The 72,089-nt window shown below is 42.8% G+C and overlaps 4 protein-coding genes and 1 non-coding gene across 10 annotated transcripts in view; 2 read left to right on the forward strand and 3 right to left on the reverse strand.

Moving 5' to 3' along the window:
* Window positions 1-10,615: 10,615 nt before the first annotated feature.
* Window positions 10,616-14,547, reverse strand: LOC110492348 (vesicular inhibitory amino acid transporter). Its single transcript, XM_021566585.2, has 2 exons — window positions 13,636-14,547; window positions 10,616-12,701 (listed from the first exon to the last, which is right to left on the reverse strand). The coding sequence occupies exons 1-2, from the start codon at window positions 14,032-14,034 to the stop codon at window positions 11,514-11,516; spliced, it is 1,587 nt and encodes a 528-aa protein (XP_021422260.1). The 5' UTR covers window positions 14,035-14,547; the 3' UTR covers window positions 10,616-11,513.
* Window positions 14,548-19,822: 5,275 nt separating this feature from the next.
* LOC110492349 lies at window positions 19,823-21,555 on the forward strand. Of its 2 annotated transcripts, none has more exons than XR_002468990.2 (3): window positions 19,823-20,183; window positions 21,079-21,235; window positions 21,338-21,555. It is a non-coding gene; the product is annotated as an uncharacterized LOC110492349 (transcript). The 2 variants fall into 2 exon arrangements; XR_005036555.1 differs by having other exon boundaries at window positions 19,823-20,178.
* A 16,484-nt stretch (window positions 21,556-38,039) lies between these two features.
* LOC110492351 (serine hydroxymethyltransferase, mitochondrial-like) lies at window positions 38,040-50,439 on the forward strand. Of its 5 annotated transcripts, XR_005036554.1 has the most exons (5): window positions 38,040-39,202; window positions 39,643-39,781; window positions 48,143-48,292; window positions 48,689-48,795; window positions 49,075-50,439. XR_005036554.1 is itself a non-coding variant. In XM_021566591.2 (2 exons), exons 1-2 carry the CDS (start codon window positions 48,184-48,186, stop codon window positions 49,233-49,235), a joined length of 270 nt encoding a protein of 89 aa, XP_021422266.1. In that variant the 5' UTR covers window positions 47,881-48,183; the 3' UTR covers window positions 49,236-50,439. The 5 variants fall into 5 exon arrangements, 1 of the variants encoding a protein (XP_021422266.1); XR_005036553.1 differs by having other exon boundaries at window positions 48,689-50,439; XR_005036551.1 differs by lacking the exon at window positions 48,689-48,795.
* Window positions 50,440-50,962: 523 nt separating this feature from the next.
* Window positions 50,963-53,454, reverse strand: LOC110492352 (NADH dehydrogenase [ubiquinone] 1 alpha subcomplex subunit 4-like 2). The gene is made up of 4 exons (XM_021566592.2): window positions 53,158-53,454; window positions 51,909-51,994; window positions 51,532-51,592; window positions 50,963-51,341 (listed from the first exon to the last, which is right to left on the reverse strand). The coding sequence occupies exons 1-4, from the start codon at window positions 53,197-53,199 to the stop codon at window positions 51,285-51,287; spliced, it is 246 nt and encodes an 81-aa protein (XP_021422267.1). The 5' UTR covers window positions 53,200-53,454; the 3' UTR covers window positions 50,963-51,284.
* Window positions 53,455-71,492: 18,038 nt separating this feature from the next.
* The window catches only part of LOC110492353 (NADH dehydrogenase [ubiquinone] 1 alpha subcomplex subunit 4-like 2), a 2,812-nt gene continuing 2,215 nt past the window's right edge, over window positions 71,493-72,089 (reverse strand). Inside the window, exon 4 of the mRNA XM_021566593.2 lies at window positions 71,493-72,089. This exon is cut by the window's right edge and continues 441 nt beyond it. The gene's annotated coding sequence lies outside the window, so the exon portion shown is untranslated.

Raw genomic sequence — 72,089 nt, forward strand, 5'->3', positions numbered from 1 at the left:
CTAGCCTGTTCAACCTCTCTTTTGTGTCTTCTGAGATTCCCAAAGATTGGAAAGCAGCTGCGGTCATCCCCCTCTTCAAAGGGGGGAACACTCTTGACCCAAACTGCTACAGACCTATATCTATCCTACCCTGCCTTTCTAACGTCTTTGAAAGCCAAGTCAACAAACAGATTACCGACCATTTCGAATCCCACCATACCTTCTCCGCTATGCAATCTGGTTTCAGAGCTGAAACCATACTGTGCAGCCGTATTCATTGACCTGGCCAAGGCTTTCGACTGTCAATCACCACATCCTCATCGGCAGACTCGATAGCCTTGGATTCTCAAATGATTGCGTCGCCTGGTTCACCAACTCTTTCCCTGATAGAGTTCAGTGTGTCAAATCGGAGGGCCTGTTGTCCGGGCCTCTGGCAGTCTCTATGGGGGTGCCACAGGGTTCAATTCTTGGACCGACTCTCTTCTCTGTATACATCAATGATGTCTCTCTTGCTGCTGGTGAGTCTCTGATCCACCTCTACGCAGACAACACCATTCTGTATACTTCTGGCCCTTCTTTGGACTCTGTGTTAACAACCCTCCAGACGAGCTCCAATGCCATACAACTCTCCTTACGTGGCCTCCAGTTGCTCTTAAATACAAGTAAAACTAAATGCATGTCCTTCAACTGATCGTTGCCTGCACCTGCCTGCCCGTCCAACATCACTATTCTGGACGGTTCTGTCTTAGAATATGTGGACAACTACAAATACCTAGGTGTCTGGTTAGACTGTAACCTCTCCTTCAAGACTCACATCAAACATCTCCAATCCAAAGTTAAATCTAGAATTGGCTTCCTATTTCGCAACAAAGCCTTCTTCACTCATGCTGCCAAACATACCCTTTTAAAACTGACCATCCTACCGATCCTCGACTTCGGCGATGTCATTTACAAAATAGCCTCCAATACCCTACTCAATAAATTGGATGCAGTCTATCACAGTGCCATCCGTTTTGTCACCAAAGCCCCATATACTACCCACCACTGCGACCTGTACGCTCTCGTTGGCTGGCCCTCGCTTCATACTCGTCGCCGAACCCACTGGCTCCAGGTCATCTACAAGACCCTGCTAGGTAAAGTCCCCCCTTATCTCATATCGCTGGTCACCATAGCAGCACCCACCTGTAGCACGCGCTCCAGCAGGTATATCTCTCTGGTCGCCCCCAAAACCAATTCTTACTTTGGCCGCCTCGCCTTCCAGTTCTCTGCTGCCAATGACTGGAACAAACTGCAGAAATCTCTGAAACTGGAAACACTTATTCCCCTCACTAGCTTTAAGCACCAGCTGTCAGAGCAGCTCACAGATTACTGCACCTGTACATAGCCCATCTATAATTTAGCCCAAACAACTACCTCTCCCCCTACTGTATTTATTTATTTTGCTACTTTGCCCCCCATTATTTCTATCTCTACTTTGCACATTCTTCCACTGCAAATCTACCATTCCAGTGTTTATTTGTTATTTTATTTTTTACTTGCTTACTTCGCCACCTTACTTCGCCACCTTACTTCGCCACCATGGCCTTTTTTGCCTTTACCTCCCTTATCTCACCTCATTTGCTCACATTGTATATAGACTCATTTTTCTACTGTATTATTGACTGTATGTTTGTTTTACACCATGTGTGACTCTGTGTTGTTGTACGTGTCGAACTGCTTTGCTTTATCTTGGCCAGGTCGCAATTGTAAATGAGAACTTGTTCTCAACTTGCCTACCTGGTTAAATAAAGGTGAAATAAAAAACTCCTCGGGATGACTCCTTGGGATGACTCCTTGGGATGACTCCTTGGGATGACTTCTTGGGATGACTCCTTGGGATGACTCCTTGGGATGACTCCTTGGGTATCCACTGCTGGCCCCTTATGAGACCGTCAGAAGTCCACTTTAACAAGCAACATGTGGGATCCATATCAAAACATCGACATTCTGAGAAGAATTGTTATTTACTAGAACTTGAAAATCAGGAACTGAAAGAGGTGGGGCAGAATAATGCTATGGTATATTTCAAAGAATATGAATTATGTTTGTGTTGTGATATTACGTTTGTATTGTTATATACACTGAGTGTACAAAACATTAAGAACACCTGCTCTTTCCATGACATAGACTGACTAGGTGAATCCAGGTGAAAGATATGATCCCTTATTGATGTCACCTGCTAAATCCACTTCAATCAGTGTAGGTGAAGGGGAGGATTAAGCCTTGAGACAATTGAGACATGGATTGTGTATGTGTGAAATGCAGAGGGTGAATGGGCAAGACAAAATATTTAAGTGCGTTTGAACGGGATATGGTAGTAGGTGCGCCAGTTGTGAGTGTGTCAAAAACTGCAATTCTGCTTTTTTTCATGCTCAACAGTTTCCGTGTGTATCAAGAATGGTCCACCACCCAAAGGATATCCAGCCAACTTTTCACAACTGTGGGAAGCATTGGAGTCAACATGGGATAGCATCCCTGTGGAAAGATTTCCACGCCTTGTAGAGTCCATTCCCAACGAATTGAGGCTGTTCTGAGGGCAAAAGGGGGTGTAGGAAGGTGTTCCTAATGTTTTGTACACTCAGCGTGTGTTTTATATACACACACACACACACACACACACACACACACACACATATATATATATATATATATATATATATATATATACTGTATATATATATATGTGTGTATATACACATATATATATACACATATATATGTATATATATATACGTATATATATATATATATATATATATATATATATATATATATATACATGAATGCATATACATACATATACATATATATATATATATACACATACATATACATACATACATACATCTTACATATATATATATACATATATATTTTTTTTTATTTATTTATTTATTTTTTATTTTTTATTTTACCCCTTTTTCGTAGTATCCAATTGTTGTAGTAGCTACTATCTTGTCTCATCGCTACAACTCCCGTACGGGCTCGGGAGAGACGAAGGTTGAAAGTCATGCGTCCTACGATACACAACCAACCAAGCCGCTGCTTCTTTAACACAGCGCACATCCAACCCGGAAGCCAGCCGCACCAATGCGCCGGAGGAAACACTGTGCACCTGGCCACCTTGGCTAGCGTACACTGCGCCCAGCCCGCCACAGGAGTCGCTGGTGCGCGATGAGACAAGGACACCCCTACCGACCAAGCCCTCCCTAACCCGGGTGACGCTAGGCCAATTGTGCGTCGCCCCACGGACCTCCCGGTCGCGGCCGGTTACGACAGAGCCTGGGCGCGAACCCAGGACTCTGATGGCACAGCTGGCGCTGCAGTACAGCGCCCTTAACCACTGCGCCACATATACAAATACATATACAGTGGGGCAAAAAAGTATTTAGTCAGCCACCAATTGTGCAAGTTCTCCCACTTAAAAAGATGAGAGAGGCCTGTCATTTTCATCATAGGTACACTTCAACTATGACAGACAAAATGAGAAAAAAAATCCAGAAAATCACATTGTAGGATTTGTAATGAATTTATTTGCAAATTATGGTGGAAAATACGTATTTGGTCACCTACAAACAAGCAATATTTCTGGCTCTCACAGACCTGTAACTTCTTTAAGAGGCTCCTCTGTCCTCCACTCGTTACCTGTATTAATGGCACCTGTTTGAACTTGTTATCAGTATAAAAGACACATGTCCACAACCTCAAACAGTCACACTCCAAACTCCACTATGGCCAAGACCAAAGAGCTGTCAAAGGACACCAGAAACAAAATTGTAGACCTGCACCAGGCTGGGAAGACTGAATCTGCAATAGGTAAGCAGCTTGGTTTGAATACATCAACTGTGGGAGCAATTATTAGGAAAGGGAAGACATACAAGACCACTGATAATCTCCCTCGATCTGGGGCTCCACGCAAGATCTCACCCCGTGGGGTCAAAATGATCACAAGAACGGTGAGCAAAAATCCCAGAACCACACGGGGGGACCTAGTGAATGACCTGCAGAGAGCTGGGACCAAAGTAACAAAGCCTACCACCAGTAACACACTACGCCGCCAGGGACTCAAATCCTGCAGTGCCAGACGTGTCCCCCTGCTTAAGCCAGTACATGTCCAGGCCCGTCTGAAGTTTGCTAGAGAGCATTTGGATGATCCAGAAGAAGATTGGGAGAATGTCATATGGTCAGATGAAACCAAAATATAACTTTTTGGTAAAAACTCAACTCGTCGTGTTTGGAGGACAAAGAATGCTGAGTTGCATCCAAAGAACACCATACCTACTGTAAAGCATGGGGGTGGAAACATCATGCTTTGGGGCTGTTTTTCTGCAAAGGGACCAGGACGAATGATCCATGTAAAGGAAAGAATGAATGGGGCCATGTATCGTGAGATTTTGAGTGAAAACCTCCTTCCATCAGCAAGGGCATTGAAGATGAAACGTGGCTGGGTCTTTCAGCATGACAATGGTCCCAAACACACTGCCCGGGCAACAAAGGAGTGGCTTCGTAAGAAGCATTTCAAGGTCCTGGAGTGGCCTAGCCAGTCTCCAGATCTCAACCCCATAGAAAATCTTTGGAGGGAGGTGAAAGTCTGTATTGCCCATCAACAGCCCCAAAACATCACTGCTCTAGAGGAGATCTGCATGGAGGAATGGGCCAAAATACCAGCAACAATGTGTGAAAACCTTGTGAAGACTTACAGAAAACGTTTGACCTCTGTCATTGCCAACAAAGGGTATATAACAAAGTATTGAGATAAACTTTTGTTATTGGCCAAATACTTATTTTCCACCATAATTTGCAAATAAATTCATTACAAATCCTACAATGTGATTTTCTGGATTTTTTTTCTCATTTTGTCTGTCATAGTTGAAGTGGACCTATGATGAAAATTACAGGCCTCTCTCATCTTTTTAAGTGGGAGAATTTGCACAATTGGTGGCTGACTAAATACTTTTTTGCCCTACTGTATATACACATACATATATATATACATATATATATATATATATATATATATATATATATATATATATATATATATATATATATATATATATATACTGCTCAAAAAATAAAGGGAACACTAAGATAACACATCCTAGATCTGAATGAATGAAATATTCTTATTAAATACTTTTTTCTTTACATAGTTGAATGTGCTGACAACAAAATCACACAAAAATGATCAATGGAAATCAAATTTATCAACCCATGGAGGTCTGGATTTGGAGTCACACTCAAAATTAAAGTGAAAAACCACACTACAGGCTGATCCAACTTTGATGTAATGTCCTTAAAACAAGTCAAAATGAGGCTCAGTAGTGTGTGTGGCCTCCACGTGCCTGTATGACCTCCCTACAACGCCTGGGCATGCTCATGATGAGGTGGTGGATGGTCTCCTGAGGGATCTCCTCCCAGACCTGGACTAAAGCATCAGCCAACTCCTGGACAGTCTGTGGTGCAACGTGGCGTTGGTGGATGGAGCGAGACATGATGTCCCAGATGTGCTCAATTGGATTCAGGTCTGGGGAACGGGCGGGCCAGTCCATAGCATCAATGCCTTCCTCTTGCAGGAACTGCTGACGCACTCCAGCCACATGAGGTCTAGCATTGTCTTGCATTAGGAGGAACCCAGGGCCAACCGCACCAGCATATGGTCTCACAAGGGGTCTGAGGATCTCATCTCGGTACCTAATGGCAGTCAGGCTACCTCTGGCGAGCACATGGAGGGCTATGCAGCCCCCCAAAGAAATGCCACCCCACACCATGACTGACCCACCACCAAACCTGTCATGCTGGAGGATGTTGCAGGCAGCAGAACGTTCTCCACGGCGTCTCCAGACTGTCACGTCTGTCACATGTGCTCAGTGTGAACCTGCTTTCAACTGTGAAGAGCACAGGGCGCCAGTGGCGAATTTGCCAATCTTGGTGTTCTCTGGCAAATGAAAAACGTCCTGCACGGTGTTGGGCTGTAAGCACAACCCCCACCTGTGGACGTCGGGCCCTCATACCACCCTCATGGAATCTGTTTGACGGTTTGAGCAGACACATGCACATTTGTGGCCTGCTGGAGGTCATTTTGCAGGGCTCTGGCAGTGCTCCTCCTGCTCCTCCTTGCACAAAGGCAGAAGTAGCGGTCCTGCTGCTGGGTTGTTGCCCTCCTACGGCCTCCTCCACGTCTCCTGATGTACTGGTCTGTCTCCTGGTAGCGCCTCCATGCTCTGGACACTACGCTGACAGACACAGCAAACCTTCTTGCCACAACTTGCATTGATGTTCCATCCTGGATGAGCTGCACTACCTGAGCCACTTGTGTGGGTTGTAGACTCTGTCTCATGCTACCACTAGAGTGAAAGCACCGCCAGCATTCAAAAGTGACCAAAACATCAGCCAGGAAGCATAGGAACTGAGAAGTGGTCTGTGGTCACCACCTGCAGAACCACTCCTTTATTGGGGGTGTCTTGCTAATTGCCTATAATTTCCACCTATTGTCTATTCCATTTGCACAACAGCATGTGAAATGTATTGTCAATCAGTGTTGCTTCCTAAGTGGACAGTTTGATTTCACAGAAGTGTGATTGACTTGGAGTTACATTGTGTTGTTTAAGTGTTCCCTTTATTTTTTTGAGCAGTGATATATATATATATATATATATATATATATATATTTTTTTTTTAATATATATATATACACACATACATACATACACATATACACATACATACACACACACAGTACCAGTCAAAAGTTTGGACACACCTACTCATTCCAGGATTTTTCTCAATTTTTACTATTTTCTACATTGTAGAATAATAGTGAAGACATCAAACTATGAAATAACACATATGGAATTATGTAGTAACCAAAATAGTGTTAAACAAATAAAAATCCTTTGCCTTGATGACAGCTTTGCACACTCTTGGCATTCTCTCAACCAGCTTCATGAAGAATGCTTTTCCAACAGACTTGCAGAAGTTCCCACATATACTGAGCACTTGTTGTCTGTTTTTCCTTCACTCTGCAGTCCAACTCATCCCAAACCATCTCATTTGGTTTGAGGACAGGTGATGGTGGAGGTCAGGTCATCTGATGCAGTACTCCGTCCCTCTCCTTGGTCAAATAGCCCTTAGAAATCAAATCAAAATGTTATTTGTAACATGCGCCGAATACAACAGGTGTAGGTTGACCTTACATTGAAATGCTTACTTACAAGCCCTTAACCAACAATGCAGTTTTAAGAAAAATACCCCAAAAATATAAGAACAAAAGCAACAAATAATTAAAGAGCAGCAGTAAAATACCAATAGAGGCTATATACAGGGCAATGCAAATAGTCTGGGTAGCCACTTGATTAGACATTCAGGAGTCTTATGGCTTTGGGGTATGACCTGTTAAGAAGCCTCTTGAACCTAGCCTTGGCGCTCTGGTACCACTTGCCATGCGGTAGCAGAGAGAACAGTCTATTACTAGGGTTGGAGTCTTTGACAATTTTTAGGGCCGTCCTCTGACACCGCCTGGTATAGAGGTCCTGGATGGCAGGAAGCTTGGCCCAGTGATGTACTGGGCAGTACGCACTACCCTCTGGAGTGCCTTGCGGTCGGAGGCCGAGCAGTTGCCATACCAGGCAGTGATGCAACCCGTCAGGATGCTTTCGAGGGTGCAGCTGTAGAACCTTTTGGGGATCTGAGGACCCATGCCAAATCTTTTCAGTCTCCTGAGGGTGAATAGGTTTTGTTGTGCCCTCTTCACGACTGTCTTGGTGTGCTTGGACCATGTTCATTTGTTGGTGATGTGGAAGGCAAGGAACTTGAAGCTCTCATCCTGCTCCACTACAGCCCAATTGAATGGGGGCGTGCTCGGTCCTCCTTTTCCTGTAGTCCACAATCATCTCCTTTGTCTTGATCACATTGAGGGAGAGGTTGCTGTCCTTGCACAACACGGTCAGGTGTCTGACCTCCTCCCTATAGGCTGTCTCAGCGTTGTCAATGATCAGGCCTACCACTGTTGTGTCATCGGCAAACTTAATGATGGTGTTGGATTCGTGCCTGGCCGTGCAGTCAGGAGTGAACAGGGAGTACAAGAGGGGACTGAGTACGCACCCCTGAGGGGCCCCCGTGATGAGGATCAGCGTGGCGGTTGTGTTGTTACCTACCCTTACCACCTGGGGGAGGCCCGTCAGGAAGTCCAGGATCCAGTTGCAGAGGGAGGAGTTTAGTCCCAGGGTTCTTAGCTTAGTGATGAGCTTTATGGCACTATGGTGTTGAATGCTGAGCTGTAGTCAATGAATAGCATTCTCAAATAGGTGTTTATTTTGTCCAGGTGTGAAAGGGCAGTGTGGCGTGCAATAGAGATTGCATCATCTGTGGATCTGTTGGGGCGATATGCAAATGGGATTGGGTCTAGGGTTTCTGGGATAATGGTGTTGATGTGAGCCAAGACCAGCCTTTTCAAAGCACTTCATGGCTACATACGTGAGTGCTACAGTAGTCGGTAGTCAGTTAGGCAGGTTACCTTAGGGTTCTTGGGCACAGGGACTATGGTGGTCTGCTTGAAACATGTTGGTATTACAGACTCAGACAGGGAGAGGTAGAAAATGTCAGTGAAGACACTTGCCATTTGGTCAGCGCATGTTCGGACTACACGTCCTGGTAATTTGTCTGGTCCTGCGGCCTTGTGAATGTTGACCTGTTTAAAAGGTCTTACTCATATCGGCTGCGAAAAGTGTGACCACACATTCGTCCGGAACAGCTGATGCTCTCATGCATGTTTCAGTGTTACTTGCCTCGAAGCAAACATAGAAGTAATTTAGCTCATCTGGTAGGCTTGTGTCACTGGGCAGCTCTCGGCGGTGTTTCCCTTTGTAGTCTGTAATAGTTTGCAAGCCCTGCCACATCCGACGAGCGTTGGAGCCGGTGTAGTACGATTTGATTTTAGTCCTGTATTGACGCTTTGCCTGTTTGAATGATCATTGGAGGGCATAGCGGGATTTCTTATAAACTTCCGGGTTAGAGTCCCATTCCTTGAAAGCGGCAGCTCTACCCTTTAGCTCAGTGCGGATGTTGCTGCCTGGAAGTGTGTTTTAGGTCCTTGTCCTGTTGAAAAACAAATTATACTCCCACTAAGCGCAAACCAGATGGGATGGTGTATCGCTACAGATTGTTGTGTTAGCCATGTTGGTTAAGTGTGCTTTGAATTCTAAATAAATCACAGACAGTGTCACCAGCAAAGCACCCCCACACCATCACACCTCCTACTCCATGTTTCACGTTGGGAACCAAACATGCAGAGATCATCCGTTCATCTACTCTGCATCTCACAAAGACACGGCAGTTGGAACCAAAAATCTCAAATTTGGACTCATCAGACCAATGGACAGATTTCCACCAGTCTAATGTCCATTGCTCTTGTTTCTTGACCCAAACAAGTCTCTTCTTTTAATTGGTGTCCTTTAGTAGTGGTTTCTTTGCAGCAATTTGACCATGAAGGCCTGATTCACGCATTCTCCTCTTAACAGTTGATGTTGAGATGTGTCTGTTACTTGAACTCTGTGAAGCATTTATTTGGGCTGCAATCTGAGGTGCAGTTAACTCTAATGTACTTATCCTCTGCAGCAGAGGTAACTCTGGGTCTTCCTTTCCTGTGGCAGTTCTCATGAGAGACAGTTTTTTCGACTGCACTTTTATATATATTTTTTCATTTAACTAGGCAAGTCAGTTAAGAACAAATTCTTATTTATAATAACAGCCTACCCCGGCCAATCCCTAACCCGGACGACATTGGACCAATTGTGCACCGCCCTAAGCTGGACGACGCTGGGCCAATTGTGCGCCGCCCCACTTTAAGAAACTTTCAAAGGTCTTGAAATGTTTTGGATAGACTGACCTTCATGTCTTAAAGTGATGATGGACTGTCATTTCTATTTGCTTATTCGAGCTGTTCTTGACATAATATGGACTTAGCCCTATTTGTAAAAGACTATCTTGTCACAATACAACTGATTGGCTCAAACACATTAAGAAGGAAAGAAATTCCACAAATGAACTTTTAACAAGGCATACCTGTTAATTGAAATGCATTCCAGGTGACTACCTCATGACGCTGGTTGAGAGAATGCCAAGAGTGTGCAAAGCTGTCATCAAGGCAAAGGGTGGCTACTTTCAGGAATCTCAAATATATAAAAAATATATTTTATTTAACACATTTTTGGTTACTACATGATTCCATATGTTTAATTTCATAGTTAAGATATATTCTATTCTACAACGTAGAAAATAGTATAATAAAGAAAAACCCTGGAATGAGTAGGTGTGTCCAAACTTTTGACTGGTACTGTATCTCACTGGTACTGTATATATTATTTGTACCTTTATTTTGACAGTGCTCATATGTCTCTTGGGCTGGCTATATAATTATTAAGTTAATTGGGAATTAGAATGTATGTGGAGTCTAAATTTATAGGCAGATAATTCGGATATGCAGGTGAGGTGAGTAAATCTATGATAATTTGCATAATACTTGCACACCACATCCGCATTCCTCATCCAGATTTCTGCTTCCATTTTTCCTGAAAGACCCCCAAACAACCACTGACTATATATTCATCCATAAAAACCTACATTTTATTCACCCATAGATTATTTTTTTCGCACATACATGAGCGTTCACAAATTCCAGATAGACATTTATTCCTTGGACAATGATAATGCATAAAATATTCGATTTTTTAAATCTATTAATTCAACACATACTCGTTTATTACACGTCATGATTAATTCCATAAAAGCACAATTAATACGTTCAACAGGTAGGGAGACTATACAGAAGACAGATGGTTTCATATAAACACATAGGAGCCACTTGCTTGCACGGCAATAATTCACATCATCCATAATGACACTTGAAACACCAAAAACCAAATGTGTCGACAAGGAGTACGGTTGAAAACGGATCGAAATGTTCTGATTAATCCACTAAATATGAGTTCCTTGAATGTTTACCCTATAGCACCAACCAACGTGGTTGCCCGAAGCGTGATTTCTCTGGTATGACGACAGAACCTGCGTGAGATTATCTAATTCTATAGCAGCTCGATAATAAAACACTCACTTACGTATTTAAAAAAAAAAATCTTCATAAGGAAGCCAATTATCATTGCAGATATCAAGACATCCACACACTAAATTAGGCCTTATACACAGCTCATTTTCACATGCCTGACTTTGCCTGATCAGACCATGCATCATATTCAACGCTTCAGAAATGATCCTTTTTCAAAGGACACTGCATTGCCCACTTCCTAATTAACATAACATTTCATTACTAAATACTGTACACTATGATTGTAAAGTCTATTATTGCACATTATCACGAAGGCAAAAAACAAAGTACAGTTACACAGTCTCCCTTTTGCTCTGTCAATCAGTCTGTCATTCAGCGCCAATGATTGATGAGATGATGACCTATGGGCTACAGAGGTAGAATGTATACATTCTTATTCCTCGACTCCATATTTGAATGCCTCAATGAGCCCCTCTACTGAGTGAATAAACCCAGAAATGCTGCATATGCCTCCTATAACGAATATGGCGACGTCGAAGAACACGTGGTGCCATAAGAGTTTCCTCCACATCAGTTTTAGATGAAAGAGAGCCGGGAGAAGGAAGCACAACCCGGCGCCGGTAAGACTCCCGGTTAGGCCCATGAGGAGTGCGAAGTGCGGGACAAAGATGGCCATGATCAACGTGAACACCACCAGGAGGCACCGGAGGCCCAGTCCCCAGGACTTAATCCGTCCTCCCGGCCCGTAACAGTCAGGGAAAATAGCGCGCCCTCCATCCTGGAAAAAAGACTTCTCCAGGACCTCTACAGCAGCGAAGAACGGCAACGGATACGAAAGCAAGGCCTTGGCCACCAGGAACAGGTTGACCACCGCTCTGATGGTGGACGGCAGGTTGTCCGTGATAACCTCTTTGGTGGCATCTGCCCAAGTCAAGTAGGCCACCAGAGCGAACAGGCCCTTCAGAACGCAGGCTCCGATGTGAGTCCAGTCCATCATGCAGTGGAACTCCTTTGGCCTCTGCATGTTCCCCTCTAGCGAGGGCAGGAAGATCTGGGAAGTGTAGCTGAAGACGATGATGCCGATGGAGATGGGAAACTTCTTGACATCGATATAGAACTTGACTTTGTCCCAGGCCCAGTCGCGGGCTCTGGAGAGGCAGTAGGCTATCACCAGGATGTTGATGACAAAGTGCGCGATGGTGCAGAGCAAGCTGAACTTGGACACCGCCTTGAGGCTCTTGAGGAACGCGCAAGGCAGGAGGGCAGCCGTGGCGACTACAGACCAGGCCTTCTGCGAGACCGGAAGATTGGGGAAGCTGTTGACCATCAGGTTGCCGCTGACCACCACGTACAGGATACAGGTCATGACCAACTCAATGATCTGAGCAACGTTAACTATATGTCCGCCCAGAGACGGGAACCGTGGCTGGCAGCACGCGTTGGCGATGTCCACGTAGGAGTCCCTCACGCGCACCAGAATTCCATCCTCATTCTCTTCATACAGACACGCAATAAGAATCTTTCCGGTGTAACAACATACAACGGCGGCAAATATGATAAGAAAGAGTCCGAGGTATCCTCCGTGAAGAATGGCGTATGGTAACCCAAGGACGAACATCCCCTGTGGATACACAAGCACAGTTGAGTCGTAATGGAAATGGTCTTATCGAAGTGGCATGCCTCCCCACACCACACATGCAATAAATGTATCATATTTAAAGTTGTATAATAATAGCAAACGACATTCACATTTTCATAATCATACATGTGTGAAACCCCACATTTAACGACTGGAGTTGAGAGAAAAAAAGGCATAGGCAGTTCTCTGTTCATCTGTCAGGTGACTAGCGTCCAGGCACAGAATCTAATATTTCTAAGATATTTCCTCATCAATACTGGATTTATTTTGTACAATCCACTGTAATAATACATATACCATTTAGAAGATGCTGATATCCAAATCGATTTACAGACATTCATGCATACATTTTAAGTATGGGTGGTCCCGGGAATCGAACATACTACCCTGGGTTACAAGCTCCATGCTCTACCAACTACAAAGGACCACTGAAATGTTATCAAGAATAAAGATGTAGGCCTAATGGTGCCTGAGGCTAATCCAAACCATTTTAGCCGTGATTCATTCCAGACGGAGAGGCAACCGGGGGTCTGTTTTTTGCTGATAAGAAATAGGCTATCTTGCATAAACCCCCATTTTTCTCTAAAATCTCAAATTATTATTATACACATGCTTAAAATTAAATTGACATTATCTTCTGATTAAATGAAGGCACATATATGCAGTTGTTTTTAAATAAAATATTTAGGTCACACTTGTTCTAAATTAAGGATTGTGAAATATGAAACCATACAATGCCTATTCAAAGTCTATTTTTACACGTCAATTAAAACATTTCTAAAGTAATTTTAAGGTCTGTTTCATTATTTTTGTAGGATGCAAATCAGTGTCCCTGAATGGGCGTATATTGCAAGCCTATCTTAGGCTTACATTGACATAGTGCCAATATGTTTGTGTTTCTTTAAATTATTTCTACCTGAATGGCATTGGTGACGTTCCACCCCGCATCCCAAGTGGTAATTTTGGGTTTGTCCTCTAATGCCAACTCGTTACACGCCCCAGTGTTCTTGAGGGAGGAAGAGGATGGTGGACCGGTTCCGTCTCTCTGGTAGTGGCTGTCCCCCACCATCAACTCGTCTCCTCCGTCCATATCTCCCCCTTCTTCGTCACCCTGCATGATGTCCATCTGCATCCCCTGTCTATAGTCAAAATCCAAGTCATCGCAGTCCACGAACCCCAGACCCTCTTCATCCGTAGCGGCCTGGAAGCCAAGCCTGGCAAACACTCCGCTTACCTTGGCCTGAGACTTATTGGACACTGTGTTGGCCGCATTGGTCAGCTTGTTGCCGATCTTGTGTCGAATTAAGTGAGCCATTGTTGTGAAATAAATGTGGATCTTAAGATATCAATTGGATCAAATATGGTTATTAGTTATTTTGGCTGTTGCTGCTGCTGTGAGAGAAAGATAACCATGCCTGTTGCCAATACGTTTTGACGTTTCTCTTAACGGCTGTCCAACCGTTACATCCACATAGGCTCTCCTTAAAATCCCGTCTGTTGGTCTTGATTATCCATGTCACTCTCAAACCCCTCCTGACACTTTCTTGGCTTCAGAAGAAATTATGCAAAACAATTGCTCCTCAAGTTGGTTCTTCTAAACTGCTGAATGTGATCGAATGTCCCTGTTTGTGACCTTTCCATTAAGTTGTCCGTTTTGGTTCGGATGTTGCAGTCAACTGTGGCGCAGCTGTGACAAGTGCAAACCACGAGCGATGGAATCTGTGTGTCACAGTCGGACTAGGCACGTGTCCTCGTATACTGCCAATGCAATGACTTGCTCAGCAGGCAAAAACCTCTCATGGTTCTGAAGCGGGCGTGTGTGCGTGTGTGAGAGCGAGAGAGACGCAGCCTACGACATAAGTATGACCCCCTCACTGGCGCAAATTCTCTGCAGTAGCCTAAGACCAAGGACAAAATTGTCAATTTATTACGTTTAGCAAATTGCTTTGAGATTTTAGAGGGAGAAAGGGGTGTAGTAGTTTGTTACCAGAGGCATGGATGCTAGCTCTTACGCTTTATTTATACAAAAATATTTATGCTTTATTCGATTAAGATCATTTTGCATATTGAATTAGACCTAATTCTATTTTTATTTTTGATCGATAATTTGTTCCAATATTTTTCGTTATGATATGATGACACTAAACATATTCAGATCGTGTTGATCTTGCAGATGTATGATCAGTTTCATGAAGGTGTAGTTTATAATTGCAGACGCACATGTTCGTTGAAAAATGTGATTTAGACTGCCTACCATTCATAGGCCTATACCAATGTTTTGTGTTTGTCTTTTTATTCCTAATGCAAAAATACATAGAGGTGTAAAATTGATAAATAAGTACGACATATTTGAAGATCAAAATCGAACCTAGCTGTGACATCAATAGCATATTATTTAGATTATTTCCGTTTGTTTTTTTAGTTTATTCGCTATAAGAATTAGGAGACAATGTTTTGTTTTATGGCCCTTTGAGTATAGCCAGCACTTACACGTTTTTTAATTTGGTATAATATATATCAAAACAATCTTATTTTTTTTGTATTCTTGTCTAATTTGTTTTCCGATTATTTTAATTGATTTGCGGATCTCTGTAGCCTAAGTCATTTTTGTTCTGCTCATGGGAGCAGATACTTTAAATTTAGCTGATAAATTAGAGAGACCACGAGCCGCATTCATCTTCATGAGAAAATTCTACTAATTTCAGCATTGCAGAACCTGGGACAGCGACTTGAATTTGCGCATGTTGGCTATAACCTTCAGTAACTGCCAAGTCATTTTTTAAATGTCCCCTGTTGTTTGACAAGCTATTTCCAATGTAGATCTTCACAGCATTAGAAAATTCATCATGATTAGATCAACTATACATCTGGCATGGAAACCAAATGTAGGCCTAAATAGTATCATATCTTATGTTGGTTGTCCTTGAAAAGGCATGGCATTCTCGTCCTCATTAAACACATGCCCGTGTCATGTGCGTCTGCTTTAGAACTCCCAAATTACGATATGACATTAAAGAGCAGGAATGTGTTCGAAAATGCAGAAGAAAAAAATCACGGTAACATTTGATGCCTCCAACTGTAATCCCTCAGATGATAAGAGGCACCTTATCCTTTCTCTTCTAATCGGTTCCGACATGTCACGACGCATTACAGTATTACTGTCATCAGGTTTTGGTGCCTGCGTATGCAAGGCATTTCTAACATTTCCATCTGTCGGAATACATTATTAACATTAAAGGAAAGGCAGAAATACAGTTTACTCTTTCACAGAGTGAGAATAGCACATGGACAGACTGATGATACATTAATTACAGAATAATGTATGTTGAATTGTGCATTGGTCGAAGACTAAATGAGACAAAAACGTGAAAGACGACGAGAACTCAACATTTTGCATCAACCCAGAGAGAAAGTTCCTATATTTTCATGCTGGGCTTAGGTTGCTTTGCCAGCTGCCATTTGTGTTGAGGCATGCACAGTGTGCGTGTATGTGTATGCATGTGTGCTGGCATGAGTGTGTGCGTGTGTGTGAGGACAGTGAGGAAAGAATGTTCCCGGGAGAGTCCTTGGGGCATCTCAGTGACTAAACCTCCCTCCCCCATCGTGTGCAAAACCCTGGTCTTGGACAGAGGATAGGCTGAAAATGTTACACAAACACGAATTCCAGTGAAATGTACTTACTAATCTTCTGGACACAAAAATATGTTGTTCTCTATCTGTATTTGCACATTTGGAGCTTCATAAGAAATTTATTTTCAGACATATTATTATTGAGATGGCATCAAATTGCTTGCTGTGGTGACCAATTTAGCTTTGGGTTACAGAGGCAAATATTTATTCAGCAAAGATGAAAGAGGGATGTCTGAAGGGGGAGAGATACTGAAGGCCTATAACCTGCTAACATGCACCAACTGGGGGCAATAGACTCAGATAGTTGCCATGGCCACAATAATTGGTTGGCAAGACTCAAAGGAACACAGGTTGTCTGTCTGAAAGCCTCACTAGATGAAAAGGGAAGCCACTCAAGCCAATCTAGAGCCCTAACAATGGGAAGGGATCTAAGAAAATATAGCATCCTGGATTGAGAAAAAACAAGCATTTTGGTTTAGAATAGAGAAATGTAATCTGCTGCTTATACTAAATGGTCCACAAGGACATGCAATTTACATAGGAATGGATAAATAAACACACACACAATTTTGAAATCTTTCCTTGGATCCCCTATGAAACACAAACACAACTTACACATACACACAGACACTACACACCCAGGGATTCATGCAAAGTGACAGGTGCACAAACACATTAATAACTCTATGGCCCAAAAATATCGTTATGCTTACAGGGCTTAAGACTGAAGAGAGTGGTAGTGACAGTCTCTGTGTGTGAGGGGGCGGGGTAGTGTTTAGGGGTTGCAGGGCGTTTGGTTTGCTGCTGTGGCTCTGGTATTAGGCAGTCTAGCGGTTAAGAGCCTTGGGCCAGTAACTAAAAGGTCGCTGGTTTGAATCCCGAGCCAGCTAGGTGAAAAATCTGTCGATATGCCCTTGAGCAAGGCACTTAACCCTAGTTGCTCTGGTAAGAGCATCTGCTAAATTACTCAAATGTAAATATCAAAGGTAGCAGTAGGAATCTCAATGCATACCTCAGCCTATTATGTAAACGGTGTTCCCTTCCCCTCATTCATTTATGTCACAGATAGTTGGAGGTTGTCTTTTTATTTCACCAGTCCTGCATGCAAAGATTCAAACGGACATTTCACCATTTAATCTCATGATCAGCACAGAAAGAGCTGCAGCAGGAAAGATCAGTCTTTTAGGTACTGACAATCATAACATTGCTATTCTACTACCTCAACTAAATTATAAGAATGATAATATTAACAGAGTAGTAACATGACAATAACCCAATAAATGTCTTAAGAGTCTTGCAGGAACACTTGAATATGACAGCTGATGACAAGCTAATTAGGATCTCTCTACCCTGCTTCTACAAAATGGAGGAGCTACATGAAGGCAGTCCCAAAGCGCTTGTAGCCTAATTGTTCCTCTGTGGCTCATCACGGTATGACATGCACAACAAGCAAAGGTTCCCAGTGTTAGGGACAGAGGTACAATGTCACGTCTTGCCTTCTGGGAGCCTATGTGGGAGATGACCTAGATCTGCTTATTAACATTAGAGGAGGTCCCCTGACTAGAGCTTTGTGCCTGAGCATTGAACTGTGCCTCTGATTCAATGACACAGCATCAAGCTACAACATTCCCTGCTCCCAAATCTGTGCCAACCCGCCAATCAAGTCCCTGGACTGAAATAAATATGGAATGTATCCACCATTTGTTTGATTACACAGGGCATATGCCTGTTGTCTCTAAATTAAAGTTTTTTATGATGCATGAATGATCTGATATGTAAGACCCTTGAGCTTAATTCTGTGGTTTTGTAACAATGGTGGCACAGAAAATGCATAGGTGAATGCCAAGTACTCCTCTTATTGACTAGCTCATGATACACTATTGATGAAAGGATGCAGCATGGAGGGCCCTGTTTTTTGGACAATCATGTCACATGACCTGGATTTGAACCTTTATTTAAACCTTTCCATCAAACTGTCATTATTTATTTTTTATGTCAGATGGTCCAGCACCATCCTCAGATAATTATTGCTTTAATTTTTGGTGTAATTGTAATTTCTGGAAAGGCTTAAAATAAAAAGGTTAAAGGTGAAATATGCAGAAATTGCTCTGCAATTTCCTGGTTACTAACTTTCTAATAGTTCACCTAATTTCAGTTTATGTGACAAAAAAAAAACAATACATTGTGTAGAGAATTATTGTACCATCTAAACCACTGTGAAGTATATTTTCAGTAACCAAAAATATTGTATTTTCAGCTGTTTGAAGTTGGTGTACAAAACCGAAAGTAAAAGACAAAAAAAAAAACAGAACAGGAAGCATAGATATAGTGCATGTCAGAGGAGGCTGGTGGGATGAGCTATAGGAAGATGGGCTCATTGTAATAGCTGGAATGGAATAAATTGAATGGTATCAAACACATCAAACATATGGAAACCACGTTTGGCTCCGTTCCATTTATTCCACTCCAGCCATTACAATGAGCCCAACCTCCTATAGATCCTCCCACCAGCCTCCATTGCCACACATAGAACAGATATACCGCTTCTTAGATTTACTTTCAATGAGAATGACAGATCTATAACTCACATTTCTATGTGAATTTGGTTGTGGCACCCAGACAGTTTAAAAATCTAGGTCATGTGACATGGTAGCCCAAAACACAGGATCCTAAATGGGGTTTCTGGTTATGGGCTGATACTCATATCAGAGGCGAAGAATAATAGATCATCTTCATTTGACCCCTTACCGACAGAGTGATAGGGGACAGACCGTTTGGTGGTGGAGTGTCTATTGTCAGTGCCAAAGGCACCCTATATATCACCAGCTGAGGCTCCACTTTGCCTAGTCAATTGACAGTAATACTGTAAGTGCCAGACTAGAATAAATCGAGACCTTTTCAGATATAGGGGTTGATAGGGATAGGATATCATATAACCATAAGAATAGATTGATAGGAGTAGCTCATCATTTCTTCCAGGACTTAATTCAGAATGCCCAAAAGATGAATTCATGCTTTGTTTGATGCATATTCATCTCAAATGCATGAGACCAGCTTTCATTGCCCCCTCTGTTGGCAAACACTCATTCATGGATGTGGTCTTTAATGCATTAGTCCTACTTTAAAAGGGTTCTGGGTCATACAGTAGGTTATCACACCCAGTCTGTACTCACATTAACATGTTCATTGAGGAAACAAAAAATATTGTAGATAAAGCCATGCATCGGTATAAAAACAATAATGGTAGTAAATGACACTGACAGATGCCAGTAAATAGACTACATAATGTATAAATACATAGTCATAAAACAATAGTTGTTAGGGGATCTACTATAATAGAGGATGTAATATATACATATTTTAACATTGAACTACCTTCACCTTAATAAAATGATTGTTACCTTGTAAAAATGTTCTGAGCATCCCGGAACTTTTGGATGCTCACACAAGCCTTCGAGTCGCCCGTATTTTGTAGTAACACCCTTTCAAAATGACTTCCAAAACAGACACAACTTGCAAAATATTTTAATTTCAAGACTACAAATGGTAATAGATGGTACGATGGTAATAGATAACGGCTATTTTCAAAGGAGGGCCAGTTGAGCATGCAAAGGGGACTAACTACAGTAGGCGCTCCGCGGCTTCTGTTCAAATCCTTGGCGGCGAGGAACAGAGGGACAGCGCGCAGTGAATCCCAAATCCGTAATGACTTCTCCAACCTCGAGCCCTTGCGATGGCTCATAAAAAGCTGGTTCGACCGAAATGTGGTTGTAAACTTCGAGATACAGGAGCTGATGTTTCATTCAGCCACCTCGGAGATGGCGCTGATGTGAGGTGTTTAAGTTGTGTTCCACATTTACTTTGTTGCTTGTCCTGTTGACTGTTGTACCTTCTCACTCTTGAATACAATTTAGCTAACTAGATAGCTGCTCGTTCAGGCACATCTGATGTGGTTTCCCTGTTTTAGGGCAGTGAAGAACATCCGATAGTTCTCACAGAGGCGCCCTGCAACCCGCTGCACAGTCGCCAGATGATGTCAGTGCTGCTCTTTGAGTGCTACAGAGTCCCAAATGCAGTGGTGGGGGACTCAAGTAAAAGTGAAAGTCACCCAGTAAAATACTACTTCAAGAAAAGTATTTGGCTTTAAATATACTTAAGTATCAAAAGTAAATATAATTGCTAAAATATACTTAAGTATTACAAGTAAAAGTATAAATAATTTCAAATGCATTATAAAGCAAACCAGACGGCATAATGATTTTTAAATTTTTTATTTACAGATAGCCAGGGGCATGCTCTAACTCTCAGACATAATTTACAAACAAAGCATGTGTTGAGTGAGTCCACCAGATCAGAGGCAGTAGGGATGACCAGGGATGAGCACCACTGCCCTCATGTATCCTATGGGGGGGATTGCCTGCACAACTTATATTATAACACCGCCCTCTGCCCCCCCCCCCCCCCCCCCACACACACACACACACACGGGCATTGTCCTGTCCTCCAGCTACCACTGCGCTCACATACTACCTGTTATCAATGGAAGGTAGACACAGTAACATGAGGTTTTAGGTGACTCCACTCATACTCAACCAGGTAGCCAGATCTGTCTTTTCTTTTGCCAAATCCTCTATTGTTTGTTTTCATGCTAGAGGAGTTGGGAAAAGAACCAACAGATGTCGCTGCCATCTCACCAGATGTAACATGCTGTCCTCTGGTGTTTCCCCAGGCTGGATGCATGTGAACGTGTGGGCAGGAGCCAGGCGGTGTCCTACCTCCAGCGTCTGCTCCAGCTGAAGTACACTGGTCACCTGGCGGCCGTCACCCTCTGCCTCATAGAGAGCTGCTCCACAAACACAGCTACACAGCCAATGACTACCACCAAGGTCTGTCTGCCATGGGGCCAGAGAGGTCTATTGAGATTGTATGAAACAGTATGTGGTGCTTTGCTTTATATGTGATTCATTGCCTGACTCTCTCTCCTTCAGAGCTGGAGAAGTGGCGCAGTGCAGAGTTCTATGAGCAGAAGGTGCACCGCATGTAGCTGCCCTTCTCTGCCAAGGTTCTGGGCGGCGTGGTGATTGTGGAGGAGATGCAGGAGAGACGCGCCCAGCAGCTGCGCAGGCTACAGGAGATAAACGCCTGGCGCAGGGAGGAGATGCTGCAGCAGGACCAAGAGCTTCTGGATAAACTATTGGCCCTGCAGGCAAGAACCATTATCTTTTAACCACTTCGTCAACCATGACCCTTAACTGCTGTGCAATTCCACGGTCTTGGAATTACGCAGAGAGTCCAATTTCTCACTTAAAATGTACTCCAAACAAAAAACATTGAATCCAAAGTTTACTAAACCGTACAACCCTATGCACAAGGACTATGTTTAACAATTTACACTGAACATTTTACAAAAACACATTTACTGGATGAACTATGCAGATGCAAAGTTTGGTAACAGAATTTCGTTAAAATAGCCCTCAGTTTTTTTTATGTGTCCGCGTTTTCCAAAAGCTCTTACATATCCGCTCCAAATTAGGATTCAATAATTCCTGAGGAAAGAATGGGGTGTCAGCTATGGCATGACACAATGACTTTGAAAAAATATCTGTTGGTAAGTGAGGTGGACTTACACCTGGTAATGGAATTCTAGTATCACGGGTCCCTGATCTGTACTCCATAGAAATGGATATGAATGTCATTCTCTTCATAGTGATGCATCCTGAATAGGTACACAAAAGGTATAAATATGCAATATCCTATTTTGCATATTTGGGTATTATTGTACACAATGACTATTTTAATGAGCTTTGTCCCCAAACAAAACCAAATTTGGTTGGTCAGGACCAGACAAAATCTGTACTAATAGAAGTCTGTTTCACAATTTTGAACATTAAAGTACAGCACAATAGAGCTCAGTAGAGTAGAGTTCAGAACATTATACAACGGGTGGGTCTAATCCTGAATGCTGATTAGTTAAAAGCGCATTTCAGCCGGTGTCTATTCCATAAATTACTACCGGCTAAATCTATGACGTCAAAATGCCTATTCATTCTGTTCCATCTGACTGCGCAATCCACTGTCTCGGTAACCCAGACAGGGAAGTTATAAACTTGATCTCCACTATAAAAATAATCGAGACATTATCTCATATTTTTGTATAAGATTTGTATAAACCAGTCTGTCTCTCCGACATTTGTAACATTGTTTCAATTTTCAAATTCGATTTCCAACTGTCCCATAGTAATGAACGTGTAATGGTCGAGAATCAGGACGAGAGAGAGAGAGGCAGGCAGCGTTACTCAGCCATTAGAAATCATGAATCAGCTGGATATATACAAAGAAATCTCAATTGGAAAAAGGTGAAACGAAGTGCAGCTAGTTTGCAGTCTTTCCAGCTTCAGTTTGAAGTTAATGTTAACTGTGTTTGTTGGCTAGCTCCTCTGAACAAGTGTCCTAACGAGAGAGCACATTTTCTATGCCAAGCGAAATCGTGCCTCATTAGCTCATTGTTATGGATGTATCCAAATAAATGTCACTAGAAAACAGCTTAAACAAATGCATCTCCTGTTGTTGTTTGGCGTGACTGTAAATTAACAGTAGTTGGCTAGCAAGCAAGGGATCAGAACGTTGCCAGTATGGCAATGGAACATTTAGAATAAATGACTGGGTCCATAGATACAGAACAAAAAGACTGAACATACTATTTCATCCTTCCACAATATATAGTCACGAAAAATATCTAGGGTTACTATCCAAGCCGGCTGGTCTTTCGTTCTATTGGTGCAGTTTCCAGAGACTCGACCCAGTTGTTCAATAAGAACAAATTCTTATTTTCAATAACGGCCTAGCAACAGTGGGTTAACTGCCTTGTTCAGAGGCAGAACGACAGATTTTTACCTTGTCAGCTCGGAGATTCGATCTTGCAACCTTTCAGTTACTAGTCCAACACTAGGCTACCCTGCAGCCCCAATATACCACGGCTGTCAGCCAAACAGCATTCAGGCCTCGAACCATCCAGTTTATACTAGACCGTATGACAAAACATTTATTTATACTGCTCTAATTATGTTGGTAACCAGTTTATAATAGCAATAAGGCACCTCTGGGGTTTGTGGTATATGGCCAATATGCCATGGCTAAGGGCTGTGTCCCCTTAGCCGTGGTATATTGGCCATACACCATACCCCCTTGTGCCTTATTGCTATGATATACTTATAATTCTATCCAAGATGGCGTAGCAGTCAGACATCTTTGTCCTTCGTCTTGTCGTGTCCTATGTATATATTTTTATATATTTTTCTTTGCATATCTTTTCAAATATTTTTCTAAACCTCAACTTCAAAATACTCCCCTGAAACCTGCCTCACCCAATGTGGTGTGAATCTGTTTTTTCTAAAGTCTTTTTATTTACCTCGGAACCGCAATCCCCCGACAGAATGCTAGCCAGCTCACTAGCTAGTAGTCAGCTAACCACTACTAGTAGTCATCAGTTAACCTTTAGCTCGGAAAGCTCTTGCCAGTTTGTACAATGCGACTCAAACCACAGCATACTGGACCTATTTTCTATCCATATCCCTGGATTCCTACCGCAAGCTCTGAACCTTTTCACCTGGATCATCGCAGCTAGCTAGCTGCTATCCGAGTGACTACTCCTGGCTAACGTCGGTCCCAAAGCAAGCACCAATTAGCCCACTCTAGGCCCATTCTCCCGGCCAGCTGAAGTGACCCATCAGCCACTCCTGGGCTACAATACCCGAACCCCTTCTACTGCCAGTACACGGCACGGAACCCCGCCGATCCTTCAAGACTGGACTACCGACGTAATCTCCTCGAGGGGGTACTCAACTGGCCCCTACGTCGCGACGTCCCCCTGAATGCCCATCTGCTAGCCACGGCCCGCTAGCTGTCTAGAGCTAATTGGACTGTTAGCTGAATAGATCCATTGGCCAATTTCTTGGGCCGCTATACCTATTTTGCCAATTGGACTTGGACCCCTCTGCTACTCGGAACCCTACTAATCCATCACGACTGGTCTATCAATGTCACTGCACGCCGAGCCGAGACTTTCCTCCATCGCGACGTCCCTCTAAGGCCCTTCTGCTAGCTTGCTAGCCTCGGCCTGTCTGAATCGCCGTGTCTCCAGCCAGCCCAACCACTCACTGGACCCCTATGATCACTCGGCTACACATGCCTCTCCCTAATATCAATATGCCTTGTCCATTACTGTCCTGGTTAGTGATTATTGTCTTATTTCACTGTAGAGCCTCTAGCCCTGCTCAATATGCCTTAACCAACCATTCAGTTCCACCTCCCACATATGCGGTGACATCACCTGGTTTAAACGTCTCTAGAGGCAATCTCTCATCATTACTCAATGCCTAGGTTTACCTCCAATGTACTCGCATCCTACCATACCTTTGTCTGTACATTATGTATTGAATCTATTCTATCTCGCCAAGAAACCTGCTCCTTTTACTCTCTGTTCCGAATGTACTAGACGACAAGTTCTGATAGCCTTAAGCCGTACCCTTATCCTACTCCTCCTCTGTTCCTCTGGTGATGTAGAGGTTAATCCAGGCCCTGCAGTGCCTAGCTCCACTCCTACTCCCCAGGTGCTGTCATTTGTAGACTTCTGTAACCGTAAAAGCCTTGGTTTCATGCATGTTAACATTAGAAGCCTCCTCCCTAAGTTTGTTTTATTCCCTGCTTTAGCACACTCTGCCAACCTGGATGTCCTAGCTGTGTCTGAATCCTGGCTGAGGAAGACCACCAAAAACCCTGAAATTTCCATCCCTAGCTAGTAATATTTTCCGACAAGATAGAACTGCCAAACGGGGCGGTGTTGCAATCTACTGCAGAGATAGCCTGCAGAGGTCTGTCTTACTATCCAGGTCTGTACCCAAACATTTTGAGCTTCTACTTTTAAAAATCCACCTTTCAAGAAACAAATTTCTCACCATTGCCGCTTGCTATAGACCCCCCCTGCCCCCAGTTGTGCACTGGACACCATATGCGAATTGATTGCCCCCCATCTATCTTCATAGCTCTTGCTGCTAGGTGACCTAAACTGGGACATGCTTAACACCCCGGCCATCCTACAATCTAAGCTTGATGCCCTCAATCTCACACAAATTATCAATGAACCTTCCAGGTACAACTCCAAATCCGTAAACACGGGCACCCTCATAGATATCATCCTAACCAACTTGCCCTCTAAATACACCTCTGCTGTTTTCAACCAAGATCTCAGCGATCACTGCCTCATTGCCTGCATCCGTAATGGGTCTGCGGTCAAACGACCATCACTGTCAAACGCTCCCTAAAACACTTCAGGGGGCAGGCCTTTCTAATCTACCTGGCCCGGGTATCCTGGAAGGATATTGACCTCATCCCGTCAGTAGAGGATGCCTGGTTATTCTTTAAAAGTGCCTTCCTCACCATCTTAAATAAGCATGCCCCGTTCAAGAAATTCAGAACCAGGAACAGATATAGCCCTTGGTTCTCTCCAGACCTGTCTGCCCTTGACCAGCACAAAAACATCCTGTGGCGTACTGCATTAGCATCGAATAGCCCCCGTGATATGCAACTTTTCAAGGAAGTTAGGAACCAATATACACAAGCAGTTAGGAAAGCTAAGGCTAGCTTTTTCAAACAGAAATTTGCATCCTGTAGTACTAACTCAAAAAAGTTCTGGGACACTGAAGTCCATGGAGAATAAGAGCACCTCCTCCCAACAGCCCACTGCACTGAGGCTAGGAAACATTGTCACCACCGATAAATCCACTATAATTGAGAATGTCAATAAGCATTTTTCTACGGCTGGCCTATGCTTTCAACCTGGCTACCCCGATCAACAGCCCTCCACCCCCCACAGCAACTCGCCCAAGCCTCCCCCATTTCTCCTTCACCCAAATAGCTGATGTTCTGAAAGAGCTGCAAAATCTGGAACCTTACAATTCAGCCGGGCTAGACAATCTGGACTCTCTCTTTCTAAAATGATCTGCCGAAATTGTTGCAACCCCTATTACTAGCCTGTTCAACCTCTTTCGTATTTTCTGAGATCGTATTTTCTGAGATTGGAAAAATGCCGCGGTCATCCCCCTCTTCAAAGGGGGAGATACTCTAGACCCAAACTGCTACAGACCTATCTCTATCCTACCCTGCCTTTCTAAGGTCTTTGAAAGCCAAGTTAACAAACAGATTTACCGACCATTTCAAATCCCACTGTACCTTCTCCGCTATGCAATCTGGTTTCAGAGCTGGTCATGGGTGCACCGCAGTCTCGCTCAAGGTCCTAAACAATATCATAACCGCCATCGATAAGAGACATTACTGTGCAGCCGTGTTTATCGATCTGGCCAAGGCTTTCGACTCTGTCAATCACCACATTCTTATCGGCAGACTCAACAGCCTTGGTTTCTCAAATGATTGCCTCGCCTGGTTCACAAACTACTTCTCAGATAGAGTTCAGTGTGTGAAATCGGATGGCCTGTTGTTCGGACCTCTGGCACTCTCTATGGGGGTGCCACAGGGTTCAATTCTTGCTGCTGGTGATTCTCTGATCCGCCTCTACGCAGACGACACCATTCTGTATACTTCTGGCCCTTCTTTGGACACTGTTAACTAACCTCCAGACAAGCTTCAATGCCATACAACTCTCCTTCCGTGGCCTCCAACTGCTCTTAAATGCAAGGTAAACTAAATGTATGCTCTTCAACCGATCGCTGCCCGCACCTGCCCTCCCGTCCAGCACTACAAATACCTAGGTGTCTGGTTAGACTAAACTCTCCTTCCAGACTCACATTAAGCATCTCCAATTCAAAATGAAATCTAGAATCGGATTCCTATTTTGCAACAAAGCATCCTTCACTCATGCTGCCAAACATACCCTCGTAAAACTGACCATCCTACCGATCCTCAACTTCGGTGATGTCATTTACAAAATAGCCTCCAATACCCTACTCAACAAATTGGATGCAGTCTATCACAGTGCCATCCGTTTTGTCACCAAAGCCCCATATACTACCCACCACTGCGACCTTTACGCTCTCGTTGGCTGGCCCTCGCGTCATACTCGTCGCCAAACCCACAGGCTCCAGGTCCCGCCTGGAGCCCCGCCTTATCTTAGCTCACTGGTCACCATAGCAGCACCCACCCGTAGCACGCACTCCAGCAGGTATGTCTCACTGGTCACCCCCAAAGCCAATCCCTACTTTGGCCGCCTTTCCTTCCAGTTCTCTGCTGCCCATTACTGGAACAAACTGAAAGAAAACAAAATGTTAAAAAATATATAAAAAATCACTGGAGACTCATATCTCCCACAGATCACTGCACCCGTGCATAGCCCATCTGTAATATAGCCCATCCAACTACCTCATCCACATACTGTATTTATTTAATTATCTTACTCTTTTGCACCCCAGTATCTCTACTTGCACATTCATCTTCTAGACAATTCTAGACAATTCTAGACAATTCTGTGCTTCCAACTTTGTGGCAACAGTTTGGGGAAGGCCCTTTCCTGTTTCAGCATGACAATGCCCCCGTACACAAAGTGAGGTCCATACAGAAATGGTTTGTCGAGATCGGTGTGGGAGAACTTGACTGGCCTGCACAGAGCCCTGACATCAACCCCATCGAACACTTCTGGGATGAATTAGAACGCCGACTGCGAGCCAGGCCTAATCTCCCAACATCAGTCCCCGACCTCACTAATGCTCGTGGCTGAATGGAAGCAAGTCCCTGCAGCAATGTTCCAACATCTAGTGTAAAGTCTTCCCAGAAGAGCGGAGGCTGTTACAGCAGAAAAGGGTGAACAAACTCCATATTAATGCCCATGATTTTGGAATGAGATGTTCGACAAGCAGGTGTCCATATACTTTTGGTCATGTAGTGGTTAAGGTTGGGATGAAGGTAGTGCAATAATATTATATACCAGCAGTATAAATACTCAGTGACTTGTACAAGTTTTAATTTAAACAATATGGTGCTAAGGAGAGGGCCATATTACACTTACTTGAGCAGCATAGTAAACCCCTGTTCTGACTCTCTCCTCTCCTTCTGACTCTCTCCTCCAAATGTTGGTACCCTTCCCCAGATCTGTAGCTCAACACAATCCTATCTCGGCGCTCTACAGACGATTCCTTTGACCTCATGGCTTTGGTTTTTGCTCTGACGTGCACTGTCAACTGTGGGACTTTATATAGACTGGTGTGTGCCTTTCCAAATCATGTCCAATCAATTGAATTTTCCACAGGTGGACTCTAATCAAGTTGTAGAAACATCTCAAGGATGATCAATGGAAACAGGATGCACCTGAACTCAATTTCGAGTCTCATCGCAAAAGTTCGGAATACTTATGTAAATAAGGTATTTGTTAAAAAAAAAAAACATTTCTAAAAAACGTTTTTCTCTTTGTCATGATGGGGTATTGTGTGTAGATTGAAGAGGAAAATGTTTTATTTAATCAAATGTAGAATAAGGTTGTAACATAACAAAAGGTGGAAAAAGCCAAGGGGTATGAATACTTTCCGAATGCACTGTATATCATGGTGCTGTGCATTTTGGGATTTCATAGCAGCACAGATGATGATGGACCAATGGACCACTCTTATTGAATGGTTACTACAACAGACCTGTCTGAAGACATTGGGCTGTTTGATTGTGTTAGTCCTTTTTTATACTTCATCACAAGTAAAATTGGTGGTTTTACTTGTGCCGTTTTTATAATGCAATCAAGCTTTGTTCAAGATTCATTCAAGGATATGTTGTAAAAAAAAACATCTAGATGCCACAAGCAGGCATTTGCTGTCAAATATCACAAAAACACACTGTATATTTAGGGACAATGTTCTGTGTAAGACTTTCAAGTTCCTCTTTATTGTATGTGCTATCTAGATTAAAGAGGTGCAGTACACCATTATGCCACAAGGTGGTATTACTCCACAGCTTTTTTGTTATAGAGATAAACACAGCAGTGCTAGTCTGCCCCAGCAGGTTTGGAACCTGTCGAAGGAGGAGAATAACGGAGATATGATTGATTGAATGGTTATTGTACAGCTGGCAGCATCATAGGGCAACTCCATCTGTAAATACACTCACCACACAGGAGTGGCAGGAGGGCACAGCCAGCCATACATCTGTCTCAGCACAGGATTTACAGGCATTTGCAGACACCGAGTCTGACTTGGATGAACCCAACCCAATAAAGTGTCTAAATTATGATCAGATGCATTAACAAGCCCTCACAATTATCCCAGAGGACTGATCTACGGTGGAGAGGAACAAGTGCAATCACATGTATATCTTCTCAGAACACACAAGGAACAACCTCAGAACCAAAAACGATGGTTAACTAGTTGTTCAACAGGAAGTATTATGACCTTTGCAGCCGTAGAACCACAAGTCAAATAAATGGTTATTACAGCATGATAAACATCCAGTGATCCTTTACTGTACAAGGCTTTCAGCCAGATCCAAAGGGGACGACAGGGAGCATTTTTTACCCCACAGATAGACAATGGAGCAGGTCCAAAGGGGACAACAGGGAGCATTTTTTTCCCCACAGATAGACAATGGAGCAGGTCCAAAGGGGACGACAGGGAGCATTTTTTACCTCACAGATAGACAATGGAGCAGTTCCAAAGGGGACGACAGGGAGCATTTTTTACCCCACAGATAGACAATGGAGCAGTTCCAAAGGGGACGACAGGGAGCATTTTTTACCCCACAGATAGACAATGGAGCAGGTCCAAAGGGGACAACAGGGAGCATTTTTTTCCCCACAGATAGACAATGGAGCAGGTCCAAAGGGGACGACAGGGAGCATTTTTTACCCCACAGATAGACAATGGAGCAGTTCCAAAGGGGACGACAGGGAGCATTTTTTACCCCACAGATAGACAATGGAGCAGTTCCAAAGGGGACGACAGGGAGCATTTTTTACCCCACAGATAGACAATGGAGCAGTTCCAAAGGGGACGACAGGGAGCATTTTTTACCCCACAGATAGACAATGGAGCAGTTCCAAAGGGGATGACAGGGAGCATTTTTTACCCCACAGATAGACAATGGAGCAGGTCCAAAGGGGACAACAGGGAGCATTTTTTCCCCACAGATAGACAATGGAGCAGGTCCAAAGGGGACGACAGGGAGCATTTTTTACCCCACAGAGAGACAATGGAGCAGTTCCAAAGGGGACGACAGGGAGCATTTTTTACCCCACAGATAGACAATGGAGCAGTTCCAAAGGGGACGACAGGGAGCATTTTTTACCCCACAGATAGACAATGGAGCAGTTCCAAAGGGGACGACAGGTAGCATTTTTTACCCCACAGATAGACAATGGAGCAGTTCCAAAGGGGACGACAGGGAGCATTTTTTACCCCACAGATAGACAATGGAGCAGTTCCAAAGGGGACGACAGGGAGCATTTTTTTTTACCCCACAGATAGACAATGGAGCAGGTCCAAAGGGGACGACAGGGAGCATTTTTTACCCCACAGATAGACAATGGAGCAGTTCCAAAGGGGACGACAGGGAGCATTTTTTACCCCACAGATAGACAATGGAGCAGTTCCAAAGGGGACGACAGGGAGCATTTTTTTTTACCCCACAGATAGACAATGGAGCAGGTCCAAAGGGGAAGACAGGGAGCATTTTTTACCCCACAGATAGACAATGGAGCAGTTCCAAAGGGGACAACAGGGAACATTTTTTACCCCACAGATAGACAATGGATCAGTTCCAAAGGGGACGACAGGGAGCATTTTTTACCCCACAGATAGACAATGGAGCAGTTCCAAAGGGGATGACAGGGAGCATTTTTTACCCCACAGATAGACAATGGAGCAGTTCCAAAGGGGACGACAGGGAGCATTTTTTACCCCACAGATAGACAATGGAGCAGGTCCAAAGGGGACGACAGGGAGCATTTTTTACCCCACAGATAGACAATGGAGCAGTTCCAAAGGGGACAACAGGGAGCATTTTTTTCCCCACAGATAGACAATGGAGCAGTTCCAAAGGGGACGACAGTTTTCTGCCCCTCCCAAAAGATAGAATTTGTAGATAATTGGCCCTCTTTCTGGGACTCACCCACAAACAGGACCAAGCCTGACCTGCTGAGGAGTGACGGACTCCATCCTAGCTGGAGGGGTGCTCTCATTTTATCTACCAACATAGACAGGGCTCTAACTCCTCTAGCTCCACAATGAAATAGGGTGCAGGCCAGGCAGCAGGCTGTTAGCCAGCCTGCCAGCATAGTGGAGTCTGCCACTAGCACAGTCAGTGTAGTCAGCTCAGCTATCACCATTGAGACCGTGTCTGTGCCTCGACCTAGGTTGGGCAAAACTAAACATGGCGGTGTTCGCCTTAGCAATCTCACTAGGATAAAGACCACCTCCATTCCTGTCATTATTGAAAGAGATCATGATACCTCACATCTCAAAATAGGGCTACTTAATGTTAGATCCCTTACTTCAAAGGCAATTATAGTCAATGAACTAATCACTGATCATAATCTTGATGTGATTGGCCTGACTGAAACATGGCTTAAGCCTGATGAATTTACTGTGTTAAATGAGGCCTCACCTCCTGGCTACACTAGTGACCATATCCCCCGTGCATCCCGCAAAGGCGGAGGTGTTGCTAACATTTACGATAGCAAATTTCAATTTACAAAAAAAAAAAATGACGTTTTCGTCTTTTGAGCTTCTAGTCATGAAATCTATGCAGCCTACTCAATCACTTTTTATAGCTACTGTTTACAGGCCTCCTGGGCCATATACAGCGTTCCTCACTGAGTTCCCTGAATTCCTATCGGACCTTGTAGTCATAGCGGATAATATTCTAATCTTTGGTGACTTTAATATTCACATGGAAAAGTCCACAGACCCACTCCAAAAGGCTTTCGGAGCCATCATCGACTCAGTGGGTTTTGTCCAACATGTCTCTGGACCCACTCACTGTCACAGTCATACGCTGGACCTAGTTTTGTCCCATGGAATAAATGTTGTGGATCTTAATGTTTTTCCTCATAATCCTGGACTATCGGACCACCATTTTATTACGTTTGCAATTGCAACAAATAATCTGCTCAGACCCCAACCAAGGATCATCAAAAGTCGTGCTATAAATTCACAGACAACACAAAGATTCCTTGATGTCCTTCCAGACTCCTTCTGCCTACCCAAGGACGCCAGAGGACAAAAATCAGTTAACCACCTAACTGAGGAACTCAACTTAACCTTGCGCAATACCCTAGATGCAGTTGCACCCCTAAAAACTAAAAACATTTCTCATAAGAAACTAGCTCCCTGGTACACAGAAAATACCCGAGCTCTGAAGCAAGCTTCCAGAAAATTGGAACGGAAATGGCGCCACACCAAACTGGAAGTCTTCCGACTAGCTTGGAAAGACAGTACTGTGCAGTACCGAAGAGCCCTTACTGCTGCTCGATCATCCTATTTTTCTAACTTAATTGAGGAAAATAAGAACAATCCAAAATTCCTTTTTGATACTGTCGCAAAGCTAACTAAAAAGCAGCATTCCCCAAGAGAGGATGACTTTCACTTTAGCAGTGATAAATTCATGAACTTCTTTGAGGAAAAGATTATGATTATTAGAAAGCAAATTACGGACTCTTCCTTAAATCTGCGTATTCCTTCAAAGCTCAGTTGTCCTGAGTCTGCACAACTCTGCCAGGACCTAGGATCAAGAGAGACACTCAAGTGTTTTAGTACTATATCTCTTGACACAATGATGAAAATAATCATGGCCTCTAAACCTTCAAGCTGCATACTGGACCCTATTCCAACTAAACTACTGAAAGAGCTGCTTCCTGTGCTTGGCCCTCCTATGTTGAACATAATAAACGGCTCTCTATCCACCGGATGTGTACCAAACTCACTAAAAGTGGCAGTAATAAAGCCTCTCTTGAAAAAGCCAAACCTTGACCCAGAAAATATAAAAAACTATCGGCCTATATCGAATCTTCCATTCCTCTCAAAAATTTTAGAAAAGGCTGTTGCGCAACAACTCACTGCCTTCCTGAAGACAAACAATGTATACGAAATGCTTCAGTCTGGTTTTAGACCCCATCATAGCACTGAGACGGCACTTGTGAAGGTGGTAAATGACATTTTAATGGCATCGGACCGAGGCTCTGCATCTGTCCTCGTGCTCCTAGACCTTAGTGCTGCTTTTGATACCATCGATCACCACATTCTTTTGGAGAGATTGGAAACCCAAATTGGTCTACACGGACAAGTTCTGGCCTGGTTTAGATCTTATCTGTCGGAAAGATATCAGTTTGTCTCTGTGAATGGTCTGTCCTCTGACAAATCAACTGTAAATTTCGGTGTTCCTCAAGGTTCCGTTTTAGGACCACTATTGTTTTCACTATATATTTTACCTCTTGGGGATGTTATTCGAAAACATAATGTTAACTTTCACTGCTATGCGGATGACACACAGCTGTACATTTCAATTAAACATGGTGAAGCCCCAAAATTGCCCTTGCTAGAAGAATGTGTTTCAGACATAAGGAAGTGGATGGCTGCAAACTTTCTACTTTTAAACTCGGACAAAACAGAGATGCTTGTTCTAGGTCCCAAGAAACAAAGAGATCTTCTGTTGAATCTGACAATTAATCTTAATGGTTGTACAGTCATCTCAAATAAAACTGTGAAGGACCTCGGTGTTACTCTGGACCCTGATCTCTCTTTTGAAGAACATATCAAGACCATTTCAAGGACAGCTTTTTTCCATCTACGTAACATTGCAAAAATCAGGAACTTTCTGTCCAAAAATGATGCAGAAAAATTAATCCATGCTTTTGTCACTTCCAGGTTAGACTACTGCAATGCTCTACTTTCCGGCTACCCGGATAAAGCACTAAATAAACTTCAGTTAGTGCTAAATACGGCTGCTAGAATCCTGACTAGAACCAAAAAATTTGATCATATTACTCCAGTGCTAGCCTCTCTACACTGGCTTCCTGTCAAAGCAAGGGCTGATTTCAAGGTTTTACTGCTAACCTACAAAGCATTACATGGGCTTGCTCCTATCTATCTCTCTGATTTGGTCCTGCCGTACATACCTACACGTACGCTACGGTCACAAGACGCAGGCCTCCTAATTGTCCCTAGAATTTTTAAGCAAACAGCTGGAGGCAGGGCTTTCTCCTATAGAGCTCCATTTTTATGGAACGGTCTGCCTACCCATGTCAGAGACGCAAACTCGGTCTCAACCTTTAAGTCTCTACTGAAGACTCATCTCTTCAGTGGGTCATATGATTGAGTGTAGTCTGGCCCAGGAGTGGGAGGGTGAACGGAAAGGCTCTGGAGCAACGAACCACCCTTGCTGTCTCTGCCTGGCCGGTTCCCCTCTTTCCACTGGGATTCTCTGCCTCTAACCCTATTACAGGGGCTGAGTCACTGGCTTTACTGGGGCTCTCTCATGCCATCCCTGGAGGGGGTGCGTCACCTGAGTGGGTTGAGTCACTGATGTGGTCATCCTGTCTGGGTTGGCGCCCCCCCCCCCCCCCTTAAGTTGTGCCGTGGCGGAGGTCTTTGTGGGCTATACTCAGCCTTGTCTCAGGATGGTATGTTGGTGGTTGAAGATATCCCTCTAGTGGTGTGGGGGCTGTGCTTTGGCAAAGTGGGTGGGGTTATATCCTTCCTGTTTGGCCCTGTCCGGGGGTGTCCTCGGAGTGGGCCACAGTGTCTCCTGACCCCTCCTGTCTCAGCCTCCAGTATTTATGCTGCAGTAGTTTATGTGTCGGGGGGCTAGGGTCAGTTTGTTATATCTGGAGTACTTCTCCTGTCCTATTCGGTGTCCTGTGTGAATCTAAGTGTGCGTTCTCTAATTCTCTCCTTCTCTCTTTCTCTCTCTCGGAGGACCTGAGCCCTAGGACCATGCCCCAGGACTACCTGACATGATGACTCCTTGCTGTCCCCAGTCCACCTGGCTGTGCTGCTGCTCCAGTTTCAACTGTTCTGCCTTATTATTATTCGACCATGCTGATCATTTATGAACATTTGAACATCTTGGCCATGTTCTGTTATAATCTCCACCCGGCACAGCCAGAAGAGGACTGGCCATCCCACATATGCTCTCTCTAATTCTCTCTTTCTTTCTCTCTCTCGGAGGACCTGAGCCCTAGGACCATGCCCCAGGAATACCTGACATGATGACTCCTTGCTGTCCCCAGTCCACCTGACTGTGCTGCTGCTCCAGTTTCAACTATTCTGCCTTATTATTATTCGACCATGCTGGTCATTTATGAACATTTGAACATCTTGACCATGTTTTGTTATAATCTCCACCCGGCACAGCCAGAAGAGGACTGGCCACCCCACATAGCCTGGTTCCTCTCTAGGTTTCTTCCTAGGTTTTGGCCTTTCTAGGGAGTTTTTCCTAGCCACCGTGCTTCTTCACCTGCATTGCTTGCTGTTTGGGGTTTTAGGCTGGGTTTCTGTACAGCACTTTGAGATATCAGCTGATGTACGAAGGGCTATATAAAATAAATTTGATTGATTGATTGATTGACAGGGAGCATTTTTTACCCCACAGATAGACAATGGAGCAGTTCCAAAGGGGACGACAGGGAGCATTTTTTTACCCCACAGATAGACAATGGAGCAGTTCCAAAGGGGACGACAGGGAGCATTTTTTACCCCACAGATAGACAATGGAGCAGGTCCAAATGCAAACAAGACAATAATCACATCAGAGGACTATGATGCAGCGCATCAAAACAAAACACGTATTTCACTAAACTACTTGATATGACACAATCCAAAAATCTAACGTATAAAAGAGAGGGCATTCATTCTATTTTCCAGTCAAGTGGGGAACACCACAGGCTTTTAACCAAATACAATAACCAAATACCACCTGACAAATGCACCATCATCACAATTGAGAGAAAACATGCTTTTGTCCAACAACACCACTCCAGCATGTCCTGCTGTGATCCGAAGGACAAAAATCCATATTAAACAGTGCAGATGCAATGAACGAAGGCTTCACCTTCAGGTCTGCGTGGGAGGATGGTGAAGTGATGTTCTCATGATGATTTATGAACAATAAAAGGAAGGAATGACTTATTCCGTATGCTGTTATTCTTCCATGTTTTATTTCTGTGATTTGCAGTACTAGTATAATGAGGGCAGCTTCACCTTTTTAAAGGGGAAATTCACCCCAAAACACTTCTGGGCCCTTCATAACACTTGCCTGGCTGTTTTGACAGTACCCCAGACAGTTTAGGTCCATTGTTTTGAGTAATGCTGACTTTCCGAAATTACCTAAAATGCATTAAAAACGGTGTATTTATTGTTACGTTAACAGTGATTGGTGTCTCTGCATTGAATTGCCAAATACATGTGTTGTTTAATTAAAAACAAAGACCTACTTTGGGATAGCGCAAAGATATTCCATAAAGTCTGTAATCTGGTAGATACTGTTCTTTGTGGTTCTAAAGTGGATAATTACAGGAGGCGGGACGAAGGAGTGTCTTATACTACTGGTCTTCAAGAAAGGAAATCAGAACGACAGGAAGTAAACAAAGAGATGGTAGCTAGCCATTAGTAATCTCTGAAGTAAAGTAAGGCAAATAACATAAATAATCGAGTAGCTGAGTGACATTGGCCAAAATGAAGTGCAATAATGTTTGGGTCAGATACCAATACACTACATATTTCAACTCTTTTCATGACTGCGATGGAGCTTTGTGTCCGGCATGGCTGCAAGCTATCCGAAATCCTGCTTATGGTTTCGATATGACGCCTGAAGTAATTTACCAGCTGCGGTTGACCGTGTCCAGTGATCACTTCATGGCCACTGACTGCAATGGGGACACCTGCTTGTCAAATATCTCATTCCAAAATCATGGGCATTAATACTGAGTTGGTCCTTCCTTTGCTGCTATAATAGCCTCCACTCTTCTGGGAATACTTTCCACCAGATGTTGAAACATTGCTGCGAGGACTTGCTTCCATTCAGCCACAAGAGTGTTAGTGAGGTCGGGCACTGATGTTGGGCGATTAGGCCTGGCTCGCACTCAGCGTTCCGATTCAGCTCAAAGGTCAGGGCTCTGTGCAGGCCAGTCAAGTTCTTCCACACTGATGTCAACAAACTATTTCTGTATGGACCTTGCTTTGTGCACGGGGGCATTGTCATGCTGAAACAGGAAAGGGTCTTCCCCAAACTGTGGCCACAAAGTTGGAAGCACAGAATTGTCTAGAATGTCATTGTATGTTGTAGCATTAAGATTTCTATTTACTGGAACAAAGGTGCCTAGCCCAAGCCATGAAAAACAGCCCCAGACCATTATTCCTCCTCCACCATACTTTACGTTTGGCACTATGCATTGGGTCAGGTAGTGTTCTCCTGGCTTTCGCCAAACTCAGATTCATCCGTTGGACTTCCAGATGGTGAAGCGTGAATCATCACTCCAGATAATACGTTTCCACTGCTCCAGGGTCCAATGGCGGCGAGCTTTACACCACTCCAGCAGACGCTTGGCATTGCGCATGGTGATCTTAAGCTTGTGTGCAGCTGCTCGGACATGGAAACCCATTTCACGAAGCTACCGAAGAACAGTGCTGACGTTGCTTCCAGATGATTTTTACGCGCTTCAGCACTCGGAGGTTCCATGAGCTTGTGTGGCCTACCACTTCCCTTCTGAGCCGTTGTTGCTTCTAGACGTTTCCACTTCACAATAACAGCACTTACAGTTGACCGGAGCAGTTCTTGCAGGGCAGACATTTGACGAACTGACTTGTTGGAAAGGTGGCATCCTATGACTTTGCCACCTTGAAAGTCATAGAGCTCTTCGGTAATGCCATTCTACTGCTAATGTTTGTCTATGGAGATTGCATTGCTGTTTGCTTGATTTTAAACACCCATCAGCTATGAGTGTGGCTGAAATAGCCGAATCCACTAATTTGAAGGGGTGTTCACATACTTATGTATATATAGTGTATGTTGCTAGCTAGCTAAGTTGCTAACACGTGTTGCTAGTCACCACAAAGTAATATATTATTTGTTTGCCATTCCTGGAACTAGATGGTGTTTTTAGCTTAGCTACCACTGTAATTGTTATATTATCCTGTCCTACGGTTTTGTTTGTTTTGCAATTCTGTTTTTCATTATAACGTTATGATGAGAAATAGTAGATTTTCCACACTTTTTTATAGTGCTATTGATTGCATAAAATGACTTGCCCTAGTTAAGGTCCATAAGTTGGACACAGCCCCAGCCAGAGACATATATATACATACATGTCTCTGGCCCTAGCTGGAGCATGAGTTGTAATGACAACAAACTGGCCCAACCTTTACATTATTTACGTTAAAACATTTAGAATATCAGATCTTGCCATTAATTGACATGTAATGACTGACCTTTTTATTCCAGCCAACATCACCAATCACTCTCTGTTTATACAGTACTTGCCTGGGAGGGAATGGAAGAAAGTAAGGGGTGGTGGAACAGACATGAGGATAGGACAATCAACCATACTGTCACGGATTTTATCCTCGTTCAATTTCTCACATCTTTTATCTTTGTATCCTTTTCACACTCTTTTCAATGTTCCTCCACTCATGCCTCCTACAATGATACAAGGAGAGACTAAATTAGGACTCATTTAAATGTTTTGTTTTGTTATTCTGTTACACATCTTCCAGGAGATCCACGAAGCCATGTGGAGGATTCCAAACAGGCCAAGGACCGGGTAGAGAAGAGTGTCCAAACAGAAGACATTCAACTTTAGAACCCAACGGGTCCAGCAGACTGTCAAGCGGCGTGAAGATAAACAGATCATATACAAAGACTCAGACTTCGAGGAGGTAGCGTCAAAACTTCTCAGCCTAACTTTGCAACGAACTTTAGCTAGCCCTAATGATGGCATTGTAATGTTGTGGAACGCCATCGATAACATGTCATGCAATCATGACTATTCTATTAATAGGGCGCGTGTCCACTCGTTCTAGACACTGTTTACCTAGCCAGCAAGTCATCATTGTCAGACAAACTAGAAGGGAACTGCAATAGCCAGTTGCATTAGGGGGTGTAGGCAGGCTATTCAGATACAGTTGGTAGGCTATAGAGTACCACAGTATGAGTCATAATACCCATAAAACCTAGCAGTCAAACTGGGAAATGGGTCCAATCATTTTTCCATCATTCATTTTTCCTATAGGTGATTTTAGAAACACTTAAAATCGGGCTGTGTTTTGTGTAGGCTTACACTGGTGTGACGTTTTGATAACTGTGTAAATCTCTCTAGGACAAGCCCGGACTAGAACCCGATCGAACATCTATGGAGAGACCTGGCAATAGCTGTGCGTGCGGTGACGCTCCCCATCCAACCTGACAGAGCTTGAGAAGGTCTGCAGAGAAGAATGGGAGAAACTCCCCAATTACAGGTCTACCAAGCTTGTAGCGTCATACCCAAGAAGACTCGAGGCTGTAAACCAGGGGTGGGCAACTCCAGCCCTTGAGGGCCTGATTGGTGTCACACTTTTTCTCCATCCCTAGCAAACACAGCTGATTAATCCAATTGCATTCTAAACTGAAGATCATGATTAGTTGATTATTGGAGTCAGGTGTGTTAGCTGGAGCTGGGGCAAAACTGTGACACCAATCAGGCCGTCGAGGACTGGAATTGCCCACCCTCGCTGTAAACACTGCCAAAGGTTCTTCAACAAAGTACTGAGTAAAGGGTCTGAATACTTATGTAAATGTGATATTCCAGTTAAAAACATTTAATACATTTGCAAAAAATGTCTAAAAACCTGTTTTTGCTTCGTCATTATGGGGTATGTGTGTAGATTGATGAGGAAAAAATACAATTTGATCTATTTTAGAATAAGGTTGTAACTGTGTAAAAAGTCAAGGGGTCTGAATACTTTCTGAATGTTTAAGAAGTCCAAGAAGCTGGCTATCATATCTGCAACTGAGAAATGTTTTGGGCTCCCAAGACTTCACGGCAGAAGCACTACAAGGCCTAGTGTATCTAGGAAATGTTCTGCCCTCACAGGAGGCTTCTGAGCCTGTTTTGAGACCTGATTACAATTAGGTTCTTACAGCAGATTGAATATGTTTAGTTCATTTCCTTTTTGGTAGTTTGTATGATATGTTATTTATTTTTACCCAAACGGGATCCTTATTATCCACCCGCACAGTAGGTGGTGGAATGCACATCTAATTGTTGCGAACGCCATTATACCATAGAGGACGAAAAGCTTCCCATTTGGACCATCAGGTGTGGCACATCGTTTCCAGTTGATCCTGGGGATTTTGAAGAAAGTCTCCAACACCAGGATGTGATGACAGACAAGAAATCGGAGTGTTTAGTTACATACACGCCATCTTCTGCTGCATCATATCGGAGCAAGCTGGTCCCATTGTCGACAGCTGAGACATTCACTGTCTGTCGGTAGAGGTTGCCATGTCCTGCAACTGCACCACCAGTCACAGCGCGTTCTGGGAAGAGCCTGTGTTTCCTCAACATCTGGCCGTTCTCGTCTCTCGAGCTCTTTTCTCTCTGTCAGCCCGCAAATGGAACAACTCAGTCTTAGTAAGCTCCGGCTCAAACCGATATGGCACAACAGTCCCACTCTGAAAAAAAGGCAGGGCTCCAGTTTCCTCTTCGTTCTTGATCTGACATTCTTTACTCTATTTCATTTTGACGAGGGCAGCAAATACTGAGAGGGAGTGAAAAGAGAAACATATTGTTTACAACCTTCAACCACGACCGCCTCAGAAGTCCCAAATCGCGACGCACATTCTTATACTTCCTGGATTTCAATATGAAAATAACAAAATGCATTGGTAAAAATGTGCCTACGGAAACAAGTTAGCTGAAAAAGTGTACAGAGAAAGTCATTATGAGGACTATTGTGGTCATGGGAGGCCAGAGCAGTGTGTTTGGGAGGTATTTACGATGGACTTTAACGTTGCATGGGGTTTCTATGGGGAAGGCACGGGTATTACCAACATCTAAATACTTAAACAATGGACCTAAAAAACTGTCTGGGGTACTGACAAACGACCAGGCTAGTGTTTTATAAAGGGCCCAGAAGTGTTAAGGAAATCATTCTTCTTGCAAATCATGTAAATGTTTTGAACAAACTATTATATTAATCTGACTATCCACAATACTCATATTATTGTGTGTGTGTAACCGTGTTCATTGATAGCAGTACTATTCTCACTGTCAGTTACTTTTCCACTACTAATACTATCACTACTACAGCTACTAGAACATCTACTATCTGTAGTACTAACAGAGATGGAGCCTCCCTGTATGTAAGAATATTACAGCACCTGCCAAGCAGTCTGGATCTTTATATCACAGAAAGTGCCCTTGTCGTGTAAATGCAGGGTTGCTGGTTCAAGTCCCATTTCAGCTGTCCCTTCTCAATTTGTGTAATACTTCTAATACCCTGTGAACAAAACGTTGTCTAGGTTGTCCACAGCGTCAGGAAATTGTCATGGTCCCCTGTTTGCTGGGTACTACCACACGTTTTTGATTATTTTATTACATTTAGTAAAGAAACACAATTTACACAATATAAGAAAATATTTGTTCCCTTCAAACATTTTGTCAGACCCATACCCTTCACAAACACGTAAGCTCTGAGGTTACATGTCTATTATACACTGAGTGCACAAAACATTAGGAACACCCTCCTAATATTGAGTTACGTCCCTCAGAACAGCCTCAATTCATTGCGGCATGGACTCTACAAGGTGTCAAAAGCATTCCACAGGGATGCTGGCCCATGTTGACTCCAATGCTTCCCACAGTTTTGTCAAGTTGGCTGGGTGTCCATTGGGTGGTGGACACACGGAAATCTATTGAGTCTGAAAAACCCAGCAGCGTTGCAGTTCTTGACACAGTCAAAGCGGTGCGTGTGGCACCCATTACCATAACCTGTTCAAAGGCACTTGCATTTTTTGTCTTGCACATCACCCTCTGAATGGAACACGCACACAATCCATATCTAAATTGTCTCAAGTCTTAAAAATCCCTCTTTAACCTCTCCTCCCCTTCATCTACACTGATTGAAGCGTTACACAGGTGATATCAATAAGAGATCAAAGCTTTCACCTGGATTCACCTGGTCAGTCTGCCGTTTAAAGAGCAGATGTTCCTAATGTTTTGTACACTCAGTGTACAGTCTCACTGAGATGCATTTTTCAAAAGCTTTTAATGCTTTTCAATATCACCATACCTATCATGAGTCACATCTTACACTACACTAGAATTGTTGCTGTATTGTCTTGTACAGCCATATGGTCACAGCAGGCTCTTTCTAATCTATACTTTATACATCAAAATATTGTGTGACCCTCCAAATAAACAAGACAATGTTTTTAAATTCAGCTCAGTAGGATTACAGCGACCCAGTAGGAGGCCTGGGAAACTGGATAAGAGGATAAGAATGTACCTTCTTGTGTTCAGGTTCTGGGTTTGTTGACTGTGCTGTAGATTGCAGATGGATCTTCAGCTGCGTGTGCTGCAGGATGGGGGGCAACACCTAGGCGATTGAATTTCAATACAGCATACTGGACTTTGTCCTGTTTCTCAGGGTTAGGCAGTTGGACAGTGGAGTAAAGAGGTTCTTCATGGTTTCTGGAGTGAGAGAGGTGGACATTGGCATAGATCCTGACGTCCTCATCTGTGTCCGCATTCTGTGCTGCAGTTGGGGCTGTCCTCAGGATGGTTTCGTACAGGTGACTAGAGCCTCCCTGTCCATCCTCGTCTGTGTCCACTCTCTGTACTGCAGGAGGGGTCATGGCCATGCCTGAGATGTTGTCATACAGGTGACTAGAGCCTCCCTGTCCATCCTCTGCTGTGTCCCGTGTGTCAGTTGATTTGGGAGCCCTCTTTCTGAACCACAGAAAGCTAAATAGGAGAATGAGAACCAGAGCAACCACTGTGATTCCTACAGCTATGTTAATACTATTTTTTTCTCCTGATACTATGATCAATCTAACTGTGAAGTTCTTAGCTCCCATTTCATTCTGTGCCTCACAGTAATATTCTCCACTGTCCTCCGATCTGATGTTGATGATGCGATAGATCTGACCGGATTCTTTTGATGTGTTAAGGTTCCTCTTGTACCAGGTGTATTTCTGAACTGGTGGGTTGGCATCACTGTGGCAGGTCAGAGTCACTGAACTGCCCTCCACTATTTTACCAGAGGGACCGATTGACACTGAGATGTTCTTTGGTTTGTATCTGACAGTTAGAGTCACTTCAGGAGAGTGGAGATTCTCATGCCCTTCTACAGCACAGGAGTAGCTGCCTGCATCCTCACTGCTGACTTGGCACAGGTGCAGGCTGTTGGAGTAGTTGTGGCTGTTTGGTATAGCCTGTCTGTTCTTATACCAAATGAAGGCTGTGTTGTCACCCAGTCTACAGTTGGCTGTACATGTCAGTTTGGCCATTTCCCTCTCAGAGACAGACATAGGGTTCATCTCCAACAGGACATATGTGACAGTCAGGTATACACCGGGTGAACTGACATATTTCCCTTCTGCAGTTACTAATCTGAATTTGTACTCAGCTGAGTCACTTTCTTTAAGGTCTTTGATTCTCAGGGTGCAATCGCTGTCCTCATTTCCATGGTACTCCAGACGATCCAAATAGTTTGGGTCCTTCATCAGATCTGTAGGCTCCTTTGTAGACTTTCCTTGAGTAAACCAGAATGTGTCTTTGGGTATATGACCATGGGGATATGTGTAAGTGCAGGATATGTCCACTGATGACCCCTTCAAGGCACAGATACTCCTTTTGGCATAAATCACTCTCCAACAGTTCTGGCCCACGGCACACACTGCAGGAGAGCGGTGGTCCTCGTAACCTTTTACAGCACAGGAGTAACTGTCTTCATCAGAACTCAAGACACTGTAATTTTGTGACACATATTCATGTTGAGGCTTTCCATTTTTGTACCAGATGTAGTCAGGATTGGGGTTGTCACTCAGAGTACAGGTGGTGCTGCAATTCAGTATCACCCATGACCCCTTTGTCACATAGGTAGTCACCTTCAGGTCTGTCACGGAAATGAATACATCTTTCTGATATATCCAGCCGTGTATGTTGGTTTTAAATCCGAAGCAATACTCCGCTGTGTCATTCTCTCTCAGGTCTGTGATTTTCAGAGTGCAGTCATTGTGATTATTCCCAAGGTACTCAACACGACCTGCAAACGCTTGTTGTTCCATGATGTTATAAGTATACCCCACTGTGACGTTCCACCATTTATACCATTCTGTTTCTATGATCTCATGCCCACTGGGATATCTGTAAGTGCAGGAAACATCTACTGATAATCCCTTCAACGCACATATTCTTGTCCTGGTGAAAGTCACATCCCAGCCATACTGTCCCAGTACTCCTGAGAAACAAACACAGGAAAACTATCGAAATGAGCATGAAAATGTACCATATACACCAGAACAACCTTCAAACCCTTCTTGTCCTGATCATCTTTTATGACATTTTAGATGTTTCTCAAAAGTGAAACCCGAAAATTATACTTTTGAGAAGTACTTTAGAGAAAAGTGAACGAGTATTGATAAAAATCTATACCTGCTACAGATAACAGGAAAACCCCAAACACACTTCCTGCTGCTCTCAGGGCCATTGCTGCATTTCCCTCCCTGAGGTATCAAAAACATTGAAATAGTTTAAAAAACACTCTTTATCTGTTTAATACCTAAATGGTGGTGTAAATAATATCTTATTGAACATATAATAAGCACTGTAATACACAATATTGCTCTAAGCCAGTTTTTTTCTCACAGAAGCCAAATACATTGGGCGGCAACATACACATTTTACTGAATCATATAATCATCAAATTTTTTAAATGTTCTTGACATTTTAAGAAATGTTAAGAAATAAACTAAACTAAATGAATTAAACTACAGTCCAGATGTATGTCTTACAGTCAGATACCAAAACATACTAACAGAAACATTCTTTCACTTAAAGTTATCACATCAAATAGCATGACTGTGTCCAGAAGAATATGGTTAAAAGTGCATGACGAGATCATTGGGAGATAAATATATTTTAAGATATATTCAATCATACTTACAGAGGTGGAGAGGTCTGGTGAATGTAGAGCTCTCTGGCAGTGCATGGAATGAAATGGAAGAGTAGGCGTGGGGTCTGTGGTTATATTAATTACCAAGAAAAAAAATTGACTAAACGATGATGCAAAACTGACTCAACTTTGATGCATTTCTTGTTTTCAAATCAAATCAAATGTTATTTGTCACATACACATGGTTAGCAGATGTTAATGTGAGTGTAGAGAAATGCTTGTGCTTCTAGTTCCGACAATGCAGTAATAACCAACGAGTCATCTAACCTAACAATTCCACAACTACTACCTTATACACACAAGTGTAAAAGGGATAAAGAATATGTACATAAATATGTATGAATGAGTGATGGTACAGAACGGCATAGGCACGATGCAGTAGATGGTATAGAGTACAGTATATGAGATGAGTAATGTAGGGTATATAAACATAAAGTGGCATAGTTTAAAGTGGCTAGTGATACATTTTTACATCAATTTCCATCAATTTCCATTATTAAAGTGGCTGGAGTTGAGTCAGTATGTTGGCAGCAGCCACTCAATGTTAGTGGTGGCTGTTTAACAGTCTGATGGCCTTGAGATAGAAGCTGTTTTTCAGTCTCGCTTTGATGCACCTGTACTCCTGTACTTTTGATGACCTCGCCTTCTGGATGATAGCGGGGTGAACAGGCAGTGGCTCGGGTGGTTGTTGTCCTTGATGATCTTTATGGCCTTCCTGTGACATCGGGTGGTGTAGGTGTCCTGGGGGGCAGGTAGTGTGCCCCCGGTGATGCATTGTTCAGACCTCACTACCCTCTGGAGAGCCTTGCGGTTGTGGGCGGAGCAGTTGCCGTACCAGGCGGTGATACAGCCCGACAGGATGCTCTCGATTGTGCATCTGTAGAAGTTTGTGAGTGCTTTTGGTGACAAGCCAAATTTCTTCAGCCTCCTGAGGTTGAAGAGGCGCTGCTGTGCCTTCTTCACAACGCTGTCTGTGTGGGTGGACCAATTCAGTTTGTCCGTGATGTGTACGCTGAGGAACTTAAAACTTACTACCCTCCCCACTACTGTCCCGTTGATGTGGATAGGGTGCTCCCTCTGCAGTTTCCTGAAGTCCACAATCATCTCCTTTGTTTTGTTGACGTTGAGTGTGAGGTTATTTTCCTGACACCACACTCCGAGGGCCTTCACCTCCTCCCTGTAGGCCGTCTCGTCGTTGTTGGTAATCAAGCTTACCACTGTAGTGTTGTACGCTAACTTGATGATTGAGTTGGAGGTGTGCATGGCCACGCAGTCGTGGGTGAATAGGGAGTACAGGAGAGGGCTCAGAACACACCCTTGTGGGGCCCCAGTGTTGAGGATCAGCGGGGTAGAGATGTTGTTACCTACCCTCACCACCTGGGGGCGGCCCGTCAGGAAGTCCAGTACCCAGTTGCACAGGACGGGGTCGAGACCCAGGGTCTCGAGCTTGATGACGAGTTTCGAGGGTACTATGGTGTTAAATGCTGAGCTGTAGTCGATGAACAGCATTCTCACATAGGTATTCCTCTTGTCCAGATGGGTTAGGGCAGTGTGATTGCGATTGCGTCGTCTGTGGACCTATTGGAGCGGTAAGCAAATTGGAGTGGGTCTAGGGTGTCAGGTAGGGTGGAGGTGATATGGACCTTGACTAGTCTCTCAAAGCACTTCATGATGACGGAAGTGAGTGCTACGGGGCGGTAGTCGTTTTCTCAGTTACCTTAGCTTTTTTGGGAACAGGTACAATGGTGGCCCTCTTGAAGCATGTGGGAACAGCAGACTGGGATAAGGATGGATTGAATATGTGCGTAAACACACCAGCTAGCTGGTCTGCGCATCCTCTGAGGACGCAGCTGGGGATGCCGTCTGGGACGGCAGCCTTGCGAGGGTTATCATGTTTAAATGCTTTACTCACGTCGGCTGCAGTGAAGGAGAGCCCGCAGGTTTTGGTAGCGGGCCGTGTCAGTGGCACTGTATTGTCCTCAAAGCGAGCAAAAAAGTTATTTAGTCTGTCTGGGAGCAAGACATCCTGGTCCACGACGGGGCTGGTTTTCTTTTTGTAATCCGTGATTGACTGTAGACCCTGCCACATAGCTCTTGTGTCTGAGCCGTTGAATTGCGACTCTACTTTGTCTCTATACTGACACTTAGCTTGTTTGATTGCCTTGCAGAGGGAATAGCTACACTGTTTGTATTCGGTCATGTTTCCGGTCACCTTGCCCTTGTTAAAAGCAGTGGTTTGCGCTTTCAGTTTCGCGCGAATGCCATCAATCCACAGTTTCTGGTTTGGGAATGTTTTAATCGTTGCTGTTAGTATAACGTCGCCGATGCACTTTCTAATAAACTCGCTTACCGAATCAGCATATTCGTCAATGTTGTTGTTGGATGCAATGCGGAACATATCCCAATCCACGTGATCGAAGCAGTCTTGAAATGTGGAATCAGATTGGTCGAACCAGCGTTGAACAGACCTGAGCGCGGAAGCTTCTTGTTTTAGTTTTTAATCCACCAACCAGAAGACAATTTATTTTTAAAACATTTTGATTACTATTAAATATAGTCTACACATTTTCATTATGAGGAACATAGTTCATTTTTGGTCAGTTTTGATCATTATAGGTCAAAGAGGTCCATATTGCTTGTCTCTCTAATCTGCTCCTCCAGGGTGTAAGGACAACCACTTGGTTGACCTTTGACCCCAGTGTATGGACGGTGCCCGGGCGGAGTGGGTACTGGATCTTGTGTTCATAACCGGCAAAAAGAACACCTGCCTAGATGACAAGAGTGCTCTCACCCCAGGAGGACTCGGGCTAGGTACGGCATTACATGAGAAGAACTTACTGTACTGTGGCATGTGTTAGTTTAGTGGTGTTCATTTACTAAAGGGACTAAACAACTTATAACCTCACTCCTGAATTGTTTTCTGTCAAGATCTAATTTATTGATTGCTGTACAGATGTAGTATCTTAATTTGAGTCAGTTTTCTACAGCAGGAAAATAATCGTGCAGCAACAGGAAATGTGAATTATAATTAAACTATATTTTTTGTAGGGATTGGTACATTTTTCAGAAGGGGAAATCAAGTCTGAAATTTCAAAGTGGAAATTACAAACTTCAGAAGCCTTTTTAAATGTTGAATATACTACAAGTTTTAAATGTCCTGCATTGCAGGAAAGTTCTCGTGATCAAATTAATATCCTACATCTGTAGGAGCCCCTGCCTTGACATCGAGGCAGTTCAAGGAATCGGACTTTGAGAAGGTGGTGGAGTTTATGATAAGGGGATCCACATTGACCAGGATGTGAAGAAGAAGACCAGTAAGAAGGGATACATGCACATAGCTGACACAGGCCATGTGGACTGGCCAGACATAGCTTATTATCCCATTGCAAACTTGTACCAAACTATAACACTTCAGTTCACTTTATTATGGGTTCAGCTTAGAGCAAGTCCAGAATGGGAGATAAAGGGAAAAGCTTGTGAAACCAAAACAGTTTTGAGGACTATTAAAACATTTAGAGAGAATGACAGTAATATATAGTATAAAGACTTGACCACTCTGTAAGCTAACCATGGTATATCCCTATCCTCCGCAGGTAGCTTCCAGGACTTTAAGTCCTTCTTGCTGCAGGATCCAGGGACAGTGGCCCGTATCACTGACCTGTGCCAGAGGGTGGAGGAGTTCACACGGCTGTTCCCCATGCCTGGCTTCACTGAGAGAGACACAGGGAGACTGGACTTTAGGCCCAGGTTATGATCCCGTCCTTCAGCCAGATAGTGCAGTAGTTGTGTAGATGAACAAAAGTACAATCATCTAATCTGTTAGTCTTTCCAGGAGAAGAACCTTTGTTCTAATTCTGCCAGACATTGATAGCTACTTAATGGTTCATAAGGAGATTTTTGTATTCCAATTTTGCTCAATATTTAATCGTATCAAGTTACTGTGATACTACGTTATAAATAGTGCAATTCTTGTTATACTCCTATTCACCTGATGTGTAGAGAATTGACATAGAGATGTTTTCTCCTTCACATTTCTCTCTGTGCGAATTGAGCATGTGTATATGTCTTGTTTAGAAGAGAGGGGGCTCTGAGATTTCCTAAACAGAGCAGCATTTCCTCTGAGCGTTTCCTCTCGCTGTAGACTAGTAGTGTAGTAACGGACTAGGGGTTGCTAGAATTAGAGCAAACAGAGGATCTCTTAGAGTCCCTGTTAGAGATCCCCACACACATGAACACAAAGTGAATATTAGTTTGTTAACCTAAACGTGTCAACCACTTTGTTTGTGGAATCTTCTGGTGGTTGTGAGAGTATGACAAATTGAACTTAAATTGAACAAATTGAAAATGTTGTCTGTTTTTCAGTACTATCTCTTTCTCACTTTCCCAGATTCCTCCATTATTCATCAGGGAAATAGAGCCTTTTCAGCTCCCTATTACTTCTTACTGCAATGCTTTATCCCAGTGCAGTTAAATGTCCCACAGGGCAGAATATAAGCCTGAGTGGAAGGGTTTGCAAATTCTCAGTCATGCCTGTTATGTGTCAATCATGTTGGATGGTCATTTAACATACGTGATATGTATAAGTGTGTTTGCCTGTTTGTGTTTGCATGTTTTGGTGCACAACTGCCCATACAGAACATCCATACAGTGTGTGTGTGTGTGTGTGTTTGTGTGTTTGTGTGTGTGTGTGTGTGTGTGTGTGTGTGTGTGTGTGTGTGTGTGTGTGTGTGTGTGTGTGTGTGTCTTCTCTCTATGCTTGTGCCAGAGGATTGTGCTTCCACAGTAACAGGCCACAGTCCAGCTGTCATAAAGGTCAGAGAAACGTTCAACTCTGCTGACAGAAAAACAAACATCTGCTCATCCTGCACTCAGCTCCATCTCTTCGCCAGTTTCTCACGACCTGACAACTCTGACGCACTCTCCTCTGTTTGGTTGTGTGTGTTTGTTTACTTTGTGGCTCCCCCCCCCCCCCCCCCCCCCCCGTTTTGTGGCTTTTAACCGTCCTATGGGAACTAATTTGTTCCCTTGTGTTCTTTGCTACAAGGGTCATCAGCCTGCCTATTTTGTGTTCCATCCATTCCATCCAAAACAGATCAAAGTGTTTTATATGTGGACATTAACCCGTTGTATGTATGCCTCTGGATCGTCTGAGTGAGGGTGATGGAAAGAGTGCCTGCGTGTGGAACAGTACAAGTGGGTACGTGTTGCCCTGTACGCTGTCATATGTCAAGGTGACGAAGGGTGCCTGTTTTTTGGCTAGCAGTGTCTGTTGTTGTGGAGATGAAAGGCACTGCACTCTCTAATCTCACAGCTGGATATGTGTGCAGTACAGTGCTCCGTTGTATGTGAGAAGAAAGAAACACCATATACCCAAAACAGCAGCTGACACTGTGTTACTGACTGATGGCCTACGTTCAGCTAGAGTTATGTTTTTAGCTTATCTCCCACTATGAATGTACACATGATTCGAAATGCACTCTCTAAATTCTAGAGACATTTTATTTGGACAACATTTCCATTCAGAAATTGAGCTTAATAATTTATTTCATTTTGTGAAGAAATCTATGCACACTCTTGCCTGTTATCATAACGAGCACTTTCGTTGTTAGATTTAGTGACTGCCAAACTAACAATGAAGTGTTTATGATAAAACAAACAGACATTTAGATTTGATCATCAACATTATGGATCAATCTCCAAATATTCGCATAGAAGCATTGAGAGAAGAATACTTCACAGATTTGAATTCTTCAGTGACGTTCTTCGGGCTGGACTTGGTGCCGTTAGGATAGAGGGAAGATACTCAGAATTGAGGTCCCTCCTTCTTCAGGTTCTTGTAGTCAGTATCGATGGCCACAAACTGGGGAAGAAGACAATATGGCAGGATTTACATAATTCTCTTGGCTACTTATATTGATGCAAAATATATGATTGGCTTAACTCATGCTATTGATAGGCTACATTACTATTACATTGTTGTCAAGTCAAAGAAGAATGGAATAAGATGCAGTAAAGTGTGTTTATTGCTGACAGTGTTGGCAGTACTGTACCTTGTACTGGTAGGTAGGGTCAAGCTGATTCCAGGGCTCAGGGTTGTTCTTCTTGTTCCAGCTGTACAGTGACACAGCAGTCAAAGCAGGCCGAAGTAGGACAAACACAAATGGGATTAGAGGGAACTGTGTTAGTCTGCCTATGATCAACTATTCATGGGCCAGGTCTAGTTTCCAAAAACTCGCATCAGCATAGCCCGTTAGTAGTGATATGGGAATTGATGCACAAGAGGTGGGATTACCTCTTGTGCCTTATGATGTTAAAGGGAATTGGCATCCACTACTATATGTTTTAATTGGATAGTATTAAGAAATTGATTAAACCATATTCATTTAAAAATAAAATGGACAATAAGGAAAATGGTAAAGAGTCTTACGTGACATGGGGCCCCTTTGCAAGACGGACCAAATACAAGGAGGCTCCTCCCATTCCCAACAAGATGAAGAAGAACTGGGGGATGAGCTATGAGAGAGTAAGAAGAAAGAGGAAGATAGCAGAACATGGAAGATAGACCATTGCATTCACTCTGAGGCATAGAAATGTGAACATTTCTACATAACCTTTGTCAATACAGTGTTCCAATGACCAGCTGATCAAGCTGATTACACAGGGAGGGATCCATTATAGACTTTGCTCTGTCATTCTTTAGATCACATGACATATGATGATCCCGTTGTGTCTCTGTGTGTGTGTGCATGAATACGTTCATGCATGTGTGTGTACTTTTCAGAGAGACACCTCATGTGGAACTTCCTCTTTCATACTATATACCAGTGTTTCCCAACTCCAGTCCTCGAGTACACAAAACAGCACAAGTTTTTGTTGTAGCCCTGGACAAACTCCCCTGATTCCACTCATCCAGGTTGAATCAGGTGAGTTTGCCCGTTTCAAACTTTGATCACTTAGTTGTACTATTTCATTAACAAAGACCGTGTCTGTTGCTCTCTCAAAAAGTTGGTATAGCTTTAATAAGCCTATGTGAATGTAGTCAAATAAATGCAGACCTAGTTAGTAAGTAGTTTACTCAGACGTGACTCTGGTAGGGAACGCTGTGGCGCTGTCCAAGTGCTGATCCTACTACACAGGGCTGTTAGGCTAACTGGCATCCCTTGGGTTGTCAAGTTTGTTTCGTAGCTCCCATTTAGACGAAAATCTGATGTAAATTCTTGACTATCTGCTGTTGAGGACATCTGAGCTAATGTATGAGATGGTAATAGTTTCTAACTACTTCGGTCATATCGCCAGTCATCTTTTTAAATAACACTGTCATTAAACAGAAAAACGAATAGCCTGTTTTCTGTGCCCCTCCTCTTTTAACAAACCATTCACCAACTTCAACACAAGACAAAAACACATTTTCAACCCCCCCCCCCCCCCAAAAAAAAATGATGTGTCACAATTCATTAGTGAAGCCTGTTCAGGGTTGGAACTTGTGTTTAATTTCAATTACCGTGATGACACTATAGGAAACAATGTATGTTTTACTTGGATCATTTCTTGATTCCATTGAGCAACAACTGGTTGCATATTACACACCGACAACAGAAATTATGAAACTTTCATGAAATATTATAGACTACTAACTCCCTTGAGGTAATAACCATAAAACAAAAATAAGTACTTACCCCTGGATGCTTCTTTACGTGTTCTATCGCTATTTTAAACATATTTGCTTACAGTTTCTAAACTTTTTTATTATTATATGATATTAATTTCAAGATTATTATATTAATTTTAACAACAGTAATATGTATTGTATTTCGTTTTTGCGGACCCGTTATGCAGACACCCAAAAGATTGTTTGAGACTATCCGAGATTAGCAGTGAATCCCAAACCAGCCCCTCGCCACTAACAACCACTGAATTTATAAATTAACGCTACGAACTCGCTCCGAGGTCCGTTGTCACGTGTTGCCGACGTAACTCGGAGGGTGACTTCCAGAGTGGCGAGGAGAGCAATAAATCCATTAACTTCGGGACACACTCGTGACTTGAATGATGTAATTCCTGTTCTACATTCAAATAATAACATTTAAAATTGTTATTTTACAAGATATATACACTCTAAAAAGAAAAGGTCACTTGAGTATCCTGTTTTTAAACATTTATTTACTAGGCAAGTCAGTGAAGAACAAATTCTTATTTATTATGACGGCCTACCCCGGGCCAATTGTGCACCACCCTATGGGACTCCCAATCGCGGCCGGATGTGATACAGCCTGGATTCCAACCAGGGACTGTAGTGGCACCTCTTGCACCAAAATGCAGTCTCTTAGACCGCTGCGCCACTCAGGAGCTCAAATTCATCAAGTTGAAACTGTGGGGGAACCCCTATAAGTTCTTCGAAGAACCCTTTAAAAGGGTTCTTCAAATAACTAATTTTAATGGATCCTCAAAGGACCCTATGAATAACTTTTTGGGGTTCATTTTTGAGCTACCCCCCTCCCCTTTTATTATTATTAATAATACACATAACAATAAGAACAATAACAGAATATTTTAGTTGTCAGTGTTTATTATGATTTTAGTGGCAAAGCAGAATAAAAAAAATCTAAATATGAGGTCAACTCCCAGCAGAGTCCCAAGTCCAATGGGTATATCCTCTGGCCTGTTGATGTTAATGTGTTGTTGTTCTCCGTATCCATAGCCACAATGATTTTGCAGTGCATGGTGATCGAACAGGTTTCCTGTTATATTCATCGGAGGTGTAGGGAATCCCCAAAAATTGTAATTATACAGACGATTAACAAAACATGCACACCACAGTAATCATACCTTGGTTTTTGTGGTAAATGTGAATATAAAAAACTGTTTTGATAATGGTTTCCATTCACATACCTTGTCCATAATGTAAAGGCCTATGGGCTATTCATTGAAGAGGTAAGGGAGGAGGATGGTATATGTGATCTGCATAACGTACCAATACCAATTGACATACCTTTGTATGCCTCCTCCTCTGTATACCTACAGACACATGTTTCAGTTGGGTAGTTAGGTTCCTGCAAGAACCCCCGCCAACTAAGGAGGTTCCTCGATCAAATCAAATTCAAATCAAATGTATTTATATAGCCCTTCGTACATCAGCTGATATCTCAAAGTGCTGTACAGAAACCCAGCCTAAAACCCTAGACAGCAAGCTATGCAGGTGTAGATGCACGGTGGGTAGGAAAAACTCCCAGAAAGGCCAAAACCTAGGAAGAAACCTAGAAAGGAACCAGGCTATGTGGGGTGGCCAGTCCTCTTCTGGCTGTACCAGGTGGAGATTATAACAGAACATGGCCAAGATGTTCAAATGTTCCTAAATGACCAGCATGGTCAAATAATAATAATCACAGTAGTTGTCGAGGGTTCTTGGAAGAACCTTTTGGGACCAATTTTTAGTGCCAAGAACCCTAAGGTTCTTCAAATAACTTTGAGGATCTTAGAAGAACCCTTATTGAACCCCTCATTTTTAGAGTGTATCCTCAGTAAAAGTAAAAATGTTTATTTGGGAGGTATTTCATTATTTACATGTTCTTCAAAGAACTTTGAGGATCTTGAAACATTGAACATTGTACATTGAAAACAGACAAACAAATATACTTGCCATACAATTAGACATTTGCAGTGTCTCTATTTTTTGATTATCATACTCATTTCAAGATTATTATATTAATTTTGACAAAAGTAATTTGAATTTTATTTTTGCGTACGTGTTGCGTACGTGTTGCATACGTTGCGTAATGCAGACATGGTTGTTTGAGCGTGTTTGAGCAGAGGTGATGGTAACCAGGTAAAACTCCGGAACCTAGTTGTAGCAAGGACCTTAAGGGTCGCCCTGACTGGGGCAAGTAAACTGAGCCGTCGGGCAAATTAATCCCACTCTAATATTTCCCAAGGAGATTGTTTTTCTGAAAACAACAAAACTAAGGAATTCCAGCATAGCCTAGCTAGTAGCTAAACCTGGGCATTGCCAAAGCAGTCATTTAAAAAAAAAAAACTTCTACACAGGAAGCTAATTTGGTCAGGGCGAGCAGAGTGAGAGCCACTTTATCCTATTGCTTCATGCCATTACACAGGCACAGAGATAACTCCTATTAGACAATATAACTAACATGGCTGAGTTTGCTTTACGATAGTTTGCATCATGTGGCGGCATGTGGACCTATATAGGCTACATCTGTAATAAAAAAAAGTTACATGTGCATTAGAACAAGCTAGCAACCTATGTCATCCCTATTTGTTAATTTGATGAATTCCAGTCGTTCATTTTGGATTTAAAAAAGGCATAGGTAGCCTAGCCAACAGAAGTTTGAATATAAATTACATTTGATAATTCACATTTTCTCTTAACATAAATACATTGGCTTAGGCTATAAACACATTACATTACCGTTTCTTTTCCCTGGACCAGATGGGACAGGACGCATAGTAGGCTACAGTTGCTCAGACTGATAACCTACAGCATGCCCCATAACACAATATATAAACACATCTTACAAAACAGTATACCAAATAACACTACACAACCTTTTTACACGGGGGTATTTATACATTTAGGCCTCAACAAAAATACCAAAGGCTTCAAAAGCATTTAGGGTTTGCTTTGCTGAAACAGTATGTCAGATCGCTAATGTTTATATGTACTGTAGGCTGCTACAACATTTCTGTAAAGAGTTTTTACTTGTGTCTGTCGGAAGTGAGTTATTTTTAACACTTGCTAAAATAACGCCGGAAGTGAGTTATTTTTAACACTTGCTAAAATAATGCTAGTGGAAAGTGGAGAGCCCAGTCTGTTTTCTACAGACGTGCGCATAGCCGCAGGAAGTAAGGGTGCTGAGGGTGCTGCAGCATCCACTGAATTTTTAATTTTTTTATTAGCGGACTGATATAGACATCTGTAGTGAAGGCAAAAACATTTTTCACATCTCTGCTTTGGCAAAAAAAAGGTACTTGTATAATTAAGAACCATATCTTGCAGGATTCAATAGTTGGAATTGTAAGAGTTGTTGCCCTGTCTCTTTCTCTGTGATGTCATTCTAATGGCATCCAGAAAGAACAAAACCCTGTCCTGAAATATTTACATCAAAAGGTGCAAAGTTAGGGGCAAAGACACCAAACATCCACATCAAACTAAAAAATGTTCTTAATCAAATAACATGGAAAACAACCACTTTTCGTACAGTATTAATTTACCATCTTTACAAACCACTTAATGTAAGTGTACATTACTGTATTGTAGCCTAAAGGTTAGGTTTGTACCTGTAGACTTTCCATCACCATGAAGAAAAACTATGCACAATACAGTAATTGAATACATTGAAACATCAAGTGGTTTGTGATGATTAGATGTAATGATGTGGCTCAGTTGGTAGAGCATGGTGCTTGCACCTCTAGGGTTGTTAGTTCGATTCCCACAGAGGAGCAGTATGAACATTTATGCACTCACTACTGTAAGTAGCTCTGGATAAAAGCATCTACTAAAACGTTAAAGGCATGAATAGACTATTTCAGCTTAAAAATATGTTTCATTTGCAAAGTTTTTCAAGAAACTGGAAAACATACATATCAAGCAAGTATTTTATATTCCACATGTATTATCAGATCAGCTGTTTTGTACTGATAAGTATTATAAGCGCAGAAATCGACCCCGCCGCACGCGCGCCGGACCTCGGGCTATAGAAGATCGAGGGTTCGAGACCTGCTCCCTGCCTGTTTCATTACATTGGTGTCGGAAGGGATCGGACCTTGCATCCACGATAGTGCGTGTGCTTGGCCGGTGAGCGCGTTCCTGTAAGACGTAGAGTCGTAAGCTAGCGCGAGGACGCGCTCTTTGAAAGGAGGGAGTAGTGTAACGACCCTGGGTTTATAACCGGGGAAATCGACCGAGCGGCACGAGCATGCTTTTGCGGCACAGTCGATAGCGCGCCGGACCTTGGGCTCGAGACCTGCTCCCTGTTGTTTCATTACAGTATCATACTCAAGTTTCAAATGCTGGTGAACAATCAAATACATATAGTCATTTTTTTCTCTCACAAAAGTAGTGCACTGGGCCTTTACTAGTCCTGTATTAGTGGACCCATACAGACATTTTCACCACTGGCAATGTTTTTTCGTTCCTGCATTGCCTACCCCCAAACTACTTCCTAGGTGTAGGTGTCAGGCACTGGTTTAACTGTGTCAAGAACACACTTAAATCAGTGTATTAAAGTATTCAAAAGTTTAGTATTTGGTCCTGCATTCTTAGAGCGCAATGACAACATCAAGCTTGGAACGACAAACTTATTGGATGCATTTGCCGTTTGATTTGGCTGTGTTTCAAATTATGTTGTGCCCAATAGAAATTAATGGTACATCATTTATTGTGTTATTTTAATTTTAAATAGAATAGAATGGGTTTCTGAACACTTCTACATTCATGTGGATGCAACCATGATTACGGGTAACCATGAATGAATCGTGAACTCCAAATGTCAAATCCAAAATGCTGGAGTATAGAGTCAAATTAAAAGTTTTAGCTTGACTGTCCAAATAATTACTATATCTAGGAGAGTGTAATCATGCATACTTACAGAGATGGACAGGTCTGGTCAATGTAGAGCTAATACTGCTAGTGCATGGAATGAAACAGCATGGGAACAGTAGGCAAGAGGTCTGTGGTAAACACCAATTAAACATTTATGAAATGACAGAACTAGCATCCTTCACCTTTGATACATTTCTTGTTTTTACCCACCAACCCAAGTGGGCTCCCGAGTGGCACAGTGATCTAAGGCAGGGGTTGTAGTGATGCTAGGGGCGTCACTACAGACCCTGGCTCGATTTCAGGCTGTATCACAACCGGCCGTGATTGGGAGTCCCATATGGCGGTGCACAATTGGTCCTGCGTCTTTCAGGTTAGGGTTTGGTAGGTGTAGGCCTTCATTGTAAATAATAATTTGTTCTTAACTGACTTGCCTAGTTAATAGAGGACAACTTTATTTTAAAGCTTTATTTTGATTAATATACAAATGTGTTTATATCTTTTATTATCTAGGTCTCCACATTTCCATAATTTAGCACATAGTTCATAATTGCCAGTTATGACAATAAGAGGTCACAGAGATCCTTACTGCTTGTCTCTCTAATCTGTTCCTCTAGGTGGTACAGACAACCACCTCTTCCTGGTTGACCTTCAACCCCTGGGTGTGGACTGTGCCGGGCAACTCATAACTTCACTCCTCAATTGTTTTCTGTGCAGTAGTTGTGTAGATGAACAATTGACAAATACAATTATCTGTTTGAAAAATAGTTACTCATCCTCTTCCTCTGTCCTAAAAAGGATGGAGGAATAAGCTTTTGACCTCTAATTCTGCAGACTTTAATAGGTGCACTAGGGTTCATTATTAGATTTTTTATTCCAATGTTGCACAATACGATCTTGTTAGTACAATTGTGATCATATTCCTATTAAAGGGGATATCAGAGGTTGCAACATCCATTTTTGGACTTGGATTTTTGGATTATTTTTATATGTACCCATTGATTCTTGAAGACTGCACAGTAGTTTATAAATGCCCCATGAGCCTAGTTCAACTGCCGTACCCCATCAGAATCCAAAAGATAAGCTTGTTTTACTCCAATGTCTGTAAACAAAGTAAATGTAAACAAACACTATATAGCCTCAAAACATGGTTAAATCTATTATTTTGATACAATGGATCAAATCAAATAACATTTATTTATATAGCCCTTCGTACATCAGCTGATATCTCAAAGTGCTGTACAGAAACCCAGCCTAAAACCCCAAACAGCAAGCAATGCAGGTGTAGAATCCCAGTGGAAAGAGGGGAACCGGCCAGGCAGAGACAACAAGGGCGGTTAGTTAATCCAGGGCCTTTCTGTTCACCTTCACACTCCTGGGCCAGACTACACTCAAGCATATGACCCACTGAAGAGATGAGTCTTCAGTAAAGACTTTAAGGTTGAGACCGAGTTTGCGTCTCTCACATGGGTAGGCAGACCATTCCATACAAATGGAGCTCTATAGGAGAAAGCCCTGCCTCCAGCTGTTTGCTTAGAAATTCTAGGGACAATTAGGAGGCCTGCGTCTTGTGACCGTAGCGGAATTGTAGGTATGTACGGCAGGACCAAATCCGAGAGATAGGTAGGAGCAAGCCCATGTAATGCTTTGTAGGTTAGCAGTAAAACCTTTTATTCAGCCCTTGCCTTGACAGGAAGCCAGTGTAGGGAGGCTAGCACTGGAGTAATATGATCAAATGTTTTGGTTCTAGTCAGGATTCTAGCAGCCGTATTTAGCACTAACTGAAGTTTATTTAGTGCTTTATCCGGGTAGCCGGAAAGTAGAGCATTGCAGTAGTCTAACCTAAAAGTAACAAAAGCATGGATACATTTTTCTGCATCATTTTTGGACAGAAAGTTTCTGATTTTTGCAATGTTAATAACTAGGGGGCAGTATTTTCATTTTTGGAAAAATAACGTACCCAATGTAAACAGGCTATTTTGTCAGGACAAGATGCTAGAATATGCATATAATTGACAGCTTAGGATAGAAAACACTCTTGAAAATATTGTCTGTGAGTATAACAGAACTCATATTGCAGGCGAAAGCCTGAGAAAAATCCAATCCGGAATGTTTTGAAAGCTCTGCATTCCGATGCGTCCCTATTGAGCAGTGAATGGGCTATCAACCAGATTCCTTTTTCTACGTATTCCACAAGTTGTCTACAGCATTTTGACGTAGTTTCACGCATTTATGTTGAAGAATGAGTGTAAGCGACTATATTGCGTAAGTGGTCACCTGATGGCTCTCAGAGTGATTCTTGCGTAAAATACAGAGCTAGCCATTTTTCCTCTCGGTCCTACTGAAAATACAGCTGTCCCGGTTGATATGTTAACGAATAGATATTTGAAAAACACCTTGAGGATTGATTATAAACAACGTTTGCCATGTTTCTGTCGATATTATGGAGCTAATTTGGAATATTTTCCGGCGTTTTAGTGACCGCAATTTCCGGTCGATTTCTCAGCCAAACGTGAAGATCAAACGAAGCTATTACGCCTACAAAAATAATATTTTTGGAAAAATTGAACATTTGCTATCTAACTGGGAGTCTCGTGAGTGAAAACATCTGAATCTCATCAAAGGTAAACTATTTAATTTGATTGCTTTTCTGATTTTCGTGTCCAGGTTGCCTGCTGCTAGCTAGTCATAATGCTATGCTAGGCTATCGATAAACTTACACAAATGCTTGTCTTGCTTTGTCTGTAAAGCATTTTAAAAATCTGAGATGACAGGATGATTAACAAAAGGCTAAGCTGTGTTTCAATATATTTCACTTGTGATTTAATGAATCTGAATATTTTCTAGTAATATTTATGTCCGTTGCGTTATGCTAATTAGTGTCAGATGATGATTACGCTCCCGGATCCGGGATGGGTAGTTACAACATTAAGTAGATGGAAAAAAGCTGTCCTTGAAACAGTCTTGATATGTTCGTCAAAAGAGAGATCAGGGTCCAGAGTAACGCCGAGGTCCTTCACAGTTTTATTTGAGACGACTGTACAACCATTAAGATTAATTGTCAGATTCAACAGAAGATCTCTTTGTTTCTTGGGACCTAGAACAAGCATCTCTGTTTTGTCCGAGTTTAAAAGTAGAGAGTTTGCAGCCATCCACTTCCTTATGTCTGAAACACAGGCTTCTAGCGAGTGCAATTTTGGGGCTTCACCATGTTTCATTGAAATGAACAGCTGTGTGTCATCCGCATAGTAGTGAAAGTTAACATTATGTTTTCGAATGACATCCCCAAGAGGTAAAATATATAGTGAAAACAATAGTGGTCCTAAAATGGTCAGTCCTTCCATCCATAGCTTTGTATATGAATTTCACTGAAGTAGAGACAGGGAGGACACTGTTATTGTTTCTACTGCTGATTGCCCCTTTAACCTATGTCATAATGTAATTGCCCTAAATGGGAGATAATTGTTATAGATTATTGTTATTTCCTCCTTCTCTCTGTGTGATATTGTTATGATATAGTAGCTAAGTTTACCATGAAGCACATTTTTTATTTATTTATTTATTTTACCTTTATTTAACCAGGTAGGCAAGTTGAGAACAAGTTCTCATTTACAATTGCGACCTGGCCAAGATAAAGCAAAGCAGTTCGACAGATACATCAACACAGAGTTACACATGGAGTAAAACAAACATACAGTCAATAATAAAGTATAAACAAGTCTATATACAATGTGAGCAAATGAGGTGAGAAGGGAGGTAAAGGCAAAAAAGGCCTTGGTGGCAAGATAAATACAATATAGCAAGTAAAACACTGGAATGGTAGTTTTGCAATGGAAGAATGTGCAAAGTAGAAATAAAAATAATGGGGTGCAAAGGAGCTAAATAAATAAATTAAATACAGTTGGGAAAGAGGTAGTTGATAGGGCTAAATTATAGGTGGGCTATGTACAGGTGCAGTAATCTGTGAGCTGCTCTGACAGTTGGTGCTTAAAGCTAGTGAGGGAGATAAGTGTTTCCAGTTTCAGAGATTTTTGTAGTTCGTTCCAGTCATTGGCAGCAGAGAACTGGAAAGAGAGGCGGCCAAAGAAAGAATTGGTTTTGGGGGTGACTAGAGAGATATACCTGCTGGAGCGTGTGCTACAGGTGGGAGATGCTATGGTGACCAGCGAGCTGAGATAAGGGGGGACTTTACCTAGCAGGGTCTTGTAGATGACATGGAGCCAGTGGGTTTGGCGACGAGTATGAAGCGAGGGCCAGCCAACGAGAGCGTACAGGTCGCAATGGTGGGTAGTATATGGGGCTTTGGTGACAAAACGGATTGCACTGTGATAGACTGCATCCAATTTGTTGAGTAGGGTATTGGAGGCTATTTTGTAAATTACATCGCCAAAGTCGAGGATTGGTAGGATGGTCAGTTTTACAAGGGTATGTTTGGCAGCATGAGTGAAGGATGCTTTGTTGCGAAATAGGAAGCCAATTCTAGATTTAACTTTGGATTGGAGATGTTTGATATGGGTCTGGAAGGAGAGTTTACAGTCTAACCAGACACCTAAGTATTTGTAGTTGTCCACGTATTCTAAGTCAGAGCCGTCCAGAGTAGTGATGTTGGACAGGCGGGTAGGTGCAGGTAGCGATCGGTTGAAGAGCATGCATTTAGTTTTACTTGTATTTAAGAGCAATTGGAGGCCACGGAAGGAGAGTTGTATGGCATTGAAGCTTGCCTGGAGGGTTGTTAACACAGTGTCCAAAGAAGGGCCGGAAGTATACAGAATGGTGTCGTCTGCGTAGAGGTGGATCAGAGACTCGCCAGCAGCAAGAGCGACCTCATTGATGTATACAGAGAAGAGAGTCGGTCCAAGAATTGAACCCTGTGGCACCCCCATAGAGACTGCCAGAGGTCCGGACAACAGACCCTCCGATTTGACACACTGAACTCTATCAGAGAAGTAGTTGGTGAACCAGGCGAGGCAACCATTTGAGAAACCAAGGCTGTTGAGTCTGCCGATGAGGATGTGGTGATTGACAGAGTCGAAAGCCTTGGCCAGATCAATGAATACGGCTGCACAGTAATGTTTCTTATCGATGGCGGTTAAGATATCGTTTAGGACCTTGAGCGTGGCTGAGGTGCACCCATGACCAGCTCTGAAACCAGATTGCATAGCAGAGAAGGTATGGTGAGATTCAAAATGGTCGGTAATCTGTTTGTTGACTTGGCTTTCGAAGACCTTAGAAAGGCATGGTAGGATAGATATAGGTCTGTAGCAGTTTGGGTCAAGAGTGTCCCCCCCTTTGAAGAGGGGGATGACCGCAGCTGCTTTCCAATCTTTGGGAATCTCAGACGACACGAAAGAGAGGTTGAACAGGCTAGTAATAGGGGTGGCAACAATTTCGGCAGATAATTTTAGAAAGAAAGGGTCCAGATTGTCTAGCCCGGCTGATTTGTAGGGGTCCAGATTTTGCAGCTCTTTCAGAACATCAGCTGAATGGATTTGGGAGAAGGAGAAATGGGGAAGGCTTGGGCGAGTTGCTGTTGGGGGTGCAGTGCTGTTGACAGGGGTAGGAGTAGCCAGGTGGAAAGCATGGCCAGCAGTAGAAAAATGCTTATTGAAATTTTCAATTATGGTGGATTTATCAGTGGTGACAGTGTTTCCTATCTTCAGTGCAGTGGGCAGCTGGGAGGAGGTGTTCTTATTCTCCATGGACTTTACAGTGTCCCAGAACTTTTTTGAGTTAGTGTTGCAAGAAGCAAATTTCTGCTTGAAAAAGCTAGCCTTGGCTTTTCTAACTGCCTGTGTATAATGGTTTCTAGCTTCCCTGAACAGCTGCATATCACGGGGGCTGTTCGATGCTAATGCAGAACGCCATAGGATGTTTTTGTGTTGGTTAAGGGCAGTCAGGTCTGGGGAGAACCAAGGGCTATATCTGTTCCTGGTTCTAAATTTCTTGAATGGGGCATGTTTATTTAAGATGGTTAGGAAGGCATTTAAAAATAAATGTAAAAAAAAAAAAAATAGATAGACAACATACTACACTTCCACACCTCATCCCTAGGGGCAGCAGCAACCGGTTTAAGTGATGTGCTCTGCCGGGAAACATTGATAATTACTCAGGTGTGGGCCATAAGGATGATTGGCAGTCCGGGAGAAAGAGGATGCTAGAAGCCTCTCAGCCGGCCTATATTTGTTTCTTTGTGTTAGTTAACCTATTTCGTTGGGCATGCATTTTTGTAGTTTGGTTTTTGTACATATTTATTTTGCCACCATGAACATATAAGTAATCTGCTTGGACTGGCCAACCAAGAGAGCAACATCAGTGATTGCTGCTGGTGATTCTCTGATCCACCTTACGCAGATGACACCATTCTGTATACATCTGGCCCTTCTTTGGACACTGTGCTAACAAACCTCCAAACAAGCTTCAATGCCATACAACACTCCTTCCGTGGTCTCCAACTACTTTTAAATGCTAGTAAAACTAAATGCATACTCTTCAACCGATCGCTGCCCACCCAACTAGCATCACTACTCTGGACGGTTCTGACTTAGAATATGTGGACAACTACAAATAACTATGTGTCTGGTTAGACTGTAAACTCTCCTTCCAGACTCTTTTACGCATCTCCAATCCAAAATTAAATCTAGAATCAGCTTCCTATTTCACAACAAAGCATCCTTCACTCATGCTGCCAAACATACCCTTGTAAAGCTGACTATCCTACCGAGCCTTGACTTTGGCGATATCATTTAGGGGCGGCAGGTAGCCTAGTGGTTGGAGCATTGGACTAGTAACTGAAAGGCTATTTACAGATGGGCTGTGTACAGCTGCAGCGATCGGTAAGCTGCTCAGATAGCTGATGCTTAAAGTTAGTGAGGGAGATATGTCTCCAACTTCAGCGATTTTTGAAATTCGTTCCAGTCATTGGCAGCAGAGAACTGTAAGGAAAGGCGGTCAAAGGAGCGCGTGCTACGGGTGGGTGTTGCTATGGTGACCAGCGAGCTGAGATAAGGCAGAGCTTTACCTAGCAAAGACTTATAGATGACCTGGAGCCAGTGGGTCTGGCGACGAATATGTAGCGAGGGCCAGCCGACGAGAGAATACAGATCGCAGTGGTGGGTGGTATATGGACCTTAGGTGACAAAACGGATGGCACTGTGATAGACTGCATCCAGTTTGCTGAGTAGAGTGTTGGAGGCCTATTCTAGATTTAATTTTGGATTGGAGATGCTTAATGTGAGTCTGGAAGGGGAGTTTACTGTCTAGCCAGACACCTAGGTATTTTTAGTTGTCCACATATTCTAAGTCAGAACCGTCCAGGTTGATGAAGACGGCTGCACAGTACTGTCTTTTATTGATGGCGGTTATGATATCGTTTAGTACCTTGAGCGTGGCTGAGGTGCACCCGTGACCAGTTCGGAAACCAGATTGCACAGCGGAGAAGGTACGGTGGGATTCGAAATGGTCAGTGATCTGTTTGTTAACTTGGCTTTTGAAGACTTTAGAAAGGCAGAGCAGGATGGATATAGGTCTGTAACAGTTTGGGTCTAGAGTGTCACCCCCTTTGAAGAGGGGGTTGACCGCGGCAGCATTCCAATCTTTAAGAATCTCGGACAATACGAAAGAGAGTTTGAACAGACTAGTAATAGGGTTTGCAACAATGGAGAGCGGATCATTTTAGAAAGAGAGGGTCCAGATTGTGTAGCCCAGCTGATTAGTAAGGGTCCAGGTTTTGCAGCTCTTTCAGAACATCTGCTATCGGGATTTGGGTGAAGGAGAAGCTAGGGAGGCTTGGGCAGTAGCTGCAGAGGGTGCGGAGCTGTTGGCTGGGGTTGGGGTAGCCAGGAGGAAAGCATGGCCAGACGTAGAGAAATAGTTATTGAAATTCTCGATTATCGTGGATTTATCAGTGGTGACCGTGTTTCCTAGCCTCAGTGCAGTGGGCAGCTGGGAGGAGGTGCTCTTATTCTCCATGGACTTTACTGTATCCAATAACTTTTTGGAGTTAGAGCTAAAGGATGCAAATTTCTGTTTGAATAAGCTAGCCTTGGCTTTCCTAACTGACTCTGTGTATTGGTTCCTGACTTCCCTGAAAAGTTGCAAATCGCGGGGACTATTCGATGCTAGTGCAGTACGCCACAGGATGGTTTTTGTGGTCGTGGGCAGTCAGGTCTGGAGTGAACCAAGGGCTATATCTGTTCTTAGTTCTACATGTTTTGAAAGGGGCATGCTTATTTAAGATGGTGAGGAAGTTACTTTTAAAGAACAACCAGGCATCCTCTACTGACGGGATGAGGTCAATATCCTTCCAGGATACCCGGGCCAGGTCGATTAGAAAGGCCTGCTTGCAGAAGTGTTTTTGGGAGCGTTTGACAGTGATGAGGGGTGGTCGTTTGACCCCGGACCCATAGCAGATGTAGGCAATGAGGCAGTGATCGCTGAGATCTTGATTGAAAACAGCAGAGGTGTATTTGGAGGGCAAGTTGGTCAGGGTAATATCTATGAGGGTGCCCATGTTTACAGATTTAGTGTTGTACCTGGTGGGTTCCTTGAAAATTTGTGTGAGATTAAGGGCATCTAGCTTAGATTGTATGACGGCCGAGGTGTTAAGCATATCCCAGTTTAGGTCACCCAACAGAACGAACTCTGAAGATATATGGGGGGCAATCAATTCATATATGTTGTCAAGGGCGCAGCTGGGAGCTGATTGGGGTCTATAACAGGTGGCAACAGTGAGAGACTTATTTCTGAAGGTTCTAATTTTTAAAATTAGAAGCTCGAACTGTTTGGGCATCGACCTGGAAAGTATGACAGAACTTTTCAGGCTATCTCTGCAGTAGATTTCAACTCATCCCCCTTTGGCAGTTCTAACTTAACAGAAAATGTTATGTTTTTGCTGTTGTCATTAACGCTATTTGAAGGGGTTGGTCAGTGACACATGTTTAATATTACATAAACATAACATGTCAAATGTGCCATGACTTAATGTGTTGTTTTTCCTCTTTAATGTTAAAGGTACTGGATTGTTCTTACATCTACTACTAAAGTTAAAAAGCATTAGATTGGTGTAACATGGGCAAAAACAGTTTCCTTCCACCATATTTTTTGCACCAGTCTAGGAGCTTATCCTTTAAATCAAATTCACATTAGGATTGTTTTATAATTTAAACATTACCAAACCTATTTCCTGTGCAAAATATACATGTTTTTATCCAACTGAAACTAAATAAAACTAGTAAATCAAATCTGAAAACAAGAAATAAAAACAAATAATACATTACAAAACTATAATAACCTTGTTATGCACATATCAAATCTGGTTACTTCACCTTATTTATTAGCTAGGTCTAGATCTAAGGAGTGCAGCACAGTCAGTAGGTTAGTTATTGGTTTTGTAACTGTGATTTTGTGTAGATGGAGGATGTGGCCTTCAGAGTTCCTAAACAGAGAAGCATTTCCTCTGGCATTTCCTCTCACTGTAGACTAGTACTGTAGTAATGGACAAGGGGTTGCTAGAATTAGAGCAAACAGAGGATCTCTTAGAGCCCCTGTTAGATAACACCACACACATGAACACAAAGTAAACATAAATATTATTTTGTTGACCAAAACGTGCCAACCATCTTATTTATGGAATCTTGTGGTGGTTGTGAGAATGACATAACTTGAAGTTCTCAATGTGTCTTGTCTCGTGACTTGTCTGTTTATTTAGAAAATTGTCTTTCTCCTTTTCCCAGATTCTTCTGTTGATCGTCAGGGAAAATAATGTTTTTCAGCTCTATTACTTTTTACTGCAATACTGTATATAATACCCTGTTAAAATCATGTATTAGAAACACTACGTTGTCGTACAGCCGTTGCTGTTGAGCCGATGTTGATTTGCATTGCATTAAACAAACGTGTTACTTTCATGTGAAAACTTCTAAAAGATGACCTGTCAATAATTTAAGAATCACGTTTGGTTGAGTTCTTTAGTGTGCTGTCCCCCTAATTATTTTCATATATTGTGATTGATTGCATCGATGTGGACTAGAGTATATAGCTCGCCATCATCGCTTCAACAAGTGTTAGCCTAGATTTCGAGAGGATGGCCTTGTTCCGAAAGAACCCGAGGACTTTCAATACTCGTTTCAATGTAATACACTGGGATTCGCTCTGGGAATCACTACTCGGAGAAGACCAATCACACAGCGTCTGTCGGAGAAAGACAGGTCGAGTGGTGAAAGAGGTGAGCACATCCCTCTTTATAGCGTCACTCGCATCACTCGCCCGTCCTTTGGTCATTCTCACTTCTCTTCCTTGCGAAGAACACTACTCCTTTGAAGCTGTCCTCAGCTTGACATGAGTCCTGGCTTCAGCCCAACATGAGTCCTGTCTTCAGCCCGACATGAGTCCTGTCTTCAGCCCGACATGAGTCCTGTCTTCAGCCCAACATGAGTCCTGTCTTCAGCCCAACATGAGTCCTGTCTTCAGCCCAACATGAGTCCTGTCTTCAGCCCGACATGAGTCCTGTCTTCAGCCCGACATGAGTCCTGGCTTCAGCCCGACATGAGTCCTGGCTTCAGCCCGACATGAGTCCTGGCTTCAGCCCGACATGAGTCCTGGCTTCAGCCCGACATGAGTCCTGTCTTCAGCCCGACATGAGTCCTGTCTTCAGCCCAACATGAGTCCTGTCTTCAGCCCAACATGAGTCCTGTCTTCAGCCCGACATGAGTCCTGTCTTCAGCCCAACATGAGCCTTGTCTTCAGCCTGACATGAGTCCTGTCTTCCTGCTTAACTGTTCTCAGGCTAAACACTATCACTGGCAAACGTACAACCTCCACTCTTTTCCTTTGTGCAGACCAACTGATTGAAAGTGTTTGCTTCGTGTAGGATTAACTATTTTTGCTTAGAGCCATAGGTAGACATAGGTAGACAGTTTCCATTCAGAAATTGATCATACTTTTTATTTAGACTTAACAAAAATATAAACACAACATGTAAAAAGTTGGTTTCATGTTTTATGAGCTGAAATAAAAAATCCTAGACATTTTCCTTACATAAAAAAAGCTTATTTCTCTCAAATTTTGTGCACAAATTTGTTAATATCCCTGTTAGTGAGCATTTCTCCTTTTCCAAGATAATCCATCCACAAGACAGGTGTGGCATATCAAGAAGCTGATTAAACAGCATAATCATTACATAGGTGCACCTTGCACTGGGGGCAACAAAAGGCCATTCTAAATTGTGCAGTTTTGTCACACAACACAATTCCACAATTCAAGTTTTGAGGGAGCGTGCAGTCGGCATGCTGATTGCAGCAATGTCCACCAGAGCTGCTATCAGTTCATTGAATGTTAATTTCTCTAGCATACGTCGTTTTAGAGAATTTGGCAGTATGTCCAACAGGCCTCACTACCGCAGACCACGTGTTACCTCGCCAGTCCAGGTCCTCCACATCCGGCTTCTTCACCTGCGGGATCGTCTGAGACCAGCCACCCAGACAGCTGATGAAACTGTGGGTTTGAACAAACAAATAATTTCTGCACAAACTGTCACCCATTGAACATGTTTGGGGTGATCTGGATCGACGTGTACGACAGCGTGTTCCAGTTCCTGCCAACATCCAGCAACTTCGCACATCCATTGAAGAGGAGTGGGACAACATTCCACAGCCCACAATCAACAGCCTGATTAACTCTATGCGAAGGAGATGTGTGGCGCTGCATGAGGAAAATGGTGGTCACTACAGATATTGACTGGTTTTCTGATCCACGCCCCTACCTTTTTAAAAAAGATATCTGTGACCAACAGATGCACATCTGTATTTCCAGTCATGTGAAATCAATAGATTAGGGCCTGTTAGGTTCTGAATAAACAGTCAAAACTCCCAGACGACAAGAAAAAGCTAAAACCAAGTTTATTCAACCCACTGGGTGCTTCAGCTGCAAACACAACATACAAGTCACACAAGCACATCTTTAAACCTCCCAACTAGGTGGAATCATCTCCTTGCATGTCTAAGATAGACACTCCTCTGTTGTTAGGCAGAAACACAGGAGGTTCCTCTTACTGGTATGGTCATGGCCCTGCCTAAGTCTATGACCATCATGGGCGTGGAAATGTGTGTGTGTGTGTGTGAGAGATAGGACTATAATCAGATGGTCTTCGGGGTGGGCTCCTGTGGCCCCCCTCCCAGCAGTGTCTTCTCTCTTCAACTGTTGACCTTATCTAGAGTAGAGTTCCACATCTCTCATGGTCCTAGTTCCTCAGCAAATGGTCTGCCTTATCAAGGACTGAAACTAGACTCTTGGCTTTTGTCTCCCTCCTTAGGAACATTCATATTCTACAATAATACATTTGAACAAATTATGAAATTTCTGCACATTCCCTTTTCTCACTCAGTCACTTTCCACACACCAAGTTCCTCTTTACCCTTCCTTGACCCCCAACATACACATTTCTTATAGATGAAAACAGGGTTGGGGAGTAACGGATTACATGTAATCCGTTACATGTAGGGGAATACAAAAACCCGGTAACTGTAATCCGTTATGTTACCAGCAAAAATATTGTGGTCAGATTACTATATTACTATGTCTTCCAATGGCACGACTGCTGTCGGCATCCAAAGATTATCCAACTTAAATAAACGCTTGGAGGTAAGGATGACAGCAGTTATTATTGATATCTACATAGCGCATTGATGTGAATCACACTGCTGCTCTCTCATTTAGCTATTTGCTCCTTACGGATTTTGGTTAGTGGATGGCAGTTCAGAAATCTAAATGTGTATTTGAACCCAATAATGGTTGAATTCAAGAAGTTTAAGCTGCCTATCAATCATTGTGAAAATGCACTTTTGCAACAGTTGCAGAGTGCTGATCCCAGCCTATGGAATAAAAGTGGGGCTTTTATTGCTCAATCTAATTCATACTGATTAAAAATAAATAAATATATAGGCCTAATGAACAAATGTTCAAACAAATATACTTAAAGGGGCAATCTGTAGTTGCTACATCCATTGCTACATCCATCCATATACAGTATGCCCATTGGTTATTGAAGAAAATAACTTATGAATGCCTCATGAGCTTAGTTGTCACACTCAATGAGAACCCAAAATATGACCTTGTTTTTCTCCAGTGTTTGTAAACATTGCAAATGTAAACAAACACTATATAGCCACATAACATAGCTACAACAATAATTTTGTTATCATGGATGGTCAGTCCTTGCATCCATAGCTCTGTCTATTAATCTGAGAGTGGTTACATTTATCCAGGCCCATCCCTCAGCTTTTTACCAAAACAGAGGCGGGGCACCGTTTTGTTATTGTTTCATCTGTGGATTTGCCATTTAAACAGCTGCATATTATCAAGTTTATCAAAGTGTCACCAACAAAAAAAGTTAAACAACAGGCCTATAGCAAATGCAGCATATGACATTCATTTTTCACATGTAAATAACACCTTTCAGTGGTGCTCAAAGCATGTCATTCTATGAGAGCAGCATTTATTAATGAGCCCAATCAGTCCTCCATGACAACAAAATCATAAACAACAGTGTAGGGCTGGCTAATAAGTCCTTGGTTTTGGGGTTACACTCAGGTAAAACTATTTAGCTAATCTATTCTTCCATATTTCCAAGTCCTACTCCTGAAGTTCAAGGGGTATAACATTTATTAGAATGACTGGAATTCTGATAGACTTTGGTTTTAAATGTAAAGATATAATTTAATTGTATTATCATATGTAGTAGAAGGCGATGGGTTAGAAGAAGCCTACATAACCAACCCATAAAGTAAAATTTAACATCCATATATGGCCAGCTATGTAAACTTCAACATGGATTTATCCTGCAATAGATGTAGTTCAATTGGTAACATACGTTTGTCTTCTTCTAATGCCTCTTAAGGGGAAAGTAATCTAATAGTAATCCAAAAGTTATGTTACTGAGTACAATTTTGGACAGGTAACTAGTAACTGTAACGGATTACATTTAGAAAGTAACCTTCCCAACCCATCATGTAAAGTAATCACTAAGTTCTGGTATGGTAACATGAATAAGTATATTTCAAG

Source organism: Oncorhynchus mykiss, chromosome 16 (genome assembly GCF_013265735.2).
Source record: "Oncorhynchus mykiss isolate Arlee chromosome 16, USDA_OmykA_1.1, whole genome shotgun sequence".
NCBI classification, from domain to species: domain Eukaryota; kingdom Metazoa; phylum Chordata; class Actinopteri; order Salmoniformes; family Salmonidae; genus Oncorhynchus; species Oncorhynchus mykiss.

Bases quoted from the DNA above. Each gene is read 5' to 3' on its own strand.
- LOC110492348 (XM_021566585.2), bottom strand. From the start codon at position 14,034: ATGGCTCACTTAATTCGACACAAGATCGGCAACAAGCTGACCAATGCG. The intron at 12,702-13,635 runs GTAGAAATAATT...GTGTATCCACAG, and splicing joins ACGTCACCAATGCCATTCAG to GGGATGTTCGTCCTTGGGTT.
- LOC110492351 (XM_021566591.2), top strand. From the start codon at position 48,184: ATGGACGGTGCCCGGGCGGAGTGGGTACTGGATCTTGTGTTCATAACC. The intron at 48,293-49,074 runs GTACGGCATTAC...TATCCTCCGCAG, and splicing joins CCCAGGAGGACTCGGGCTAG to GTAGCTTCCAGGACTTTAAG.
- LOC110492352 (XM_021566592.2), bottom strand. From the start codon at position 53,199: ATGTTTAAAATAGCGATAGAACACGTAAAGAAGCATCCAGGG. The intron at 51,995-53,157 runs GTAAGTACTTAT...ACTCTCTCATAG, and splicing joins ACGTAAAGAAGCATCCAGGG to CTCATCCCCCAGTTCTTCTT. The intron at 51,342-51,531 runs GTACAGTACTGC...CTTCTTCCCCAG, and splicing joins ACCCTACCTACCAGTACAAG to TTTGTGGCCATCGATACTGA.